At 46.6% G+C, this 64,943-nt stretch overlaps 4 protein-coding genes across 7 annotated transcripts; 1 reads left to right on the top strand and 3 right to left on the bottom strand.

Annotated features, from left to right (window-relative positions):
* Positions 1–5,425: 5,425 nt before the first annotated feature.
* On the bottom strand, positions 5,426–19,910 carry apip (APAF1 interacting protein). Its single transcript, XM_062561866.1, has 10 exons — positions 19,784–19,910; positions 15,343–15,411; positions 14,238–14,338; positions 12,801–12,849; positions 12,576–12,693; positions 11,887–12,022; positions 10,660–10,827; positions 10,413–10,568; positions 5,903–7,278; positions 5,426–5,850 (listed from the first exon to the last, which is right to left on the bottom strand). Exons 2-8 carry the CDS (start codon positions 15,406–15,408, stop codon positions 10,469–10,471), a joined length of 738 nt encoding a protein of 245 aa, XP_062417850.1. The 5' UTR covers positions 15,409–15,411; positions 19,784–19,910; the 3' UTR covers positions 5,426–5,850; positions 5,903–7,278; positions 10,413–10,468.
* Positions 19,911–26,389: 6,479 nt separating this feature from the next.
* Positions 26,390–29,223, top strand: LOC119199162 (collagen alpha-2(I) chain-like). The gene is made up of 5 exons (XM_062561865.1): positions 26,390–26,544; positions 27,990–28,487; positions 28,647–28,706; positions 28,804–28,882; positions 28,987–29,223. Exons 1-5 carry the CDS (start codon positions 26,478–26,480, stop codon positions 29,159–29,161), a joined length of 879 nt encoding a protein of 292 aa, XP_062417849.1. The 5' UTR covers positions 26,390–26,477; the 3' UTR covers positions 29,162–29,223.
* Positions 29,224–32,106: 2,883 nt separating this feature from the next.
* Positions 32,107–46,687, bottom strand: LOC119229738 (excitatory amino acid transporter 2). Of its 2 annotated transcripts, none has more exons than XM_037490423.2 (11): positions 46,614–46,687; positions 38,386–38,535; positions 37,294–37,446; positions 35,746–35,996; positions 35,530–35,638; positions 35,092–35,218; positions 34,754–34,987; positions 34,336–34,530; positions 33,745–33,879; positions 33,234–33,441; positions 32,107–32,222 (listed from the first exon to the last, which is right to left on the bottom strand). In XM_037490423.2, exons 2-11 carry the CDS (start codon positions 38,513–38,515, stop codon positions 32,151–32,153), a joined length of 1,614 nt encoding a protein of 537 aa, XP_037346320.2. In that variant the 5' UTR covers positions 38,516–38,535; positions 46,614–46,687; the 3' UTR covers positions 32,107–32,150. The 2 variants fall into 2 exon arrangements, with proteins under 2 accessions (XP_037346320.2, XP_037346311.2); XM_037490414.2 differs by lacking the exon at positions 46,614–46,687 and adding an exon at positions 40,439–40,538.
* Positions 46,688–61,277: 14,590 nt separating this feature from the next.
* On the bottom strand, positions 61,278–64,556 carry slc35c1 (solute carrier family 35 member C1). 3 transcript variants are annotated; one of them, XM_037454806.2, is made up of 3 exons: positions 64,330–64,556; positions 62,825–63,339; positions 61,278–62,319 (listed from the first exon to the last, which is right to left on the bottom strand). In XM_037454806.2, exons 2-3 carry the CDS (start codon positions 63,306–63,308, stop codon positions 61,739–61,741), a joined length of 1,065 nt encoding a protein of 354 aa, XP_037310703.1. In that variant the 5' UTR covers positions 63,309–63,339; positions 64,330–64,556; the 3' UTR covers positions 61,278–61,738. The 3 variants fall into 3 exon arrangements, with proteins under 3 accessions (XP_037310703.1, XP_037310694.1, XP_037310685.1); XM_037454797.2 differs by lacking the exon at positions 64,330–64,556 and adding an exon at positions 63,970–64,318; XM_037454788.2 differs by lacking the exon at positions 64,330–64,556 and having other exon boundaries at positions 62,825–63,962.
* Between the last annotated feature and the right edge of the window lie 387 nt (positions 64,557–64,943).

Genomic DNA, 64,943 nt, shown 5'->3' with positions numbered 1-64,943 from the left:
AAAAAAAAGAAAAGAAAAAAAAAGACGGTTGTGGTTTAACGTGGACCTCTTCACATTTCCGACCCTGCTCCAGTGGGTATTTCCTTAAAGGAACCCTTGGGTTTACGACTTGAACGCGGAACGGCGTGGTTCCGAGCTGCCGATGAGGTTCGTTGCGTCCCCCGTTTCGCCGAGGACTCGCCGTTCTATCCGCTCGTGGTCCGGATTTGTCCTTTTCGCATCGACTCCTGTGACGATCCTTCGAAAACTCGTTTTTTCCTGAAGAGCGCCATTTTTACAGCCGTCAGAGTGATGACTCTCCGAGGCCCGATCACGACCCCCACCCCCCCCCCCCCCACCCCCCCCCCCAATCCGTGACAGAGTTATCTCAGCTGAATGATGAAACCTCCTCTGAGATGTAAGGTATTCACACACGCTTATAAATAGATGTCCGAATGAAAACGTGCTTTTATGCCCAGCAGGGGGGGTAATTGTACGGAGGAGTTGCTCCCATTTTATGATAGAATTTAAAACCGAGTGCATGCATAAGAAACATGTAAATGATTCAAAAACAATTCAAATAGTATGATTAAGGATGACGAAACGCAAGAATAAAATGAATAATAATTATGAACGTATGTCCATATGTTAAGTGTTGATTTGCGTTAATACTGTGTAATACAAACGGATATATCATGTATTTCATGTTTCCCCTGCTTCCTCACAAAGACTACTTTTATATTGACATATGATAATTGGGACAACAGACCCCTGTTCTTGATTTTAGCACAGTTTGTACCCAGCCACAGCGCCGCCGTGTTTTCCCATGAAAGAAAAAGTCTTCGTCCGCCACAATTAACTTTGAGAGCATCAAAGTACTCAGACTCACTTTGAGACAAAAAAAAAGAAAAGAAACAAGAGCCTCTGGATTTAGTTTGGATTTCATAAAGAAACAACACTAAACTGCTTAGGTGATCTTCGGTTTGAAACGTTAAATAATGTAAATTCTTGATGTTTTATTGAATTGTTTTTTTCATGTTAAGTTCAGCAAGCGACTCATCAATAATTCATGCAGAGTACATGAAGAAGAATGGAACATCACTCTGCTCCTTTACCCGCAGATGTCTGCTAAACAAAGAAGTAGCTGAAATGAGGGAGAAACGCACGTACATTAAATTATGAAACAGGCTTTGACAGGTGCGTCCAAACTATAGAGCAACTTTGTCATTTCCCTGAAAGCAAAAGCAAGCCTGGGTGACTGAAAAGAGTAACCGCATGCTTCTCACGGCGTCCTAATCGAGGTAAATCCTCACAGCCAAGATCCATGCTATATCTTTTGCATTAAAGTCTGGTTGAGTTCAACGTAGCTGAAAGGAAAAGTAGCTTTAAATGCTACAAAATAGCAAAATGCAGGCTGACTTTTTCGCCTTTAAAGAGAAGATCCAAAGTGTTTTCTAACAGTCTTTGGCCTAAAGTCGACTGAATTAAACAGCACTGCACTGAGCCGGGCCAATAACTTCAGTCAAGTCAAATAATGCAGATCTCACTGTGACTCGCTGTTTAAAAAAAAAAATATATTATTCAGTCTCCGAATGCCGCGAGGAGAGTTTTTAATATTCCGCGTTTCCGAAGGAGAGAAAGCGGAGCCCCGAGTGGGCCTGCGTTCCCACGCCTGTGAACGCTGTAGGTGTAAACGCGGTCGTGCTCTGATGGAGGAGAGAGAGGCCTGCGTGGCGCGCTCACCTCATCCATCATATCTCTCTGTGAGTGTGTGTGTGTGTGTGTGAGTGTGTGTGTGTGTGTCTACGTGGGCGAAGGGGAGACGGAGGATGCTCTCCAGCCGGGGCCCAGGAGAAGGGCTGAAAGTGGGGGGTGCGGGGGGGGGGGGGGGGGGTGACAGATGACGGATGAGGTGCCGTCATGGTTTCCCTGAGAGCTTCGGTGAGATCTGTCTTCTCGCCGCACGTCTAAATTATTAGCCGGGGCTTTTTTGTGCAGACCTTTTCTTTTTAATTTCTTTTTTTTTACCAACTCATGAATTTGTTTTTATCATCCACCGTTGCGTGGGAAGCATCATCTGCATACCTCCCGCTCTCTGAATCAACGAGAGGGCAGCGTGGCACCACACCTCAAGTGGAAAATACGATGTAGAAAACAAAAAGGCCAGAGGCGGGAACGTCTCCATCCTCAGGAAGCCGGAAGCTTCACGCTTTTTTTTATCCCCCCCCCCCCCCCCCCCACGAGGGCTCCGAGGCCGCGTGTTCCACCGTTCGAACCGGCTCTGCGCCTGGTGTGTAGAGGAACGTCTACCCCACCCCCCACCCCCCCCCCCACCCCCCCCATTGCACGTTCCTGGCCGCTGTCATACGACCCTTTGACACAAACGAGGCGCCCCGCGTTGAATCCCTCCGTTAACTCGACACTTAAGAAGAGATCACGCGGTTCCAGATCTCGCCGTGCGCTCGGATCCCGTCCCTTCCGGCTCCAAGGTCCGTGACCCCCCCCACCCCCCCCCCCATCGCGCAAAAGCAAAAAAAACCTGCGAGTGCCGGTGTGTGTGAGGAAAAGCAGGGCCGAGACAATGGCGTCCAAAAACACAACACAAGTGGACATTTGACACAAATTACACACACACACACATGTCGAGGGTTTCGGAGGATTTGCATACATTTTGAAAAAGGGAAACAGCAACAAGAAGCCACTGTTGCAGCAAGTGAAGCTTCTCCTCAGACCCGCGAGCACATTTAGGGGTTTTGCACAGGATGGCGTCGCACGACTGCAGCTGTTCTCAGTCTGTGACGCCGTCGCCGATTGGACGCCCGAAGACGGAGAGGACGTGATCGGTGTGTTGCTGAGGGGTGACGCGCATCTCTGCAACATCACGAAATAGAGCTCTATCGAGCCCCCCCCCCCCCAATGTTACTTAAGTATTTCCATTGATTAGCCGTCTGGAAGGTCCAGAGCGGCTGAAACGTCTTCATCTGCGCATTTATTGGGAGCAAGCAGCATTGTCATCGATTAAAGGGACACGCATTCTAGTTTCACAAATGCATATGTAGAATATATGCTAAAATAACAAATTAGCCTCAGAGGGCTTTACAGTCTGTACACATGCGACATCCTCTGCCCCGAAACCCTCACGTCGGCACAGGAAAAACTCCCCCCAAAAATGAAAAAAACGGAGAATGAACAATGTAAAAGATGTACAATACATTCAAGTTTTCTAACAAAAATGATACAAATAGTTGCAAGTAGCAGAAGAAGTGTACAGCAGGACCACTGAGTACATTACTAACTGTGCTCCTTAGTTCGTATGTTCTGCATTTCATATTGTTGAATTTCAAGTTGTTTAAAAACCTACACAAATTCATATCCACACATGCATCAATATGAATAGATGTACATTATACTATGTTCTCGTGTTGCAGGATGAGAGCATCGGCCTTAATCGAGGGGGGAGCCGATGACCAGACGACAGGCGGTCATTTGTAGTCCTTTATTGCTTTTTCATTTCTCGCTCATGGCGCGTGACTCCCACCGTCCATTGAAAACTGAACAAAGGTGCGATGACCCCCGGCTGAGCAGACGGAGCGGGGGGCCTTGAGGAGGGGAAAGCCGGGGTGACGGTGACTAATCTGACGAAGGCGGTGCAGCCGGGTTTCGTTCGTTGCTTTATTCCTCCCTCAAAGCCTCGTCCTCCCCCCCTCGAGGGCTCATTAGCGCCGGAGGGCCGGCGAATTAAAGTGGAAACAGAGGACGACGTGGAGACCAGCGAGGTACGGTTGAGTCAGACATGCGGTTCTGCGGAGGTCTACACCCTCCACCCTCAGCTCAGGGAGTGCAGCGACCTGGGGGTGGGGGGGTGTGGGGGGGGCGGGGGCCTCATCCTCACCCTGACAGACACTTCTTTCCTTTGTATTTTGATGTTTCTCTGGAGTGGCAGAGTAGAGGAGCCGCCTGGTGATGTGAAGGTTCGGGGTTTTACATTTTATTATAATTATTAGGTTAGGTTAGTACTTTCATGTTAGGAGATTGTTGTAATTTGTCTTTGGTTGTATGTTCTTATTATCAAACTACTGTGTATCGATACATATACTGTACATGAACAAATAAATGCTCTAAATTCAGACACATTCAGCTACGCCAAGGTGTCCCTGAGCAAGACACCTTACCCCCACCTGCTCCCTGGGAGCCCAGTTTGTAAGTTGGGTAAAAATGTCCACATCGCGGGACGAATGAAGGATAGATTATTATTTGTCATGTTGCGTTTGGTAGTTTTAGTTTTCCTGTACAATCTAAAACAGTTCTGGTCGGGACGTATAATGTCTAATCATGAACATGTTTGGCATCACTACAAAAGGGTTTGAATGGAAGCATTTGGCACTTGGTCGTTTCCTGGAACCTCTTAAACTGTTACGTTCCTGCGGTTCCACGTCGAGAGAGTTGTTGGCCGTCCATGTGGTCTCCTGCTTCTCAGGGATGAATTATGGAGATGAACAATGAAAACAGAGATGTCTTGACGATCATTTATTTATTGCCTTTTGCAACTTTTTTTGGGGGGGGGGGGAAACCCAGCTTCAGTTCTTCCTTTGAGGATGAACTCTCTATTAGGTTTCAGATTACCAATGTTTTGACTGCTCCCCCCCTGGGGGACAAACAGCTCAGTTGTTTGGAGGAGAAACCCCCCCCCTCGTCTCCTTCCTGCACGGGGTCGGGGGGGTTGAGCCGCAGTCCTCGACGGGGTTCTTCTCCGACGATGCAGCAACGTGTAAAACACTATCGCATTACATCTGCTCGGGCTCACAGTTCATTTTAATCCAGATGTGCCGGTAACCAGATTAGAGGCGGGTCTGCCAGATCTCAACTGGATGCGTCCAATCACGTTATGTATGAAAGACGCTGCGGGGAGGACCAGATAATTGAACTGTGATTGCCTCGATGTGCAAGCGGCAGCTGCATAGGCGCTCTGTCTTTGTGGCTGCTTCTTGGAGAGGGTGGTTTGTGGTGGGGAGGGGGGGGGGGGGGGGGGCGAAGTGTGCCAAGAATGGACTAAGTCCCTTGCAAATCCATTCACTGGGAATGGTTGTCATCCCCCCCCCCTCAATCCATTTAATTTGATTTGGCCAAAAAAAGTAGTTTGCATGACAGAACCTTGAGCTCCAGTTGGGGGAGGCAAACGAGACATGTGACCAGGAGGCAGAATCAGTCGGGAAGAGGAGAAGAGAGGAGGGGGGGGGGTGGGGGGGCGAGTTTTGGTCCACGCGGAGCCGTGGATGCTCGATGGTGCCTCTTGGTGGAGAGTCTGCTTGTGTCTCCCCCCCCCCCCCGGACGGTGGGGGTGGGTTGGTGTCTGTGGAAGGTCACCAAAGGGGCTTCTTCAGCAGAGCAGCAGCAGCAATGTGGAGGCGGTTTTATCCCTCAAGATTGGATGCAATTTAATTTTCTATTCATTAAACACCATCCAGCAAAGCGGTTTCATTCAAAAATTCTTTATTAACAGTGGATCAAATGAATGTGTTTGTAAAAGTTGCTCATCGTTAAATGTTTTCAATTAATTGTGGCTACAGTTATAAATACTGCTCTGACCTCGTGTGACATAACGTGACTTTTTATGAGCCTTGATGCTTTTTTGAAAATTACACACAAGGATATTTTACGGCATAGAAATCCATGTTTCATTTTTTTTCCTAGAAAGAATATACTATAACTGATTTTATGCTTTTTTGTGAATAGTTTGTCCACATTGGATACAAGGACCTTATTTTTGACAAAGTGTGATGTTTTTACAACATTTACAGCACATAATTCTACTCTATAAACAATACTAGCATTTTCAACATAGTATACGACTTTTTCTTGACCCTTATGACCCTTGTGACCTCCTCCTCCTCCTCCTCCTCTTCCTCCTCCGCTCCCCACGGACGCCTCCTGTCACCGGTCACTATGCCATGACATTTTCATGACTTGATGTCACACTAAATGATGTTTTTATGACTTTTCATAAAGTCTTTCTGACGTGTTGACATGCTGTAGCAGGACATTTGTCCACATGAGACGTGGGAGTTTGAGTCTCTTAAAAGAAATACTTTAGCCTACTATACAACTACGCTGTACAATTTTAATGTATTTTGGGACTTTTAGACTTGGTAGCATTATTAACATCCTTATTATGACTTTATAGCCTTGAAATGAAATACTACGATTGGAGTTTTTTAACATTAGTTTGGTTTACTTTACTTGGCTTTTGTTGTCTTCTTTATAACAATCTATTCTGCCATTTTTCATGCCCTGTAACCCTTTTGATTTATATTATATACTTTTTAAACTGTGCCATGTGTTACATGACACAATTCTATGGCATTTAAGGTATACTATTTGATTTCTATTATTTTCTTTAATGTACCGAAATGTTATGAAAGAAACATTCTTTGAGAATTACGGTTATGTTACTCCTAATTAAAATGGAATAACGTAACTTAAGTTGAGTAAAACGGTCACATTTTCAAATAAAAGGTCTTGACTGCACTTGCATGTAAGATGAAGGATGTGAGGGAATGCATAAGGTGACTTCATGTCAGACATATTCATCACTGTGGCCCAACTGCTTCAAGGACACCAACACAAACGAGTGTTGACCCCGTCAGATATTTAACAGCTAAACTAACAAAGTCTTTAACCTGGAGTCAAGTGGAGAGTGATACGTTCCTCACCGGTGGGCCTCTGGGGAACAATGTTGCACCAGCGCTCTCATTTAGTGGCATTACTTCCTTTTCTCATGTAGGATCAACATCATGTATGACTTTGCGTTCCGTGGTTCCTGGTCGAAGAAGACAAGATTCATAAATGATGCCAAACATTCTCTCTCTCATCGCTTCTCCTGTAAATCCAGCATCTTACTCATTAATTACATAAATATATCCTTTATTAATGTATTAGGCAGATATGTGTACACATTTGCACATAAGAGGTCATATTAATTCAGAGTTTTCATCTTAGATGATTTACATGATCTAATGTCCAATCCACCTGTTTGAGACTGAGCTGCATCTCACAGTCGTAATGAACCTCATGCGTTTGAAGTCAGACACGCTGGCATCTCCTCAAAGAATAACAAGTATATCACGCGAGCATGAAATAATACTCTATTAATGCAGTGGACTGATGAAGTATTCATGAACAGGTGACTGCTGGTCATTAGACGTCGTGTTTAGTGGAGCTCCTGGAGCACACGGTACGGAGTTATGGATGCGACAGCTTCCCAACCAGTCGCACCGGATAAACAGGTTCAAAGCCTTCTCCCTTCAACACAAACAATAATTAGCTAAATGAACTGTGGAAACACGAGTAATCTGCAGTCACACCGTTTATACAACAAAAGCATCACGTTTCATCCCGCACCAACGCCCGAGACTCGTGTTCGTTTTAAACGCCACCTGAAAAAAGACTCCACAGTCGGGGCTGAAATCATTTCACTTTGTGGAGCCGAAACAAGAGGGGTTTCTAGCAAAAGGGGGGCATTGATGTTCTTCACATCTCTATCGGCAAAGTCAGAGCCGGCGAGGAAAACAAAGTGGGGCCCCGTGTAAAAAAGGATTTGAAGGGAAGGAGAGGGCCCAAAGCGGAGAGCTGCTGCCGCTCTGATAAGTTGGACGGAGGAGGCGGCTTCACGTTGGAACTTGGCAGACAACGAACCCCGTCAGCCCACAGAGGACAAAAGCCAAAAAGCACACGGCGCGGCTTTTTTGTTGTTGTTTTTGTTCTTACTGTAGCAGCGCCGGGCTCGAGCCTTTTGTTTGAGGCTTCTCCAGACGTCTCCTCGAGGGTCCGCGTTGACTTTGGGTTTTTTTTTTGGGTCGTTTCATTATTGCAATCGGGACCACTGAAGGACGATCGACGATTCTTCAAGGACACATTTCAGCGCCGACACAAAAAAAAAAAAAAAGAGAGAGATTGCTTTTCCAGCGTTTCAGCCAACGCATTTGGGCGTCTGGAGTTCAACCCGTGGGGGGGAAGAAAAAAAAAATGAAAAAAGGACAATCTAGTCAGTCGAGGGTTGCATAGATCATGAAACATGTGAAACCATCATGTGATCCAAAAACCCATTTGGACTTCGCTCCCAGTGTGTCACACGGCGGCTCATTATACCGCTCACAGAACTACTTTCACAAACCAATCAGAGCACACTGGGATTTTTCTGAGAGGGGGGGGCTCATGCACGAGAGCGTTTCAGGCAGAGAATAAACACAGGTGGGGACAAAAATAGTGGGTTTTTTTGTCAAAAAAAAATGTTCTAGTATAAAGCTGAAAATCAGCAGGCTATGTTGCCCTTTAATGAGAGGAACATGGGGGGGGGGGAGGGGGGGTGATCGACTCTGATTGTTGGTCAATTACACCAACATGTGAGGTTGTTGCCCACTCTGCTCGTGAGAAGAATAAAAAAAAAAAACCTTGCTGTGTTTTCAATGGGCTGTCAATCACCAGAAAGAAAAGGGTTTTCCACGTTGAAGGGCTCCCATAGTGTGATTTTTCCGTTTCTCCGGCTTTGAAATGCATCATTAAAATAAATAAAACCATTTATTTTGTTTCTTCAGGGGCCAAAAGTATACATCTCATTGAAAATGATGTGCTTATTCACCGCCTGAAAACCACATTCAAGAACCCGCGTAGTAATTGAAAGTATGCTGGTGACTCAATAGGATCATAACACGCCTGCCGTGTTCCGCTTTCAAATCCAACACCTCATCCGTAAAGCTCACGTCAGAGAGGAGCAGAATAAGATGGTGAAAAGGCAAAAATGGTCTTTTAAATGTTGACCCTGAGATACATTAGTGAGCTTTAAATGGTTCCTTTTTTGTGCGAGTGTCTGAACATCAATAATATGAACTTATATCCCCATTTTGCCTGTCACAAGGCTTTTACCGACGCTAAAAATCATAAACACATTGACACTTAAATCAATATCCCCCCCCCCCAAAAAAAATACGGTGCGGCAACAGTGAGTGTTTTCTTTTCTCCCGAGACACGGGTGCCAAACGCGTTAATACAACTCGAACATAATTTACGGGTTGAGAGGCGCCATTACAGCCGCTGAACAGCTACACATCCCCCCCCCCCCCCCCCCCCCCCCAATTGACTGAGGAGGAGGGAGAAAATAACAGTTCTTTGCAATGCTCGTAATGAGATGCCCTGCACGGCGACTGATAAGAACATGTTCAAGAAAAAGGCGGCTAATGGCTGCAGCGATGAAGAACAAAGGGATCAAAAACCTTGATGGGGTTTTCTTGTTTGTTGTGCATTCAAATGTCCGTGAACCAAGCAGGACTAAAACAAGCTCTTTGGGGGGGGGGGGGGGAACAAAGTGCAGGTCATGGAGGGCCTACAGGAAGTAAGCGTGGTCGAGCAGGTGGAGGGGGGGGGGGGGGGGGGGGGGGATGCTCCACTCATGTAAAAGTGAAGTGTAACTGCAGCGCAACTCGGGCCCGCCGCATGAAAACACACCGCGGCGTCGATAGCGCCGACAGCCAGAGGTGGACACCAAAGCGTTGATTAATGTGCACCCCCCCCCACCAAACAGAGGAACAGATAAGTATACACAGCCGATGACAGCTACACGCGGAATCAATTGCGATAAGATGGAAGATCACTGATCTCGATGGATATCGTGGCGGCTGCCGTTTGATCACAAGACAACGCGAGCGGTGGTTGGAATCGTAGAACAGCAGCGAGAAGGTAAAATCCAATCAACTCTAATAGAAGACAATAAAAACAGTTATTTATGTATCTGGGATAATGGAAGGACAGATTTAATGGTTGCTGTTCATCAGTCCACAAATGAGACTGAAACTACACCCGAGTGGACGGTTGTAGTCTACTATTATACTACTGCCGCTACTATTTATAACTATTGTAGCTGACAGGTAATACGATGGATTTCAAATGCATGAGACGTGCTTATTGGGGATAATAACGTGCATTTTTGACATTTGGTTTCTGCCGGTCTGACGTTGACAATGCGTCAAGCTTTCGTTCAGTTTCGGTGAGGAAAGATAAATACACATTTATTTAAATTATTAATTATATAAATTTATTTATTTTAGGAGGAGATTGAGACATTTGGGCTTTGGGAGGGAACTCGCTTGCCATAAAATGATTAAAAAAAAAGAAAAAGCACAACTTTGATTGACAATCTGCATTGGGTCCTTTTTTTTTGATTGAAGCCGTTGTTCCCCGTTCGGATCGATCGAGCTGCACGAGTCATGTGAACGGGAAGCGTTTGAACCCGAGGGCCGTGAGTCCCGCCCGCGTTTGTCTCAGATCACAGGCGTTCGATCCCCCCCCCCCGTCAAATCCCATCAAATGTGAAGCGGCGCCCCGGGAGAGAGAGGGAGAGAGAGAGACAAAGGATTACAACTCGCTCTCCTGCGTCCGCTGACCTTTCCGCAACACGTCCGTCTTGAAAAAAAAAAAAAAAAAAAAGCCGCGGTGAATGTCAGACCAGCCCCCGTTCTTCCGTGGGCCGGGCCGAGGGGTCCAGGCCGCACCGCTTCATCTGCACGGCGATGTCAAACAGGTAGTCGAAGCATTCGCACCTGCGCAGAGGCACAAACAGACAAACAAGAGAGTGATTTCGCCTGCCGCCGCCGGGGGGGAGTGAGAGCAGGCGGAGGCGGGGCTGCTCACATGGTCTTGGCTTTTTCCCACGACTCCCCCCAGACGTAGACGCCGTGGCGGCGCACGAGGACGGCGCACGACTCGGGGTACTCCTCCATGGCGCGGATCATGCGGAACGTCAGGTCCCTCTCCTCCGGCGTGTTTTCGATGATGGGCACGACGAGGCTCTCGTCGTACCTGCGGACACGTGCGCTCGGTCAGAAGGACGCTGGCGGCGAGTCAGTCGACTCTGCCGCCGCTCCTCTCTGCCGCGCGCCGCTAGTGGAACTTCAGCATCGGGACAGTCGGTTAAAGCAAGTCAAGCAACATGAAGTCGTCACCCCAGCGCTTTTTTTTTTTTTTCTCTCACCATTTTACAATCTGAACAATTATTTCAACGGACTATTAAAAACCAGAATTGTCTCCCGCTGTCACCCTCCTTCATCAGATAGAAGATGTGTCTGACCTTCTTCTCCCTGTTCGCTTTGTTTAAAGCAAACACGCGTCACCTCAATGGCTTTTATCAAGTATGGAGAAAAAAAAAAAAAGTAAAAAAAGGGACAAGAAATCCAGCAACAAGGCCTGTGATGTGCAGAAAGCACCACATGTTCCAGCCTGTGATTTGTATCGGCCTTCCTGTTCAAAGAAAGACGAGGCGGGGCACATCTCCTCCACAATAGGGGCCACGGCTGAGAAACAGCCGAACCTTTTCGTAACTCCTGCCGTCCGCCGAGCCGGAGGAGGGCCGTACAATCGCACTCCTCATGTGGTTGATTTGATGTGCAATGGTTATGTGCTTATGCTCGTTCCTGATGAAGGCCATTGTTAAAGGTGAAAGGACGTCCAACAACTCAAAGCGCTTTACGCAACTTTCTCACAAAGACACACACACACACACAGCGCTAAACCCCCCCCCCCCCCCCCTCCCAGTTTGTGAACCACTGGGGTGGGACATGTAGCCACTAAGTGCTATTGTTGGTGCGTTGTGCTAATTTAAAGCTAAAGGGAATGGCGCTAGCGGCTGATGTTAATAGCGCTTTCACTGCCTTGCATTACGATGTGTTAAAGCCTTGTGGACTACAGTTAATTGACTTAAGAGTTAATAGTACTATTTTCACCGTGTTTTTAAAAGTTTGGGTCGGAAACCTGCTGCTTATGATTTCCACTGCGAGTGCAGAGATCATTTTTAAACTTCCACGGAGCGATGGCAAAGCTCGGCGCCTCTTTGGACTTAATCCTCGGGCCTTGGTCACATACCGATAGTTGGTGCCCGAGCGGTCTTTACGGATCCCCTTGATCATCTCCTGGTGCGTAATGGTGAACTCTTTGCCAGGATACAGCAGTGTTGCCATGACAGCAGCCTTGGAGTGGGTGTGTATAACGGCCTGTGCCCCTGTGTTTGAGCAAAGGAAAGGCCGGTTAGGATTTTTGAGCAATGTGTACTTGTAGAAGTCAAAAGCAAAGACAAAGCATGCGACCACCTGCAAATGATGACGGGCTCTGAAATTATTTTTTACAATTAAAGTTATTAATTAAAGTTGTGTGATTAATGGGTTCAGGCTGGAAAATTTTACGATTGGTGACGGATGCAAACTGAATATAATTACTACATAATACAGTACTCTGTATTTTATGACTGGAACTTATTTAGGAAATATTTGATCTTAAGAAAAACCTTTCACACAGCCACATGTTCATAGAATAAAATGTGCGTAACATAGTTTTATCAAAGAATACGAGGAGGAAATGATTTTAAGTCCATTATTCATTTGACTATATATAATATATATATATATATTTTCCTTTCCATTAAGCCACTCAAATTGTTTCTGTTCACAGCAGTAAACGATGTTCTAATCAAACAAACTTTGTTCAAAAGGACAGCGGTTGCTATGGAGCAGACTGGTCCTTAATAACACTGGTTTGCGCGGCACGGCGGCACTCACCTCTCATAGTGTAGGCGTTCATGAACAGCGGCGTGCACTGGCTCTTCCTCAAGTTCTTCCAGGCAGGTGGACAGCTGATGTCCCTCTCGGCCACGTCACACACAAACATGTCTTCTGGCTGCGTGGCGCAGACACGGGGGGAATAAAAAAAAAGATGGTATTTAAAAACGGGATAATTTGTACGGGGCGGCAGAATAATTGGCGGTGCGGGCAGAGCGGACTGACCTGTATTCTCTCCTTCTGGACGCCCGACGGCGCGATGTAGATCTGCTCTCTGGGAGGCACACAGCAAACGTTCACAAGTCACTCTTCAAAAGGACAGTCAGCTTCCGGCACGTACCGGACTGCCCAATTTGACTTTTTTTACTTTGCTATTGTGTCTTTCCTTCAAGGAAAGCGGTCAGTGTTGAAACACGCAGCGGCATTTTCCTGACCAGAAACGGGCTTAAACGGCGAGAGCCGGGACGTTCCCCCCCCCCCCCATAGAAGGAGGAGGAAAGAGCGATTGTGCTCGTCTGTGCTGAAAAACACAGCCAATAAAAGAGTATCCTATTGATTTTGGTTGTGTTTGGCCTCGGGCTCAGAGTCGTTTCTGAGTCAAACACCGAGCAACCGTGAAAGAAAAGAAACAAAAAGCTTCAGACCTTAAACTCTGTGCGATCGTCTCTCACAGTAAATAAAAATACACCAGTGTGGGAGCCATTTGTGAGGTTTGTGTACGACATGGTGTTGGCAGCCACGCTCAGGTTGGCCACAGGTGGCAGTGTGTATTAGTGTGACAGGGAGTCTACATATGGGATCACAGGTGATGACGCATGGGTGACGCACCAGTGAGATCAGGGATAACGAATAAATGGGAACTTCCCCCAAAAGGGACGAAAGGCCTGGAATCTCTGTGCTAGCGAGTAACGAACACGATCTGCTAAAATGACACTGTAGCCATTCTCGATTGCGTAACGCGTTTCCCTTTATCCACCTTCCTTTATCCAGAGTAAGTCAATACGTCTTAAAGGCCTCCTGAGCTCAACGAGCACAGACCTGTAAACATTCTTCTCATGGATAAGTCTAATATTCCCCAGTTAGGGCCATAAATCCTTTGTGACCTGTCAACCTTTTTTTTTTTTTACTTCAGGAAAAATAGAAGCTTAACTATGATACTCTAAATAGCTTTGGGTATTGCAGCGGAAATCTAAAAGGTATAATCATTAAACACTGCAAGGAAACGCTCCGGTCGGCCTTTTCAGAGTGGCAATGTTCTAACATTACATGTCATTTAGCTGACGCTTTTATCCAAAGCGACTTACATTGCATTATTAACCCTTGTGTTACATTTTTCCTGGGGAACAATTAGGGGTTTTGGTGTCTTGCTCAGGGACACTTCGACATGGCAGCTGGGGCAGCCGGGATTTCGTTACCTCAGAGGACCCAAAAACCAGTTCAAAGATGTTGGTGATGGCCCGTCGAAGCCTCCAGCTTGAACCCTGGTTCTTTGAGCGACGCGGTGGCCTTCTGCCTTCACCCAGAGACGTGCACACATTGTCAAAACCGATGCAGCTGACCTCACGTCGGCCTCGCGGCACAAAAACCTTACATTTCTCGGCGTGATTTCAAAACATATGCAAAGAGAAGGACTCCATTTCATAGAAGAGGATGGTGACGAACCCTCGTCTCAGACTGATGCCTCCGCCCGTCCCCGTCACCCACCCCAGCTGGTAGAAGAGGCGGCACAACTCGGGGATGAGGACCCGGGGATGCTCCTTCTCCTGGAACGGACACAAGACTCTGGATTAAATCACGTCAGCTCAACGTGGACCTTTCCAAAGCAGCTGGCTAACCAGCCAGCCGCGTGATTGTCTATTACTGCTCCGGGTGACAAGTTATGACTTAAATAGCATGTAGTTCTGATTCAATCCCACCCAAACACAAGCGCACACACACACACACCTCTCCATTGTACTCAATTGAGCACCGAGTGTGTATTATTCCACAGCTGAAAACAGTCCTTGGCTTGAAGCTGCGTGCCAGAAACAGAATATTGAAGTCAGAAGGAATTGCGTACAGACTCATCCGTCTTCTTTTACCAACTTGATAACAGCAGGCAGCGCCGAGCGCTGCGTTTCGGCCCGGAGGCCGTGCTGCGCGCGCGTTTACCTGGGCCGTCAATGCACACAATGCAATACGTACTCAAGTGTCCACACGGCGCGTATTCTTACGCACACCACGCCCATACTGTAGTACCCATCGTGAACACCGTAATTATATCATACCTCCAGCTTTCAAACCACCACTTATCAGCACTATATATTTTGCCTGCCTGCTGGATATATCTTGCCGTATTCATCTCATACTGATTATACTGTATAAATAGGCTGTGTGTGTGTGTGTGTGTATATATATGTATATGTATATATAAGCATCTCCATATCCAGTCCCTGATGTTCATTCTCAATGTATTTGCTATATTACTGAGTATAATACAGGTAGATGAAATCCAGCGTTGTGATTGGTTGGAGGGGGGGGGGGGGGTGCCTCTCGTACCTTATTGCTTAAATAAATACTTTTGCTTAGGTCTATTTTGTTGTCTTAATACTTGAGATCTCTGCTATTACAATAAACTGGAATCCAATCTAATAATGTCATTGAATGTAGCACATGCACGGTTGTGAATAATGCTACCGGATCATCCCTCATTTTGGCAGTAGAGCCATGTTTCCAAAGCATAACGTCATGAAAAATGCATGGAATTCAAGCGTCCTCTCATGCTTACTTGTTTCTCTGCAGCCGCTTGATCTGCATCTTGGCAGCTGCTGCTGGGGCCACACAAAGAGGACATCTCCTGTGGGGGAAAAAAAACGCAGCGCGCAGTTAGAGACGACTCACGATGTCGAGGGAAGAAGCGTGTGGAAGCGGTTGCAGCAACATTGATTTTACAGTGGTACGAGACAGACTCGGGCTGTTAGGTCACAATGACAGCATTCTGTCAGCCTGATGTGGATTTATTCCCCCGTTGAAATCAGACACTATTGAGATAATACAGGGAAGAATAAAGGCGCACTGATTTACAGTTCTCACCAATTCCTTCCTCCCACTCCTTCTCCTCCCACACGTCTGTGAGCGAGAGGCCACGCTTTGCTTTAGATGGAAGGGCAGATAGGCAGAGCTGTTCAAAACCTCAGATGCCACTATTGATTTGAATTTCTATTTATACAAAAAGATGCACAATGGAGAACCCTTAACGCTACAGTAATCTCTACGGTAACATACCAGTAAACAAAAGTGTGGATTTGAGTGAAATAGAAAACGGTAACAAAATCAATGTTCATTCTGGTTTAAATACGGTGTATTTCTCAACAGATCAAATAGACAAAGTAGAAATGAATATGTTTAACTGATGAAAAAGAATTGCCACAACAAAATCAAGTGAAAATACAATACACTTCTCTTTGAATGTAGTAACGATCATATTTAAATTAAACATTTTCGGCTTCTTGACGGCCTTTTGTTTAATTGTGACATGAATGGACAGCAACGGCTCTCCACCCAGTTTTTGTGATGGCAGTTACTGTTTTGTAAAAGCACCTCCGGCAGAGTGTGTAGCAGGAAAGACATTTCAATCATATGGAAAATTCTAAAGAAGTCTCAAAATAACCCCATAGGTTTTCATTGGTACTGTGCTCCTTGAATCCAGTTATACAGGTTCCTATGCCACCCATATAGAATATAATATGTACTGGTTTCAAGTTAAAAACATTTCTGGACAGAAGTGAATAAATATGGAAGTAAACCTGTGTCATCGGGGGTTAAAATAAAAAGGTGATATATATATTTATGCATTGAAATAATGTATATGAATGTTTTTCAACATTAAAATACTGCAAAAAAATTCAACCTAAAAAAATCACTGTTAATATATTCAGCCGCAATAAAAATCATGGTTACAATATTCAGCCCAAAGAATTCAGCCGTGAGACACCAACATCCGGGACACTAAGGAAGAGCAATCGATTCTAGATTCAAGATCAGGAGCGTCAAGCTAAAGGAGCGAGAACCCAATGCACCTTGGGCTTCGGATTGTAGCCATGTCCAATAATAACGGGGCTTTAACTCTTCATCATGCCAGGGGACTCATCAGTGTGGCAACGTATGAAGAAATACAAAGAACATATAATGTTGACCCTGAACCAAAACGTTTGCTTGCCACTGACGATATACAACTCTATTACAACTATACAAATCAGTTAAAATCCTATAAGCTCGGTTGGCCGAGTGTGTAGCGCAGCCACTTTGTGGCACAACGGTTTTGCACGGTTCGATTCCAGGTTGTGGTGAACTTTTAATAAATGTTCTTTTATGTATTGGCAGTGACGTAGTGCTCACTTACACAATCGTAATCGCTGCAATGGAGATGGGATGCATTTTTGAACATTTTCAGCACAATATGTTTGCAAATGTGTGACGACTCGTGTGACGGAGGCAGACAACACCTGCCTGTCGGGGCAAAACAAACACGCACCCGTAGCCAAACCAGTAGTTCAAAAACCAGTAGGTTCAAAAACCAGTAGGCACGTAACACCGTCACTGAAACATGGGTTCTCGTTTCAGACTTTATGAGCAAATACAGGATCCCTTTGAGATAAATTCTAAAGCCTCGCATTAAGACGTACATCCCTTTATGTAAGACTCTGCGCTACTTGCAGGTCGCTGTGTTGTGCCAGATCCTCAATAAAGTTTACCCATGGTCATGAAGACTCATTTAACGTTACGTAGACTTTGAATGCCGCTTAATACCCAAATGAGATCGGCGGGTGCTCGTTCTTTTTAGCTTGACGCACTCCTTATTTCAACCCCCGATGACACAGGTTTACTTCCATATTAATTCACATCTGTCCAGAAATGTTTTTAACTTGAAACCAGTACATATTATATTCTATATGGGTGGCATAGGAACCTGTATAACTGGATTCAAGGAGCACAGTACCAATGAAAACCTATGGGGTTATTTTGAGACTTCATTAGAATTTTCCATATGATTGAAATGTCTTTCCTGCGACACACTCTGCCGGAGGGGCTTTTACAAAACAGTAACTGCCATCAAAAAAACTGGGTTGAGCACTAATTAAGTATTAGTATGAACATGTTTTAATTTCCAAAAAACGGTCAGGAAGTTGTATTAAGTTGTGTTTGATCTGCTGTCGCCTCGGTGCCGGCTTGGAATAGAAACGTAACATTAATATAAGTAAACTTAAACTATTCCTACTACGTTCTCAATTGATTGCTTCAACTTTGTCACTTGAAAAAAACTGCGGTATTATTGTTTACTTATCTTATTGTTTTGGAGACAAAGCCCACATGGGTCATGTGACATTCACCCAGGTGAACAGAAGGAGCAGACTAAACCCTTTCTCTTGTGTTTGGGTCAGCACATCAATGTGTTCATTGCATCAAGGCTTTTGGACTTTGTCAGGAATCTATTTCAACAGAATAAAAACTTTTTTTCACTAAATTATAAAATGCTCTGGTTGAATCTATGACCTTTTTGTTGTTATGGTCGGTTTCGACCCAGTGATAATAATTACAGGCCAAACTAAAATCGTAAGTGCACTGCCAGCCAGCTCCTCTCCCAATCATGTGAGCTTCAGGGGATTCTCATTTTTACCTTTTTATCTAGTATACAAACATAGACGACCATAGGAGGTCGATTCAGTATCGAGTTAATGACTTGCAGAGTCACCAGCTGACAGAAAAAGGCCCTGAGGCCCACACCAAAAATATTAAAATCAATATTTTCATGGACTATTAAGCCTAATCAAGGAAACCAAGAGATGAGAAACAAATCACATGATTGTTGTTAGTGTATTTTACAGCTAATTTGGGACACTGGTCAAAATAAAATGAGAGTTGATAACAGCAAGCTAACACAAGAGTAAGGTTAAAACAAAATATTTAAAACAGCTCCATGGTTTATTACATTCATTTAAATTACTCATATTATCGGGCTCCTATCTATAGCAAGTTATAAATCGGCCTATTTAATGAAATTGCACTTTGTTGTTGCTGGTTCTTTTGAGTTTCCCTATGGTTGAAATGCACATGCAAGTCGCTTAGGATAAAAGCGTAAGCTAAATGGCATGTAATGTAGTAAAGGATAATCCTCTAGCTTATCTTGTATTTCGGGTAGTTTGTGACTCACGTCTAGGGAGTGACGCCGAGTGCGAATAAGTGGTCGGTGAAAGCTTCCTTTTTCATAACGGCAGGTGCCGAAGGTCGGTGGTAGGTTACAGTGGTCAGTGGTCGGTTCCTCTGTCAGAGCGGCAGGTCAGGTGGTTGGTGGTAGGTTCCTCTGTCAGAGCGGCAGGTCGGGTGGTTTCCTCTGTCAGAGCAGCAGGTCATGTGGTCAGTGGTAGGTTCCTCTGTCAGAGCGGCAGGTCAGGTGGTCAGTGGTAGGTTGTAAGAGGCAATATTTTCGTCTAGGTGCATGAGGCAATTTTACCACCTGTTATGTGACACTGTAGAAGCCTTTGTTTAAAAAAAAACAACTGTTGTTGCTCCTCTGGACTTTTTGACATGTCAACACACCGAATATTGGATGAGAAATGTTGCGACACAATAATAACTGAATTCTGCGTGGGCTACAACGTGAGACGTCATGTATTAACATTTCATCGATGGTCACTCAGTTTAAAGTTGTGGTTTAATCAGTGAAATCACCAGCTGAACGCTTACTAGAATGAAAACTATTCTAAACAAAAACTTGCACGTCTGGTTATACACATATCCCGTTAACTCACTAACCATCTTCACGGTACGTGTTCACGGGGGGGGATTGGTTTGTTACTTCATTTACTAAAAGCTAAGCTAACGTTACCATGGTTGCCTGCAGTGAACGTTAGCTTAATCAAGTTGTACTCGCGTAACTCATAACTTAACGTTACACACTACGTTTCAGTATAATACACGCTGCTGCTGGGTCTTCTTTTGTAGCACGGAACTCTTGCATTTTTAGCTCATTAAAAACATATCACATTGAAGTTAAGTTGTATGCATCCTTGCCTCATCTATAGCAACTTTGGCTAACCTGCCGTTAGCAATTCAACTAACGTTAACTTTTAAAACAGGTTGCAAAAACGCATTGTGCAGCGTCACGACAACGCTTTTGCCGCTAGAAAGACCAGTGAACATGCCACAGAGAACATAACTTCCTGCCTTACCTGCGTTCTGAAGTCAGTCGGTGGTTAAAACACAATTAAGATGTCAAAACGGCTAACGTTGAGGTTTGTACTGCTGTTACGTCATCAACGTGCGACACCCGGACTGGATCCCTTTCCGGATGTGGTATTTTTTCAACAACCCTGTGTTTCCCAAGCGTTTCGCCTCAGGGTGGAATTATTTTAACAAAATGTAGTGTATTTAGTGTTTCTTTCTGTACATTTAGTTAGAACATCTGCAGTGGAAGAAGCATTGTGAAAACACAGCTTAATAGGTCGTCTTTCGGGTATGCCCTGAGGGTGGATTGAGCAAAAAACATAATGGTCTAAATACAATCAAGGTAAAGGAAGAGTTGACCCTAGCCTCAATGTACAGAATTACCCATGTCAGTGCTACCATAATATTTGCTGAACAGTAGTCAAGGGATGTTTAAACCCTCTGTTTTGAGGCTAATCTACATTTACATTGTGCAGCCACAACACCTCCGGATTTAATCAGTCTGATCTTTTATCCTTAATCTTTAGTGATTGGGATGCAAATTTCTCCTGCAGCTCCACCCATGTCATCATTAAACGTGACCTCCCTTTGCATATCGAAGGTGTCTTTTGGGCACCGTCCATTGCATCCTCGGTGTTTAACATTTAAGCTCTTTTCAAGCCCGTGTTATGACCTATTAGAGGCCTCCGCTGCTCGGTTTGATGGCATGCTGTTTTGGGGCTTTTCACATCACCCCCCTGCCAGCTGTTTACTTTAAAATCCCAGTTAAAATACTGTGATGCCCGGGTAATGCTGTCATGTGTAACGAAATTCTCAGTTCCCCTCTCCAAACCGCATCCTGTGTTTTATCAACACACTCCACTGCTGTCCATTGATACCTTCGTATCAAGCTGAGTCTTTGCAGCCAAAAGTACTTAATGATATCACTTACAAAACACTATTTGTACCCTAGAGATTTTGGTAAACAAATTACACATATTATTAAATACAGACAAGCGCATGCAGATCACACTGTCATTGTAAACGGCAAGGAACCAATAGTGCCAAATTGCATGTAAGGGCAAATACATTCCGGGAATTATCATTCAGATATTAATTAATATGTTTAATGAAGTTATCTCTGCCTCTAAACGCTGTAAATGACAGGGAGCCCCTCAATGTTGAGCCCATTCAGAAATTGAATGTAGAAGCAAGTTGCTTGTCCTGCATAACCAACCCATGCGTACAAATAAATGTGTTTGTAGTCAAAGCAAGTGACAAACGTTGAGGAAGTTGATTTGAAAGGAGCTGCGTCCATGTCTCGACATGCTTTCTGTTGCTTCATAATTCTGGTGTAGTCAGAAAATCCCCGCAGCGAAACAATGCTCCAAACTGTGGATGTTACCGTGGGATTTAGCAAGAGCTTCCAAAGCCCCCCCCCACCCCACCCCCCCGGGACTGGAGGTGGGCCAAGTTCAACCTCCCTTTTGGGAGCTGCTGGTCTTGTTCTACTCCGCTGTCATCCAGTCTCTCCCCCCCCCCTGTTCTCCCATCACCCGGTGGTTCGGATCACGGACAGCACTACGGACGGATCGCCGGTCCCGGTCCTGTTGGTGGGGGCCAATGAAGCCGTCGCTTGGCCGTTTCAAAGGCCGCGAGTCCTGCTCCGTGTGGGGGATTGTTAAACAAGCACTCGGTGGAAGTCTGTGACTTTTGGCCCATCTTCGGCCCGGCAGATGTCAGTCATGCCTCCCACCGGAGTGCCCGTCACAGATGGATTCAAGCGTCGTTAAGTTCTCCGACTGCACAAGCGGCGCGAAAAAATAAGGGTGATGGAAAAGCAGTTGAAACAGGCCCAGTAGTACCACCATCTTTTTTTTTTTATCACCTTGACGAGATGCAGTTTTGAAATTGTAAAGCTCTTTTTTTATTTGTGTTTTGTTACGATTTAATACAGAAATTCATTCTAAAATAAATGAGAGTTTTTTACTTTTCATCCAGGGCCATTTTTGAGTTTGTTCTTTTTAATAAAAACTCTTTGAAGTAGAAGGACAATGTCGTACACACATTAATCACAAATACAAATGTAAACAAAACAACCTTTAAAAAAAAACCCACAGCAGACACACAAACATAGAATAAAAAACTGGAATAATTCATGCAACCCAATTATGAAGCATTTGAGAATGAATAATAAAAACCATGTGGTATCTGATTGATTAGCTCGGGAGTCTGGCAGCGGCATTTTGTGACCCAGTAAAAGAATATTACAGCTGAATCAACCAGGAAACGACAGTAGCACACATTAAAGCTCCATAGCTTTTATCTCGGAGTAAAAACATTGTTTTTCCGTTTTCATTTCAAACCGATGGAAGTGATGTACAAACACTGCGGTCGGTTTGAACCATTGTTACATTGATTGAGATAAAACCATCACCGGATTTCTGAAAAAAAAGAGAGGCAGTGATGATCTGAAAGGGAAATGAATCAAGTAGACGCACGCCGTGTTTCATTGGATGTTTCTCCTTGGGCCCCCCCCCCCACCACCCCCTCCCTCCGCTTAACATATCTATGAAGCTTTATGTTTCCAACCATGCTATTTTATGTGGGAAAGAACAGAGACTAATTTCTTCAGGGACTTGAATATAACATTCGCATTCATGGTTCTAGATTCAGATGACGTGACGGATAGCGATTTTCAAACTTTCAGTGAATTTAATATTTTCCCCGTGGGTTGAAACGCAACGTTATCTCCCCCCCCCCCCTGTTTGAATTCATAAATCCTTTTCACATTTCACGGAAATTGTCAAAATTGGAAAAGGCGACAAACAATACTGCCTGAGAACACAATGAGGTCCGCTATTATGTGTTTTTATGAATCCGACGGAGAGATGTTCAAACTGAAGCGGATATTTGACCACGGTAGGATGGAGGCGATGAAGATAAAGACGAGCTTCTCTTGATTATTCGTGGTGGCAAAAGATGTGAGAGAGAGAGAGAGATGGGACTTTGGAGACAGGAACAATGGCTGCTGCCATGAAACACGAGATAACAGCAAGGTGGAGGGGGACGGGGGGGGGCATTACAATGGCAGCTAATTGGCTTGCACACGCCCAGAGGACCTGCCCTTAAAAGACCCTGTGTTCTGCTGCCATGCCAGAGTTCAGCCATTCATGCTCTCCATTGTAACATGAACACGGAGAAAAAGCCCCGCGTCATGTTTTAGAGTTTGGAGGCGCTCGGACGGCTCGGCGTGTGTGTGTGTGTGTGTGTTTCTTTCCTTCACTTCCACTCGGAGAAACACAAGGGACTAAAATGTCCGTCCGTGGGTGGGCCCTTCACATACGATCTGCTTTACCCTCGGCAGGTGTGGCCTATACTTGCACTCGACATGCTCAATGTCAAACATTTGCATAAACCACCAAGCGGTGGGGGGGCGGGGCTTCAGGGCGTCAAGGCTGTGCAGACTGAGTCGGTCGCTGTGTTACGTCACATGACATGTCATTTAGCTGACGCTTTTATCCAAAGCGACTTACAATAAGTGCATTTCAACCATGAGGAATTATTTACAACTTGCTATAGAAGTGCAACAAGTACAATTTTAGTGCTACAGTGTGTTAGTCTTTGTAGTCGAGGTATAGTCTGCAGAGGTGTGTCTTTAGTTTGCCAGAGAAGATGTTTTGGGATTGGGGGCCTGTATGTATTACATCACATGTAATTTAGCGGACACATTTTTAACCAATGGTTATGCATTTTGTAACACATGTGTTTAGCCATGCGGGGCTACATGGGGAGCGTTTTGGGGAGGTCGGGTGTCTCGCTCAGGGACACTTTCACATGGGACATGAACAGCCATCCTTTCCATTCCTGGGTCCCCTCTCTACTCCACGCGCCACCATCGGCTCCACGTAGCTTTGCTTTCCACCCTTTCTTTAAATAGGAAGGTAAATATGGTGGGTGGTAAATAACCACAAAAAAAACAACATCTGACAAAAATAACGAACTGCTAATAGTAAAACTAGAAGGTGGAGCTTTCAATTGCAATGCTAGTTTAGTGTAACTATAACTTTTTGGGGTGCAATAACTTTGATAGTTAATCAAATGTAATATTTCATAACTAAACATCATAGTTCATCTGTTCCTGTTTGGGTCCCTTTTTAGTTTGGGGGCCCAGGTTAGTAACTTATCAGTAAAGGCTGCATTGCATGATGTGTTTTAAACTGAACCAGAGTGCGTTTCTCACTGTATACATTGACAATATGTTGTTATTGTTGTTGAAATGTTGAGGGGGAACTGTTTTTCTGTGTTCTGTGTTTTTGGAGGGAGCTGCGAGCAGCTACACCACAGGCCAGAGCATCCGGCCTGTTCTGAAACAGGCCGGATGCTCTGGCTGTTGCACAAGACAACACACATTCATTTTTTATTACTAAAAAATTAACTACATAAATCAAAATCATTGTTTTTCATTCACTTTTGCCACATAGGGTTTACCACATCCCACAACATAACGTGTCGACCCACGATGACCACACATCCAAACTCCGACAACAATTTGAAAATGTATCATCAGTGTCTTGCCAATGGCGGCTTTGCGCGCCGCTAGAGTCGCCACTCGCGTCTCAGCCTCTCGTTACTCATCATCAAAGTTCCCACCAGTGAGACACACACACACACACACACACACTCACAAAAATCCGCCTCGTCAAGGTGCGGCGCGCAGGACCGGACAAGCGCGCACCCACACACGCGCGCCCCCACGCGCTGAGTAAACTTCCGTCTGCGGAGCGGCAGCGAGCCCGCGGGCTCTGAGCTGCGCTGTGACGCATCCGTGCAACACCAGACGAGCGCAACGTCAAAGTCATTATATACGTACTGAGATGAGACAGTGACGAAAAAAGGGTGTGAAATTACATGCGCAAAAAAAAAAATTGAAAATTGAAATTGATACCAGACCAAAAGTGAAAATCTTGTCGCAACCCATCGTCCTATGAGAGTGGAATGAGGAGAGAGAATGAACAAGGATGTTATAAGAAGGAAATATATTTCTGCCGAAATTGACATCCTTCCAAAGCAAATTTTTCCCAACTGTCAATGCAGGTGTGCAGGGTTCTTCCTTCTTCAGTAACCTGTGCCGTTAATAGGCCCCAATGGATGGATTTTTTTTATTTTTTATTATCATTTAAGGGCATTACAAAGAATAAAAAATGTGCTCTAATGCTACTCATTGAAGGAATATTGCTCATTATCTCGCATGGAGGGAGAATTCAGGTAATTTGGGACGGCATAGGAAAAAAGCATTTCACTTCTTGTGCCACTTGTGCCGATGTGAGGGTTTCGGGACAGAGGATGTTGCATGTGTACAGACTGTAAAGCCCTCTGAGGCAAATTTGTAATTTGCGATTTTGGGCTATACAAAATAAAATGAATTGAATTGAATTGAACTTCTGCCTTGAAAAGGCTATGGTAAAGCTAGGGGTGCTGATACATTGATTAGCACTAAAGTCACATGAGATAACGTAGGTGACATCACACATGAGACGTAAAATGCTTTTACATTATGCTTGCCCAAATTACCTGAATTCACCCTATAAATTGGGGGCAATGTTTTGCATTCTTCTTCCTCTTTTATACTGTCAATGTTCCCCATATTTTGGAGTAACTTGATCCAAAATTAAATGCTGCCATTATTTCGTCTTTACACAGAAAAATTCTTAGAGTTAATTTTACGGTGTGGGGCAAAAGTGTTAAAATCACACTGCAAAGAGTTGATTCAACTGAAATGAACTCTTCGGTAGGTTTGAAATGTAACTGTACAGTGTCACACTTCTTGGTGTGGGTTTAACTCTGTGTACTATGGTGCATGGATAGAAGAGTGTGTCAGGAACCACAAGGTTGTTGGTTCAAACCTCTGTGTCCCCCTGAGCAATACACCAAACCCCCGAATTGCTCCCTCGGCTAAAATGTAAACTCCATGTGTTAAAAATGAAACGTAAGTTGCTTTTGATAAAAGCATCAGCTAAATGATGTTGTATCTAACCCTGATCAGATTTATTTTGACACTTATTTCGAGTTAAATTGATGAGTGTTGATTTAACACTGACAAGATTGGGACAATATGAACACCAGCTTACAGTTCAAATTGAATCTCACAGAGTCAATTTAACTCTGAAATTGGGTGTGTTCTCGCATATATCCGCTCTTGGTGAATATATCAGCATGTACGTAATAATCTGTCCATGTATACAAGCTTGTACTTGGGTATGTATGCATGCATTCATTCACGTATTTTGGTTTATTTCCATAAATTGTTTCATTTTGCATATTAACATTGCATATGTAAGACTATTTAATACGTAACCTTTCAAACTCAAGGGTTAAATGTGACCAAACTGATGCCATCTTTCTGTTGCTCTTCCTCTTCCATCAATAAGTACCTAAAACCCGGGTAAACCCCCTGAAAGATTAGACCCCTGTTTATTCCTCCGAGGAGGGAGGGAGGGAGTGTGAGAAAGTTTATTAGGAAGAGGGTGTGTCCACAGGTGTGCCGGCCCTCCCGGGTCCGTGTGTCGTCAGCCATTGTTGCCCCGATGTGACACACACCTGCTGCTCTGTATAAAAAAAGGCAACGCGTGACTGTCAGTTCACAGCGCCTAATAGCTCCAGCTCGTCCAACAGACAACAGTCGGATCCACGGCTGCGTCCCAGGTTTCCTGCATCAAGATGAGGTGTCTTCTGTTTGGGGTTGTTCTCGGACTTCTTGCGGCCGTCCACTCATCACCGGCACACAGTAAGCACTGGTTTCTCCTGTTTTCTGTTTAAAGCAGTTAATCTTCCTGCGGCGCTTAAAATAACACCTTGAGTTCATGAGCCGTGTTTTTTTTTTTTTTTTTGTCTTATGGGATCAAACTGTAAATGGAGAAGAGGAGAAAAAAAAAAAAAAAAACAATATCTAGGTAGATCTCTTTTGATCTGATTTATTTCTCCCTCCTTGGAGATGATCACCGTTCATCAAGCGGATTGTTGGACGGAATAAAAATTCTTTCACCTTGGGACGAGTGAAGCTGTTCTCAAGGCTTTTTCCACCCCCCTCCCTATCTGACAAAGCAGTAATTCTCCAGACGCCCGAAGCGTCCGTGGTGTCCTCACTCTGACCCCGGGAGTGAACGCGTTGTCCTCCCCGTGCCTGAGATGCTCTCAATGTTCCAGGTCTCGCTCTCGCTGTGAGACTTGCGGAGTAGTGTTTCAGCGTCGGTGCAGGGTTTTCACTGGCACCTCCTGATCACACACTGAGATCTTTTGTAAAGCGCTGCTCCAGGAGGTGCAGTAACGGGAGTGTCTGGAGTAAGGTGACACCAAAAAGATCAGCAGAAAGCTCTCCCAGAAGTTTGGGCAAAGGTGTAACCACTGCAGAGGAACATGACTCTGCAGAAAAGGAGACTGGGGAGAATTATCTTTTTACTTTAATGAGATTTTTCAGGTAGCATTTTGTTGCTTCTTATGGACAGACAAGAAAAGTAAAGTGATAAAAGTTAATGTTTTTCTCAATGGTATCGGTCACTTTAACTATATAACGTGAACTAGATTGAGTGAGTAACATTTTACTGTTGTAGCAGACATGGGCGTCTCATATCCACTGGTTCACTCTGTTGTATTTTGTGAGTATATGAAATTATATTTTAGTGTTTAGCTCTAGTGCAGTAAAGTGGAGGCGCAATGCTTCGACTGATAAGCGAGAGAATGATATGGAACCTGAAGACCCTTCCTCGACGCCAAATGTCAACTCGGTTCTTTACATTTTTGGATCATGGTATGCTGAGATATTAAACAAAATTGGCAATAAAGGATGAAAGTTTCAATCAATAGTACAGGACTTTTTCCTATTAAGTTCTCTTGCTTCCTGTTCCCTACAAAACCCTGAAATTGGCTTCCTACCAACTTGGAATTAACAGTCTGTTTTTTGTTTTGTTGTACAAGGCGAGTCAAAAGAGCGGCTTGCTCTTGTTAAAGTAGTTCTTTGATGAGTCTGCCCGTCTTGTTTGCCTATTAGTCACCGAGGTTAATCATTACAACGGAAGAATAGCGCAACAACGAGTTGATACAAGAATATGGGTCAACGCACTTAAGCCCCGGTAACTTTCCTCTCCCGTGATCATGTCGCGGCCTGCTGGGCAAACCCTCAATGTGACTCGTGGATTAAAAAAAATAATAATTAAAAATGTCTCTCCCTTCCAGCTGCGACCCAGATCGCCGAGGACGAAGTCATCCGAGAGGCCGCCACGGACGGCTTCCTGGTCGACAACCTTTTCCTCCCTTCCGGCGCGCCTGAATCACCGGGAACAAACGTCACCGCGTCCCAGCGGCCGACCCCTGACGCGGCGGAGGGCAGCGGCGGGGAGAGCGGCGACGCGACCTCCGCGACCCTCCGGTTCGACACCACGGTCGGCTCCGCTTCGCCTCAACCCGCCGCGCCGAGCTCCCGGCCCGGCTCGACCTCGGTGCCCTCTCGGGCCGCCGGCCGCGCCGTCTCCGCCTTTGACCTCCTGAGCAACGAGGTGTCCGCCTCGGGGTCCGGCGACGGCGAGATGTTCGGCCAGGACGCCACGGCTCCCGCGGGCACCGGCGTGGCCTCCGGCTCCGCTACGGAAGCCCCCTCCAGGGCTCGTTTCCTCGGGGAAAAGGTGCCAGGAGGCAGAGGTTCAGGCGACAGGTCGGAGCAGGAATCCGGATCAGGTAAGGAGATTATAACCATTCAACATGAAAGGCTTTTGGAATATACCAAAAACGGTACTTTCCCCCAATAATGATGCTGACAATAACTTCCATAATGGCTTCACTCGTGTGCTACCGGCCATCTTGAACAGCAATTTATTTTATTTTCCTTCGTTTCAGAACCAAACGTGGGAACACCGAATAGTCCACCGGCAACTTCCAAACCGGGCGGTACACCAGGTGAGGCCCGAAAAATAAATGCTGCCATTATCTGGGTTTTTCCTGATTTAAGCTTTTTTTTCCATTTGACTAACTCCTACCTCCCCCATATCTCCAGGATGGATGATCATTGCTGGATTTATTGTGGGCCTTGCAGCACTGGTAGTGATCTTCGTGGCCATCGCCACTAGAGACAGGTGAGTGTTTAATGTCAGACGCAGGTGAACAATGTCTCATAGTTGGGGCACCCTTTTTTTTTTTTGAGCGTATATTTAAATTGTCGATGATCTCTTTTGCGTAGCTGGAACGGACCGAACCAGGCGGCACAGCTGGTGGGCAAAGCGAACCCGTCGACCCAGCAGGTGGAGCTGGAGACGTTCCTGCACAAGGAGGTCCCCAAGGAGAACGGACACGCGTCGGAATACACCGTCATCCCCCTAGAAGACCTTCTTCCAGAGCAATGCCCATCCCACTGAGGCTCATCGAAGAAACGCACGACTCATTCGATTACAGCAAACCGCTCTGTGGCGGGGTGGGGGGGGGGGGGGGGGGGGGTGCGGGCATTGAGCAGAGTTTTTTGTGGACTTTCACATCGTTTGAAACCACAACACTGTGGTTGATGGTTTGCTGTAAATCACACAACAGGTCGAGGAAGTTTGACAAATACGCTTCATTTCAAGTTTTTGCCATTTCTGTAAATATTCTAACGTTTTTTTTTTTTTTTTTGTCCAGCCAGATGGACATTATTTTAAAAGTCTCATTTATTTGAATCATTTTGTAATGACGTGATTGACAACTGTGTTGTGGATTGTAACTTATATTAAGCCGTTCTGTTTTTAAATCCGATAACCGACTCGTTGCCCTCCGTCAGCCTGCAGCGCGGCGAGCACAAATCCAATAAATGCCGAGCGAGCGAGAAATGAAAACAACGACAAGCTCGTCAATATTTATTTGTTTCCATTAATATTTACACGCAAGTATTAAAACATTTACACACCTTCAGTCCACTCGCCTGACAAATGGGGCGTGCGTTCAAGTCCAAGACGTTTTCCATCGCAACAAGCGTCGGACGCAAAGGAAAATATTGAATGCATTCTTGAAGAAACACGTGCACAAAATCAAAAAAAGCAAGATAGAAAATATATACCTTTTGTTATCTAAGGATTGTACATTTTCCTGTGTTTATAGACCACCCCTGCTGCACGAAGCCAGTGCCACGAGGAGACCGCCTTGTTTAGATCGAGGCCCAATAGGGGAATGCAATAGATGGGAAAATGATGTCGTGAATTAACAGACAACGTGGATGTTGAAATGAATTAGAGTGTGATGTTAATTACCGAAGAAGGCTGTCACAGCGTGTAGACATGTTGTACCTGCCAACACCATGTTCCACACAGAAAAAACAACCCTAATGAGCTTGTAACCCTTTGATAATAAACAACATTCTAAATTAAAGAAGTAAGAAAGGTTGGTCTCTGTTTTTTTCTCTCCTGCACAAAACTTTGGAGCTCAGTGGATAAAATGCATTGTTCGTAAATAAATACTCCTAAATTCACAACCTATAGGGGCAACTAGAGGCCCATAGAAGGAAAATTGACATACTAACAAAGTTGCATATATATATATATAGTTATAGAAACTTTTAGCATAGCAAAAAACAATCCTGATAGGTGACGTAAAATGTCAAATTCTACACATTTGATTTATACACTTTATCTAAAGACAGTATATACACAAAGTGCAAGGAGGCACTTTAAACATGATTACATAAGCTGTCGCTTATGAAAAAGGACAAATAAATAATCCAGTTTTCCCCTTGGTTTGAACACAGTTGCTACACTCAGTCAAACTCAAAACCGTGTGCGCATCCGGCCCGGGTTCCCGTGACCTTGTGGTTACGGCTGCAGGCCGAATCTAGTGCGCTAAAACTTGACCACGGCTAATCCCAGATTGTCGCGCCGCATCTAAATGCTGCTGCGTTGAACCTGCATGGAGCTGTAATGGAGAACTAAGTGATATCTTGGGGGGGGGGACGCTGGAGAGTAAACCCGGGGGGCCGCGGAGGAGCGTTTCCTCGCGTTTTCTAACAAAACTCCTCTGAGGTTTTAAAGTCTAAAAATGTGAGTCCCAATATTCAAATAAAATGAATACTTCTAAGAGAGATGTGTTAGTCATCGTACTGACTGCACTCTGCAGTTGACATCGTCAAGGCAAGGTTGTCACGTAGCAAAGAAATAAACAGTTTGACATAAAACACAGAGCAACGCACCGGCCTGCTGAGAGCTCGAGAGACGCCATCTTTGTTTTTTTGTTCCCCCCCCCCGTGGTCGAACCTTCATCTCTGGACTTTTCCTGGTTAATCTTGCCCCCTCGCTCTCAGAAAACACACACATTGAATACACACGGCACATTCCAGCACACAGGCAAACATTTTGACTGCAGAAACTTAGTGCATTGCTCCTACCGAACACGTAAAAAAGTAATAAATCGATGAAGAAATAGCTGTGAGGGCAGCGTTCACTTACTCTATTTTCTGCTTTAAAGCTCCCTGCAACACATTGGTTGCCACGTTTAGAGGTCACCCCCCCCCCCTCTGCTCTTATGGTCTTAGCCCTAAGCTTTGCTTCTTAAGGCTTGGCCATGTGTGTGTGTGTGACATCACGGTGTAATCCCCTAAAGTCAAACAGTCAAAGGTAATGCAGTGTTTTAAGCATCGCACACATCACAGCGAGCAATACATCGTTCTGTTCCTGTTCCGTCTTCACGAGGCCAGTCTGCAGTACGTGGAAACCCTTGGTCCAGTGTTGGTGGACATTTCATAAGAGGACAGAGTCCCACAGTATGCAAATGGACATGGATGATGATCTTTAACAGTAACAGTTCGGAGTCGTTTTTTTCTTGCTCTGAACTTGCATAGAACAACAAAGGACACGTCGTCCACGTATCACCTCTGCCCTCGAAGCTACAAAGACAACGCGTCATACAAAATAAAAACTGAAATGTTGCACGAGGGTTCGAAGAAGTCTTTCGTGGACAGCGGCGCCAAGTGAGGCCCTGGGTGCAGTCAACCGCGTGATGTATCCTTCTGTGCAAAGCGCTCGAAAAATGCACCAGTTCATTACAGTCCGTGTCTAGTGCAAATGCAAGATCTAACACACACACGTTCGCCGAGTCGTCTGTCGCATGCTCCAGTAGCTCCCTGGACGGGGAACCCGAAAGAAAGAGACCATCCGACCGCTCGTTCTCGTGGTAACAGTTGACTCTGCTTACTTTCCCCCCCCCTGTTTTTGCTCCTTCGTTTCTACGTGATTGTTTTTTTGTTTTGTTTTTTTAGGTTTTTTTTTTTTGTTGACTTTCTACGGTTGTGTCGGCAGAAAGTCAAAGCTGTCGGAACTCGGGGTGGGGGGGCTGGGGGGGGGGGGGGGGGGGGTGGGTGGGTAAGGCGCGGCAGCGTCTGGGTCTGCCTTACTCGCATTTCCACGGCCCCTCCTCAACAAGAGAGAACCCTGCCGGGTTGCCAATTTTGCCGTTGGTGACCTGTAAGCAATTATCAAGAACATCTATCTGTCTGTGGGGCCAAGGCACCGTCATTCACAAACCGTCAGCGGTTGGGAGCAGAGAAGCCATTGCGTCTTTAGGCCGTAGGGGGCCCGAACTATTGTGCGAATGCCCCCCCCATAGTTGAAAACACACGTCCTCTCATCCGCTGATACAACGCTGTTTACACGTCAGTGTGGTTTGTCGGAGACAACATTCTACAGGAATAGGGATAGTTTTTCTCGGATTTGGCCATGTATTTTATGGATTCTCTGCCCAACCGAATTACAGTAATCAGTCATCAAAGTGATCGGCATGCAAAAGTTGCATCATACAGACATCGAAATATTCACAGAAATCTACCGGATGAGTCAAATTTCCCTACAAATCACTTTCATTTCATAATTGTATGTATCACTCTTGATGAAACACGGTGAAACAGCAGTCTTTATGTATTCCACTGGCAATAAAAAAAAAACATCTTTTAAAAAGATGGCCAATGATGAAGATGAAAAGTGTAATTTGGTCAGGGCTGCCATAAATACATAACCAATTAATTATACAAAAGAAGAAAGAAAAAAAAGAACAGTTTCTTAATAAAAAAAAAAAAAACAACATCAAAATACAATGTAATTATAAAAGTGTACAAGACAACGCATTAGGTAATGGTTGATAGATTAATGTAACAATTATATTTGAGTTTCATGAACGTCAAACAGAGTTTTTCAAGAAAACTATATTATATATAAAAAAAAAATCTTTGCATTGGTCAAAGCTGGTAACACAAAAACTGCTTTTTCATATGAGTAACAGGTGAATAAATAAATATAGAAATATTTATTCACTGTTTTTTTAGAAACCATTCTCTTAGACAATTCACACACTCACAAATACGCCGATACAAGAAGTCACACAAACATAGAAAGGAAAAGAAAGACACCCACAGACACAGAACTGGGGGGGGGGGACTCACTACATGCACGTCTCTATGTCCGTTAATGTGAAATGTACCTTGCAGTCGTCTATCGAGATTGAGTTGTGGTGCGCGTATGCATTCTGGTTGCTGTTATTTTCGTAGAAGGATTGTGTCTTTGCCATCTCAAACTCCTCCATCCGGGCCTGCTGGTCGAAGGAGTCCAGCTCGTGCTTGGAGAGGTGGTACACGATGCCGGCTCCGTAGGAGTCCCCGACCACGTTGACGGAGGTACGGAAGCGATCCCTGCGGCGGGGGCATAGTTAACCCAAGGAAGAAGAAGAAGAGGAAGAAGAAAAAATAACAAATAACAAAGGTGCCGACGGGTGGGGTATTTTTTTTTTCAGTCGTGTGTGTGTGTATATAAATGCAGTTTTAAGTGAAGTTACCAAGCTGCAGTTGATAACTTATTTACTTAAAACACACTGAGCAGAAGGTGTTTTTTTTTTTTTTTTTTTTTTAAATGACAAAGTAAATATTTGAATGGGAATTTTTTTTGAGAGGGCGAACCGATCGGAAGTGTTTGGTCTGTGTTGCTGGTGGACTCACAGCAGCCAGTCGACAGCGACCAGGAGGCTGATGTCCTGAGTGGGCAGCCCCACCGCCGTGAGGATCAGAAGCATGGTGACGAGGCCGGCACTGGGGATACTGGCCGCTCCGACGCTGGCCAGAGTGGCTGTCATGCTAAAAAGGGCAAGCAAATTCCACTCTCAGCAGGGGGACGGAAAGCGCTGCGACTGAACCCTTTTTAATATGCAGGCAACGTAGTGTAATAAAGGCGGAATGACGACAGTTGAAATGACTCACCAAACACACCGGGACGTGTGCGGGTAATACAGTGCCTGACCTTATCAAGATAATTATCTTAAAAATTAAACACGTCGTGTTCAAACATATCCAAAATTGTATGAAGGTTTTATTGAAGTCGTGAAGTAAAAGCAGGAAAAACATTTAACAAACATTGCTTTTTGCTGAAGTTTTGACCTTTTCCCTGCTCAAATGCCATTATTTATGGAGGAAGACAATCATCTGAAAAATCATCCTGCATACTTTGGCTTTGAAGGACGTTACAGGATTCTCCGCCGCGTAAATAGGACCTTAGCGGGTGTGCCGCGACGTCTGCACCCTCAGCAGCCCCACCTGACAGTGATGATCTGGCCCCAGTCGAGGTTAATCCCGTTCATCTGAGCGATGAAGATGGCGGCGACAGCCTCGTAGAGCGCCGTGCCGTCCATGTTGATGGTGGCGCCGACCGGGAGGACGAAGCGGGTGACCCTCTTGTCGATGCCCAGGTTCTCCTCCAAGCATCGGAATGTGACGGGCAAGGTGCCGGCGCTGCAGCCACCAAAACCCGACAGGGAGGAATGGGATGGAGGCCGGAAAGTTATTGTAGAAATAAAAATTAAAAAAAACATCTTGGACTGTGCGTTGGTTAATCTGCTCGCAGCAGGAATCCACTGAAATATGTCCATTTCCTAACTGTTAATTTGTACAAGATGAAGGCAGACGGCAAGCGGGCCAGAACTTGACCTCGATTCTCGGTCTCGGTCTCTCATACCTGGACGCTGTTCCGAGTGCCGTGACCCAAGCTTGGAATATCCCCATGAAGAAGGTGAAGGGATTCTTCTTTACTATCACAAAATATATGAGCGGCAGAAAGATGCCCCCGTGGATGATCAGGCCCACGATCACGGTGACCATGTACATGCCCAGCTGCCTGGCCACCACCTCCAAGTCCGCGATGGAGATGATCTTTCCACAGATGAGGCAGGCGATTCCAAAGGGGGAGTACCTTCAGGGAGACACGAGATGTTTTGTCACCAGGGTTGCATTTCTCTGCATCTGTATAAATATTCACAGTGTTTTGAAATGGAGCCTCTAGTGGACAGCACTTACCACATAATGGCTCCAACCAGCCTCATAACAATCTCATTCAGGACGTTGAAAAACTCCAACATCGGCTTGGCCCTTTCCCCCATTTTGCCCATAATTACTCCAAAAGCGACAAAGAATCCAATCAAACCTGTGGGAACACAGTCATGTTGTGTTTCTCTTGGATGAACGTGTCTTCAAAGAAAATAAATAGCCTGGAATGAGGGCAAATCATGGCGCAAACATGTCATTTTTTTCTAGTAGGTACAATAAAATGAAAATAATTAATAAGGTGTTGAGAAAGGACAATTAAAGGAATTGTTGGACCTGCCACGGTTTGGAGCTCTGCTTAGGCGCAAGTGGGTGTTATCTTTTTTTCATTTTCTCTTCTAAATGAAAAAGAATTTGTGGTTTTCCCTTTTCAGCTCTGCATTGGGTGTGTTTTTCAAGCGTTTCACCAACCTAAGACGTTCATCCCTCCCTTGAACTGCAGCGACCTCTTCACTGTGAACTGTGGGGGTGCTTTGGTTCTGTTAGTGGGCACTTGCACTTTGGTGGTTACTGTTTGGATCTGGGAAAAAAGAAGCGGAGGAAATAACAAAGTTAGTTGGAGCAAGTGACACGCGGTCAACCAGACCCAACGCGGGTGGGTGAAATCTCTCGGGTCAGACTTCCCACCTGCTGAAAGCAGGCCTGCACCAAATTCTCCGGGAATAGATTTCGGATGAGATCGAAGAGAGCGTCCACGCTGGACACGTCGTCGTTCTTCTTTCCCTGGCCCAGGTTGGCCTTCAGCTTGGGGTTACCGGGATGGATGAGCAGCACCAGGATCACTCCCAGGACGGCGGCGATAACCGTGGTAGACATGTAGTACACCATGGCCCTGGTTCCCAAGCGGCCGCTGGATTTGGCATCCAAACCTGCCAGACCTGGTGGGATGGTACGTTTTTTTGAGAGAAAAAAAGACATTAAGTGCCCGAAAATTAAAGATGTTTCTCTGTTTATCAGATTGTGACAAAGTGGAACTCCAAGTATCTATGTTTTTTTCCATGTATTTGAGCGGGTACTTCACTATGAATTTGGCTGTTTTTCCATCCGTCTCTTGCTGCTAAAAGCTTTGCACTGTCGCTAAAAATAGTTGAAACTCAAAATCGCTGTTGAGTTGTTGAGCTGCTGCCTTCGCCACACAGCAGCTTCCAGTGAAACCAGCTTGCAGCGTTTGGACTCCGAGACCTCCACCTCCACACACAAGGCCTACCTCGGGTAGATAATGGTTGATTTTGTGACTGTTCTCGCTGGGAGAACATGTTGTGCAAATGGTTTGGAAAAACAAATGTTGTACAAAATCCTGCCAGAGAAGCACATTCCTGCACTTCAAATTGTCCATTTGAATGGACAATAGGACGGATTTATTCAAGTTGTTTCTCCACTTTGTCAACTGTCTCGACTCTGGATCTGCACAGGATAAATAACTACAGTTGTTTACTTGGAGATTTTACTGAAAGCTTTGATTTTTTAATGAGTAAATGTGTAGATCAACATGTGATGTTGAAAATGCATCTGCTCACTGTCACTGACAATAAATGTGATCATCACATGTGCATCACAAGTTTTTAAAACAAAGATGTTGACCACAGTATTTTCGACAAAATTCATATTACAGTCTGCTGTGATTCAGATGCACACGAACAGAACTGGACGTCATAATCAAAAGAAGCTATAGACACGATCAATCAAATCAAGGACTACCATGTGCTCTTCAAAGAGAAATTGCATAGAGAGTTTACCGTAAACAAAATGTAACTAAATACTCAACAGCACTACACTTTGTAAACCCAGTCGCCGTAAAATGCGTTAGTCTGGTAAATTTCGGCAAACCCCAGATGCGCTGAATCACAAAAGAAAGAAAAAAGTACAGTAGTGTGTGTTAAAATGAGATGAAATAAGATGTAACGTAACAAAAGAACCAGCAAAAAGACCAATACATTGTTTCTGGTGAAAATAATGTTTGAGTGTGGACATTTAAAAAAAAAAGAAATAAAATCATCTGTACACTCTCGTCCTAAAACGAGGTTTTATTTATACACCAAATGCCTGAAGAAAAGAACCCGCCTACACTCTCCTCCAGCAGCATCACTTCCAGGTAGCAACAAGTTTCACCGTGCAACCTCATTTCTGCAAATTGAGCGGAACATTCGCAAGCCGCCACTGTACCAACTCACCCACCTGTGACCAGACTGGAAACAACAAGAGGCAAAATGAGCATCTTCAGCATCCTCATTAGGATCTCTCCAGGGAAGGCGATGATCAAAACGACGTCGGGGGGGAGGGGCGATATGTGCCGCAGCAGCATTCCAGAGATGGAGCCCAGAAACACACCTGAGCCGGTTAGAAATAACAAAATCAATCACAACGCGAAGGGGAGGGGGGGGAAGGGAACCCCGAAGGTGTCGGAACACGACGGCGTCAACGTCTGTGCCGTAAATACGAGCTCACCTTCTGCTTGTTGCTTTTAAAATACCAACACAACCTGTCATTTGAGTGTCGTGATGCCATTGGGTTACCTGGCTAATTACAGCGATAATTAGTTTACATCAAGAACAGACAATTTGACTCCATATGGCTGCTTAAGTTACACCCTCATGAATGAATAAATGACACTAAGAAAATGACTTTAACCCGAGTGTTAAAGAAATAACACCAAAGACGACAGCTTTCTTGTTTCCCGTTGGTGTAAACATAGAAAAAGGATATTGTCTGTGAAATCGAGGGGAAGGGATGGTTCAGAGCGGCGGCCATTTTTAAGTTCACCGTAGCGGGAAAACTTTCGCACGAACTCAACCGACCGAGGGGACGTTTTGCAGCGACGACTAAAACACAAGTACCGAGAACGGGTCAAAATTGTCACTGTCAGCGGCAAATTTGTATGAATTTCATTGTATAACCAGTATAGCCAGCTAGCTAGCTAGCTCGTTGGTTAGCTTAGCTTCATCATTTCGCCATGCTTCTCTGGTTACAGTAAATAGGCCAAACTAAAGAGGCCACCTAGCGATCGAGGCTCCACAAACGTTTCACCGGAGCTGTGAAAAACTCTTACCTCTAGCAATAGCCTTCTTTTTTTGTCTAATCACCATGGAAGAATGTTCAATGTCCGTCCTGCTGTCAGTTTTCTATCGGTGTTTGTCTTTTTTTTTGTCTACCCGTCTCGGTGCAGTGCTGGACTAAACATGCATCCAGGCTGTACACTGTGTTTTGTTTGATGAATTCTGGGAAAGGCTCCAACCCGCACGAGCGGAAGTGACAAATGGGACAACTTACCCAAGATTGTGAGAGTGAGAACCATGTTCTTCATGATTTTATCACACAGGCTGCTACACATGCTGTCAGAAGGTTCCACTACGGGCTCAAGGTGGCTCCCGTCCATCTTGACCTCCACTTGCTTCTGCATTTTGTTGGCACCGAAAGAGGCTGAGTGAGGAAGAAGAGCTGGTATTAACTACCGTCTGAATTGCAAGAGAAGTCATCCACAACATGAAGGAGGCTGGAAATAGAGATGGCGTAACACTAGAATTAGGTCAGACAACTACCTTTCAGTGGAAACTTTTTATTTCTTCCTGGAGCAGCAAGGTAAAATATGCGTAACCATATTATGTATAACAGTGTGTCCTTGTTGGGAGTGTGGCCAGCCAACAGATAAGCCCTCATGGGTGCAACGCTTAGGAGATAACCTGTTGCTGTGTAATAAAATACTTTTGAAGCACTTACCACTGACTGCAGAAAAAATGCAGCAGTTGTAACTCTACCTTGCAAGAAACAAAGAACACTCTGATTGAATCAGGGGTTTTTTTTAAATTAATTTTCGGCCTTCTCTCCCGATAGCAACAGATTTGTTGCAACACAAGCCAGTGAGAGATCGTATTCATATCACTGCAATTTCAACTCCTACCGGGTGGGTGGTACGTTATGCCCTCCCGGTAGTGAGATCGTTGGAACGGTACTGAAGATGGTGTTGACCAATCAATGAGGGCACATTCTGCATGTACTCTAACATGCAGGGTTTTAAACATTTTGAAGATGCCCTAATGAGTAACTCATAACTAGTGACTGACATCCTTTAGAGAGAATCAATAAAGAGTCTGTTCATAATCTGCATTGTGGTGTCCTCCCCCTCTGCTTCTGCTGGATTCCCATGCATCATCATTCATGATCATTTTAGATGTTATTTCTGTAAAACACATGTGGTCGGTGCTTTGGCTTCACGCTTTCCAGGACTTTCAAGGTTCCGAGACGTTTGTTCACTTCACACGACGGTCAATCTTGCTGCTTCATCGTCTCACCAAAGTATCTCTGGTTTGTTGTGGTCCGCCGCAAAGCCTATTTGACTTAAAGATCAGCTTTCCCATGTGGCCGACAAATCCTCTCCAGAGCACAGACGTGCACAGTTACGCAACAGGCCGTGTTGACCTTCGTGACTTTAACACCTGGAACATTGGTGGCTGCAGAAGAAGAGTTTTTCTCTGAAAACATCGGTGAAGTGAATGAAATGTTTCCATCACGAAAGAGCACCTCCCTTCAGGGTGACACAGAATACATCGGGTTGTCCTGCTTTGAATATAAGCAAAACAAACAAACTAATGTATTGTTTTACTCACACTTTTCAATTACATCGACCGGCGATAATTGAATATATAAAACGACATTGTGCGGAGGCGAGAGCGAAAGAGGAACATATGGGCGAGAACAGAGCAACTGCACGTCAATTACACCTGTCTGATACACTGTGCTCTAGCATTAATGAGGCTTAAGCCTCCTAAAGAAGGTCAACTTAGCGCCTGCAGCACACAAGTGGTTTGAGTTATGCAACACAAAAGGGGCTTCACGGGAGAAGTCAAGGTGTCACCGCCACTCAGCTTGACCACTGTTAAGCAGGAGATTACTGATTTGAATAACAAACTTTATCACTACTCTTCTTTGAAAGCATTGGACAGATCCTTCAAGACCTGGACCACCAAAAAATGCACCATGAATGACCAAAGCTTCTGTTTTTTTCCCCAATGCAAAATGGTAATGTTACGCAATTGCTATTAAAAATAACACAGAATAGACCATCAACATCTCAGCGGCAAATGGGTGGAACGAGACAGAGTTCATGTGCCGTAAAGACAAGTAAATCTGAAAAACATTCAATGCATCAATAGAAGGATTAGACGGATGTTTTCCATTAAACGCCTTAATTCCGCTCCCAAAAGGGCCGCAGCTGTTGTTGCAGAGATTGTTCAGCATGTTATTTCCGTGGCCACTTTCGGAACCAGCGTTCCGATGACTCATCTCATCACTACCAAATCACCGGGGCGCGACTAACAATGCTTACCGGTCGTTTTGTGTGCTGCTCCGGGTTTAAATTGTTCTTGTGGAGAGCTACTGCACAGCCATCCGCATCAGAGGAATGGATAACAACGGCATGACGCTCGGGTTAGTAAATCCAGTCAGAAACGCCAAAAAGGGGGGGGGCTCGACGCTCCTTTTAAATATCGGCGGAGGGGTCCTTTCTCAGCGTTTGGTTGTCTAATCCCAAATCACGGATCATTCAGCCTCAGGTGAGTGCGTACAGGTAAACTGACTGCTGGAGGTATGGCGGGAGTCTCTCACACTGAGGGGGGGGGGGGGAGGGGTGGAGTCAACCAGCTGAGATTAGCCAAGGGTTTGAAAATCCTCGTGGCTTTCTGTCTTTTGGCCGTGTTGCTTGGTTCTATTTGTTCGCTTCCGAGTGAGAGAGCGGTTCGTATCTCCTTGGGAGTCACAAAAGTTCCCTAATGAGGGATTTCATATTTCTGTCTCTCGCTTCACTGAAAACACAAATTGCGCTTGGGTACGGCGAAAGCCTTATTTTCTTGGATTTCATGAAGGAATAGAAATAAAACAGAAGAACGCACGTATTCAGCAGGCGGTTCTTCCAGAGCTCAAGTACACATCTTCATAAACGCACCGCTTGCAGATCCCCTTTTTTCAAACAAAAAAAAAAAAAGGCGGGCTTAAGCGTCAACGCATGGGACACGCGTAACGGCGTTATTAATCAGAGTCGAGTAACGCGCTGTTAACATGCTGGGGCGGGCGGGGGGGGAGGAATTTAAAATGGTTCACGACAGTGTGGGCAAACAACGCGGCTAAGCTCCTCACAAAGCGAGCGCTTATTTGGTAACCTCAAACGGGTTCACGCTATGGCCCCGACCCGAGGGGAGGACAGGGGCAGAACCGCCGTCATGGTTTCATCCAGAGTTCGGATCAATCTTTGGCCCGTCGGGGGGGGGGGGGTTCCGATTGTTTACGGTTTCCGATTAGCGACGGGAGACTGAAAAAAAAAAAACTGATTGTTTAGAAGCATCACAAATTCAAACAAACATTGAAGATAAATGTTCCTTTTTAGGAACAAAACCTGCTCCCATGGGATGGGTCAATGCTTCTTGGACCAGGGAGTGGAAACAGAACGTGGTGTCCTGCTCAGATGAGTGTAGAATATGTTCACAGAGATTAAGTCCACTGTGAACAATAATGAGTCCACATGAAGCTTCAAAGACGACTCATTGAGCAGAATAAGAGTTGATTTTTCGAGAGCAAAACAGAAAGAAAATATCTGATTGTGGATTTTTCCTCCGCGTGTTCTCGAGTATTTAATCAGGCATCAATTATGGCTCATGTTTGAGGACCCTTTTGTGTTGCCGACTGATTTGAACGCTTCCAGTCTGCCTGCGCTTTGTCGTTTCTCCTCCTCCGGCTTTAACCAAAACGGGAACGCTTGAGAGATCATTTGGACGTAAGGGAAATCAAGCCAAACAGATACTTTTCACCATTTTCTAAATGGCGTGTTTGTCATCTTCCCACCAACGTGACCCTGAATGTTTTTCCGCCGCGCACCGTGCCGGCACTAAACCCTCATTCGATTTGAGGTATCTGCAGCCTTTTAGCGGTCTTTGACTGGCGTCTGTGTGATTCCGCTCCCCCCCCCCGGATCCTTTTAGCGTCACAGTTTGCCACGGCCATTGGACACGAAGTCTTTGTGGTGGCGTTGCCATGGCAGCATTTACCCACAACTGTTAATGGACAAGAGGATTTCTAACGTTGCTTGCAGACACATTTCGGCAGATCTCGTGCGCCTACTCGCTCTCTAATTATTAGCTCAGTCAGGATGACGCGGGGGGGGGTCTAACGAGGGCACGAAGCCTTACAACTCAATTGAAATGGCCGTTTCGTCGTGATAACGCTGCATTGTTTACTGTGGGAATCAAACAAACGCCAGCTGTCAGCTTGCAGATTCCCTTTGCTGAGCTGCTCTCGTGGGGCCCGGACGCGGCGGGGAAGAGACAGAACCTGAGATCGGGGTGAGGAGGGGGGGGGGGGGGGGTTGCCGTGCAGTGCCTCCGCCCCACGACGCGCCGGCCCGGGCCTCATGTCGCCGCAGCTGACCACGCACGCCACGCTTAGACAGCAGGTGTCTATAATTAACTAATCTGTTCTGAGCCTTCCTAATCCAGCACACATACACACTGAGGTGGATCAGACGCGCTCAGAGAACAAGTCCTCCAGTGTGGGACACATTTCCACAAGTCACAAAACAAAGGTCCCCCCCCCCCCGTCCTTCCCTATGTGACGATGTCTTGCAGTGCAGATGACTTTGAGGGAGTGAAAGGTTGGTGCCCTGTGTACCGGCTGCTGGTCAAAAAACAAACAAAGACGGGATCATTTGATTCTTTTCCTCCCTGCCGATCGCCTCATTGACTGAAAAAAACGTTTCATCATCATCTGGGATTCGCAGGTTTCGTGATCTATTGCGGTCCCGCCGTTTGATATAATCAATAAGTCTGGGCCCCCGGTGAACATAAATACACACATGGAGGATGAGGAAGACAGAGACACAAACGTCCATGCGAGTGAGTCAGTGAACCCTAAAAGATTAATGTAAATTTCAGTCCTGTTTGAATGATGTGGGGTGCCATCTGAAAATGTAACCCTGGGATTGGAATTGCTTCATTTTGAAAATCATTCTAACACAATTTATGATTGTAACCACAAAACTGCAAAAATGCAGTGAAAACGTTTAAAAAGTCAACTTGAGACTAGCGTAAACATGACCTTAAAGTCACGTTTACAATATTTAGTGAGGGAATAAGCCAAGTCGAAAGAGGGTCATTTTCAACCTCTATCCAATCGGACATCCTTTTACAGCCAGAGGCTCCGCCCCCCCTGACAGCCACTGGCAGTGCACGGTGGCTGTCTACATCCAGCCAATGAGTGGGGTGTGCGGTCCGCTCTCTTTCCCAGGTCAAACACGGACCCGCTTCAGAACAGGAACCAGTGTTTGCTGGGAGTGGAGAAAGCTTTGAGCGATGTTCATTAAATGGAGCCCCGGCAGCAGGCGCCATGGCGACCGCTGATTCACCTGCACTCCGCGGGGCTTCATCCATTCGCGCTCGACCTACAAAAGGCTGAGAATTCAGAGCCGCATTATGAGCGGCCTATTTTGAGGAATGTTGCGATCCGAAACATCCCCACAGTCGGAAGGAAACCTCGCAGAAAGAAATCCGTTTTGGAAGCTAAAATCTTTTTTGACAGCAGGGGAAATGTCTCAGGAAGAGACTGCAGGACATAGTGTTCTGTGGGAAAAATGATTACAACGTATTACCACGTAGAAACTACAGCATAAACAATCAAAATCAGTCAGTAGTTTCCTTGTCAGTATTTGTTTTTGGCCGTCCTGTTTTCAGTGGAACAAACATAAATGTGAACAATAAATAAGTGAACCTTTTGGTAAAATATACATCAAAGGTGAACCCCGCTGGTGTTTACTTCCTCCGCGTAAGGCTAATACATGTGAAAAAGATTACAACCCCCAGCATGCACTAATGATCGTTACATAACACGGACACGAGGTGCGAAAGTTCATTAACCGCAGAGATTTAGTCTGATGATGTAAGTCGGGGGTCAGCCGGTCAGCAAATACTGTCAATTCATGCAGGGCCTATGAGGGTGTCAAACTGTCGATGCTTTTTGGGATTTCACGCCTTGCAGATCAGAGGAATATTCTATGCTTCACGAGGGGTTTGTAAATCTCTATATGCTTTGAAGAAAAAAAAAGAAACATCTGTCAAATACCAGATGCACATTATCTCTGCAGAGTGAGCCAAACTTCCAAAGTCAGAAAAGTTGCCATTTATGTTTGGCTTTTGTGACAACTCGCATCACTCTGCCCTTTATAGTCAAACAAAGGATGTTCATTAATTTTAAGTCTCCAATTAAAAACAGCCGAATGTATTGTACCAAGCACACAATGCGGCGCACACATAGAAATTACAGTTCGGAGGGTCATAAAAATAATGCAAATATTACAAAGTCATGAAATATTCCTTCAGCGTGCACTGAAATATTGCATCTATTATTCATGAGTGGAGTGTGTCTTGTTTTTCAATATCTCTTTGAATTGTTTCAAGTGTCAGTCAGGTTACTGGCGCATCTCATTTTGTCTCTTTTTTTTTTTTTTTTTTTTTAAATATCGGTTTCGGTGTGAAACGTGCACATGTAACTTCTGCAGATGTGATCATGGCGCGGCTGTTAAAAGAGAGGCGTCCCCTCAGGGAAACCTGCCTCAATAAATAAAGGTTCAAATCAAGTCAAGTTCCCGCCCCCCATTGCCCTTAATTACACACAGATAATAAAACATCTGGCAATGTCCTCCAAAGGGTTTCGTCAGGGGCAAGGTTTTTTTTTTTTTTTTTGCCACGAGGCCGCCACACAACGGGAGCCTCGCCGTGACGCCTGGTGGAAACGCGACACAATGGAGGCTCATCAGCGAAGGCGGGTGTTGTCACTCGCCAGCCTGCCGAGTCCCTGCTTTGCATCATGGAGCCAACGCGCCGCGGCTGATGATCCTTCTTCACTGATGATTTTAATTACATCTGCGCGTGAAGAGCGGGGTTTTTTGAGCCGGATTCGCAGCCAGAGCTCGGCACCGGGCTCCTGATTATGAGTTAACTGCTCTTACTTAACGCAGTAAAATGCACAATTACAAAAAAAATGTTGGATGGATAAGAAGCTCTTGACTTGCTCCGTTCCACGCGGCCTCCTCGTCAGTATTCAAGTCAAAAGGAAGCCGGATTGATATCGGTCTCCATCTTCGTGCCTTCAAAAGAGCTTCCACAAAGTGCTTTGCTTTCAGAATGTAATTAAATAAATGTATGTATTTATTTTTGGTGTATTTCTGGTTTGTTTTCGAATGTCATTCCTGATCGGTATAAATAATGGCCGTGGAAAATCACACTTAACGGGGACAGCATTTCATTTATTGAAGGAACATCACCATTTTTCTCATCTAGTTGGTGCGCTGATCGATGAGAGGAGCTTTTAGTCTTCAAAGACGAGGACGTGTTTTTCTCTCCATCCCCACGCTTACCTTCATAGGGATCGTTTGGGGGTCAAGTTGCCTTCGGTGCGACGAGTTGCCCCGGTGTCACACAATCAATGAATTGCTAGAAATAGCAACTTTTAGACGCAACCGGGGGGTGTGACGGCACATTGGGTGGAGTCAAACACACAGAACTGTCACTTTTCTTTGAGTTGTATTGAAGCTTTGCCCTTTTTCAGTACGTCTCTGGAGTCCCCGTCGCTCTCCCAAAACCATGCAGGTGTTGTTTTTTTGGTGGCACGTGTTGGCCGTTGAGGGCTCCTGATATATGCGTGTGTATATATGTATATTGGAAACACTGTTTTATTTATAGTGTGTGGTTGTGATTACGTTTGTAGTCAGATTCCCTCAAAACAAGCTTAACGAAAGCAGAGACTGTTGTGCAACCCATCTACTCGGGATTTACCGCGTAACCCTGCGGGCCATTCTTTTGAACTTCATCTTCTCGCAGCCTTGTCTCGGGTTGGGGAGTGTGGTGGGAGTGGATCTCGCAGAGCGCCGTATCTCTAATGATGCACATGTGGCCCGGGGCCAGCAGTTTTGCATTGCTTTGAGAAACTGTCACTTCCATGAAAACGCGTCGTGGGCTGAGTCGTTCCTGTCCCCAGATGTGAAGCCATTCATCTTTAAATCCACCAACACTTTGTGTGTTTTTTTTTTTGGTGCGGCCTGTTTTTGATGCCACGGATGGTGATTCACTCGAAGCACTTTGCCTTCGCCCGGCAGTCCTGAGTTGACCTGCAGCGAGCTACTCACTCCGGGGGGGTAGGAGTTGGAATTCAACCGCAGGCAGCAGCGACTACGTTCAGGTTGTTCTTTGAACTGGGTCACAGCGGTGGAAAGATTGTAACAGCCCTCCCCCCCCTCCCCGCAAATCTACATATCCAACCTTCTTAAGTACGAGGAGTGTCATCCAGCATCAACGCGCATCACACTGCGGAGGAGGAAACTTGGGTCACCTTGAGGGAACATTTTAGGCCCAATGGCTCCACTCTGCATTCGTTATTACTCGCGACGACCTGTTTTCCAATCAGGCGCACGTAGAACGCCGTAATCATCCGCCTCTGGCACCCTTTAAATGAAAAGTGCTCACCTGCTGAAGTCCCGTCCTCGTAAAAATTTGGCGGGCCTCCCTGATTGAAGGGAACGTCAATTTCCTTCAAGTGTGGCTTGATTCCAAGCGGCAGGGCGAGATTTGTGGAGAGAAATCACACAGGTGTCGCAGCATATTCTCCCTCTCCCTCTCCCTCTCCCTCTTCTAGGCAGAAGGCGTCCCTCCACCTTCCCCTTCAAGCGCCCTGCACGTGCTCAGCGCGGGGGGGAGGCGGGCGGGGATTTGAGACGAGAGGTCAGTGCGTCGTCCCCCTTCGGAGCGTCCTCTACGCGCCAAAAGAGCGGCGGATTCGCAGACTTTCTGCTCACTTTAAGCAACGTGACATCGTCGATGCGAAACCCCCCCCCCCCTCTCCCCCTCTCCTTGGTGCCCGGGCCCATTATGTCGCCTCCAATGCAACTGCTTGTCATTACTGCTGTTTGTGTTTACTCCTGTGGCTGCCCTTATGATTTCTTGATGTGAAGTAGAGTCAGTAATGTGTTTAAAGTTGCAGCCTAATGGACTGCACGGTCTTGTACTCCGGTGTGTGTGTGTGTGTGTTGTTGCCCCCCCCCCCTCATTGAAACGCAACGTCGAGCGGCAGGGGCAGACCCTGCGGAGCTACTCATTGTTTAATTGGCCGAGCTTAAAAGGTGTCCTGCACAAAGCCGCGGAGAGCACAGCGGGCCGTCTGCGTCTCAGGAGCGAGAGCTAAGTTTAGCAAATCCTCTCAGTGTGTTTCTCAATGACAGCACATGCTGTACAGTCTGCGGGGGGTGGAGGGGGGGGCGTAAAATCACCAACGCATCGCCTCGCAGGCGACAAGCGGCCAACGCGTCCCCGGGCACGGTGCATGCAGTGATTTAGTGGGACGGATGAACATGGTGTGCGGCGCATGCACACACGCACAGCTTGTGAAATGCATGCAAACAAGCCCAACAACCCGTCACTGCACTCTAAATATGAATGTTTGTGCTTTTTAGCATGTGAAATATATATATCTAAGGCTTTTTACAATTATACAATACAACTATGCATGCAGACTGATGACAGCTTAGCAGAAGTTAACGTATGCATGTTTGCACACGTATGATCCCGACTCGCCAGATGGTTGGAGGTCAGGGGTACGTTTTTTTTGCCCAAAAATCTATTGATCTATTGTTCTCATGTTAGAACTTGCTCATGATAGCGGTGGCTTTGAAAAGTCGGCAGAAAATAAATGACACGATGGTAACTTTTGGTTTTGGGCCTGGATCTGTAGATACTTTACAGGACGTGACGCTCCGTATTCCAAGGAGACTCCAGACATGAGTTCATCGACTTGTTGTTCCGGCTCGGCGGCGTTGCGCTTCATCAAAGAATCACCGTCGGCATCCGGCGGAATTTCTTCATTTTGATCGTGGGAATGTGTGCGTCTTAACAAGCTTACGTTGTGTGAAGTGGATGTGGCCCAAATACAGAACAATAACACACACACACAGGAGAAATACAAGAAGAAGAGCCAGGCAAACAGGTCTGTTGACACACAGAGCAGATGTGTTCACACTGCACGCTCCACTTCCATCTCCACCCCGCGGTGAGGTTTACAAAACAGGAAAGAAATCTTTAACTGGTTGGAAATTGGAATAAAATGAGATGGCAGGAGTTCTTTTCTCCATCCAGTGTCTCTCCAAAATTGGCCACGTGTGCCCGGACTGCGCAAGTCTTGTGGCGGGCGTTCTCCTCCTCATAGCTGAAACGCTCTAAACCCTGACTCGGGGGACGACGGCTCAGGGGACCGGGCGATTCGCCCAGGTCCACCTCGAGGGGAAATGCAGATGGACTAAAAAACGCCCGAGACCCGTTGGGGCGGAGAGAAGGGAAACTGGAAGTGAGAATACCTGAGAGCAGCGGATGCCGCTAAGAAGCCGCCAACTTCTTTTTGTTTTTTTGCACTATTTGTCAAGATTAGATAATACGCGCCATGATGTGCAAAGACTTTTAAATCCAAATCAAATATCCCGCTAAAGCTTTAAGTGAACATTTTAAAAACCAAAGGATTTCTTCCTGTTCCATTCACAAACAAAAACCTATCCAGCAGATTATACCTATTTGATGAAGACTCCTTTGCTTAATATTATCACAGCATCTGCTGTCTGGCAGTCAGGAGAAACCTTTACACCCAAAAATACCACTGCACGCGTGGCTTGGGTAATGCAAGTTCCATTGAGGTTAAAGCTTCAAAGTGAACTGAAAATCTTCTCTGACATTGGTGCAACTGACTAAATAAATAAATAAATAAACTCTTTCATAAAATCAGCAGTTTACTGTGAATTTGACCACTTTAAACCAACAAACCAGAGACTTTCTGACTGCGCGGCACCTTGAGGCCTTGGAGGCTCTTCTGCCGGTCCTTGGGCGCCTGGTCATGCGCGCCAAGGACAAGGGTCACTCGTCTTTGTCCGCCACGCGCGGCGCCGGCTGAGCAGAGCCTCGCTGCAGGCGAAGGTGCCTTGAACGCGGACGGACAAAGTCATTCCGCTTGGGCCTTTTGGGGGGTCGGGGGGGGCGCTCGGGAGGTGGTGAGGACCGGGAGTGTCGGACCTGCCAAAACACTGCGGGAAGGTGACATGACAATTCAAAAAAGTAGTGGTGGGGCCTTTTATTTAGCCCAGTGCCAAAGGGTCACACTCTGATTATAGTTCTGAAGCGTCGCATTTAGTAAAGTCTGCTTATCGTGGAGAAAAAGACATTACCTTTGGACGGATTAAGATAATACATTTCTTTCTTTGCGCATCATCCAGATAATAGAAAAGACAATTGCTGTGTGGCCACGCAAGGCGACACCTTGCAAACCAGCCGAAGCTCCGTTTGTGTGTGAACACGCACACACACACACACCTCTAATCAGCACCACGGACAGCAGCCAAAGCGTCCAATCAGCCTGCTCCGGTTTAAACCATAACCTGTTCCTTTAATGTATCAAATATGCATCAAGGATCAGGGACAAATAAAAAGCCTACGTGAATAAAAGTCTGTGACTCAATTATATTATACACAAGGCAAGGAGATGGTATTTATTGCTATGACATTTACAAGTACTTTCAGTATTATAATTTAATATTTAGCCAGATATACGGGCCCAGCTATAATAAATTGTGCTCCTAAATGGCCCCTCTCTGGGCCCCTGCAGAGTTGCACATTTACAACATTGTCCAGAGACAGGGAAGAGAAAACGTAAGCAGACTCAAGCAGCATTTGCCAACGTTAACGTTGTAGTTATTGGTCAAACGAGTTCAATTCAGGCTTTTCTTTTCCTGTTCTCTAGTCTATGCTGTCGCTGCTCTCAGCTCGGGAGCCAACGTAGCGCGAGGGACGCACACACATGCACTGGATGCCGCGTGGACGGCACGGAGGCCACGGTGGAGCCCCGCCAAGGCGATGATTTTTTTTTTTTTTTTTTTTTTTTTTGTTGACCGTTTATCCGACGCAAGTGGAATCAAACCAGCTGCCAGCAAGTCGTGCGCGTTGCACCTGGATAAGAGGTGGGAAGAAAACAAGGTTCCTCTTAATGGTTCCTCATGTGCAAACTTTAATTAAAGCATTAATTCACAACGTGCAGTTCAAGTCATTCACCTTCACTGCGTCACATGATTGGATCGATTAGAGCAAAACCAGTCCGAGCTCCCGTTCAATTACCCTTTTTTTTTTCAACTGTTAAATATTTAAACCGTCTGCTTGTTGATAATGTCCCATCAGCTCCTACTCAGAAATAACCATGAGGGCATTTCTTAATACCCCAAATCGAATCGGTGCAATGCAGTATTTCATTTTGAGTGACACATCATTTTTAGTACAAACGGTATGTTACTATTCAATAGAGTAGTTAAAAAATGTGTCCTGAAGCCCACAGATGGATTCGTATTTTTTGCACTTCAGTTCTTTTAAAAGCCTTTTGGCTCGATACCTGAAACAGGGTGTGTGGTTATATAACTGTCTCTGTTGTGTTCTGTATAAATATAAAACACAGCCAGTGAACTCCGGAGCTTCTCGATGTCGTCACTGAAAGGCGCTTGCCAAACAAGTGGCTTCACGAGGCTACAAAATGGCGTCGTGCCCACAGCCGATCATTAGCTCTAAAGGCCTTTTTTTCGGGGGGCCGGGCGGCTTGAACCCTGCAGATGCGCGCGGCGATGCGTCTCAGTGGCGACCTCGATGCGCCGGGGGTGGCTTCGCTGCACTTTTCTGTCGCAATCAGAAGCTTCCTACGCGCTCCGTCGTGAGGCTGTCCCCCTCGCCGGCGGGCCCCCGCGGGCGCCATGGACGCGGGGGCCCGCCCGGCGGTGTGACGGCGACATGAATAATTGCCGGCAGAGTAAATAAAAGAAGAAGTCAACGCGTAGAAGGGACCGACGTGTCAATTATACGGAAAAAATTCAAAAAACCAATTACTGCTTCATCTTTTTTTTTCAAATGGCTTTGTGGGCACACCTCATTGAGTTCGCATTTCTAAACTTTTATTTATTTATTTTTATTTCAGGAGATGTACATTTCCAGAGAGATTGAAACTAATAGTAAGACTAAATGTGTGATGGAAACGTCAAACAGCTTCCAGGTGAAGCACAGACAGAATAATTGACTAATTGTTTAACCATGTTTTGGCGTAACTTTCCTGTATTTCATTCACAGTTGTTCACTAGGTCACATGTTTGCGTTGGGATTAAAGTAGTAGAATTAGCTCGCATGTGTACAGACTGTAAAGCCCACTGAGGGGAAATATTGTCACGGTTTGGCTTCGCTTCCTGTTTTAGTTTGAAGTTTCATGTCTCTTGTGGTCCTGGGTTAACTTCACTTCCTGCCTTGTCTTGTGATTGCGTGATTGATTCCACCTGTGTCCAATCACCTGCACCTCCCTTGTGTATTTAAGCCCTGTGTGCCAGTTGTCCTTTGTCGCGTCATTGTCCATGTCAGTCCTCGTTGGTGCACGTTTTTGGCTTCTGTTTGGTTCTGTGGTGAATAAAGATCACCTTCTGAAAACTCTGCGTTTGAGTCCTGCCTGCCTGCCTGCCTGCCTTCCGCCTGCACCAGCTTCCTCATCTGACAGAATGACGCGACCAAAGAAGGACTCAGCAGAGTCTTGGAGCGATCTGGGCCCCGACTACTTGGACGTGAGAAGTCCATTTTGGCAGCGGAAGACAAACTTTGTTTTCGGGCCCAGAAGCTATCAAAAGGCGTGCCTCGAGCTACGGGACATCCTCAACCCGAGGAAGAGCCCGAGGAGGAGGAGGAGACGAACCCCTCCAGCCCCGGCTCCTGAGCCGGCCCAAAGACGCCCGTCAGCGCCCGTTCCGGCGCCGAGACGCCCGTCACCGCCCGTTCCGGCCCCCAGAGTCCAGCCTCCGCCCGTTCCGGCCCCCAGAGTCCAGCCTCCGCCCGTTCCGGCCCCCAGAGTCCAGCCTCCGCCCGTTCCGGCCCCCAGAGTCCAGCCTCCGCCCGTTCCGGCCCCCAGAGTCCAGCCTCCGCCCGTTCCGGCCCCCAGAGTCCAGCCTCCGCCCGTTCCGGCCCCCAGAGTCCAGCCTCCGCCCGTTCCGGCCCCCAGAGTCCAGCCTCCGCCCGTTCCGGCCCCCAGAGTCCAGCCTCCGCCCGTTCCGGCCCCCAGAGTCCAGCCTCCGCCCGTTCCGGCCCCCAGAGTCCAGCCTCCGCCCGTTCCGGCCCCCAGAGTCCAGCCTCCGCCCGTTCCGGCCCCCAGAGTCCAGCCTCCGCCCGTTCCGGCCCCCAGAGTCCAGCCTCCGCCCGTTCCGGCCCCCAGAGTCCAGCCTCCGCCCGTTCCGGCCCCCAGAGTCCAGCCTCCTGGCCCGTCCCCACGGCCCCTGATCGTGCCCCCTCCCTCCCATCCCTTGGTCCTCTCCCCCCCACCCCTGGGGGCCGTCTGGGATCCGGCCCTTGAGGGGGGGGTGGGGTCAGGGGTTGGGCCGCCGCAGCCGCACTGCTCGGCGCCCCCCGCCACGACGACGCCGGAGCCGCACTGCTCGGCGCCCCCCTCCACGACGACGCCGCAGCCGCACAGCTCGGCGCCCCCCGCCACGACGACGCCGCAGCCGCACAGCTCGGCGCCCCCCGCCACGACGACGCCGCAGCCGCACTGCTCGGCGCCCCCCGCCACGACGACGCCGCAGCCGCACTGCTCGGCGCCCCCCGCCACGACGACGCCGGAGCCGCACTGCTCGGCGCCCCCCGCCACGACGCACGGCCGCCGACCCGGCAGACCCCCCGAGACCCAGAGGCCCGGCCGCCGACCCGGCAGACCCCCCGAGACCCTGAGGCCCGGCCGCCGACCCGGCAGACCCCCCGAGACCCTGAGGCCCGGCCGCCGACCCGGCAGACCCCCCGAGACCCGGAGGCCCGGCCCCCGACCCGGCAGACCCCCCGAGACCCTGAGGCCCGGCCGCCGACCCGGCAGACCCCCCGAGACCCTGAGGCCCGGCCGCCGACCCGGCAGACCCCCCGAGACCCTGAGGCCCGGCCGCCGCCCCGCCAGAACCCCCGAGACCCTGAGGCCCGGCCGGCCCCCCGAAGGACCCGACACATGGCCGCCATCACCCGGAGTTCCCCGCGCGGTCCAGGATCGTCGGGTCCCCACCCTCCCTCCCCTTGTCTGATTTTTTCCGGTTCTGCTCCCCTTTAGGACCGTCTGGAATTCGGTCCTTGAGGGGGGGGTTCTGTCACGGTTTGGCTTCGCTTCCTGTTTTAGTTTGAAGTTTCATGTCTCTTGTGGTCCTGGGTTAACTTCACTTCCTGCCTTGTCTTGTGATTGCGTGATTGATTCCACCTGTGTCCAATCACCTGCACCTCCCTTGTGTATTTAAGCCCTGTGTGCCAGTTGTCCTTTGTCGCGTCATTGTCCATGTCAGTCCTCGTTGGTGCACGTTTTTGGCTTCTGTTTGGTTCTGTGGTGAATAAAGATCACCTTCTGAAAACTCTGCGTTTGAGTCCTGCCTGCCTGCCTGCCTGCCTTCCGCCTGCACCAGCTTCCTCATCTGACAAATATGTCATTTTGGGCTATACAACAACAAAAAATGAATTGAATTAACCACTGAAACTACAATTACCATTACAGGAAAAGGATTTTTTTTCCAGCCTTCCTCTTTTATCAGGCCCTCTACAGTCATGTCTTCTGGTTCCAACTCTTTCAGTCCAGTCCACTATTGTCAACACAAATCTCTTCAAAATTATTTTCTTCCCCTAAAAAACCAAACATTTTGGGCCAGAACGCATTAAGTTAGATAATTGGGACAATTTCACACAGAGACCTGGTGCTGATATTGTGGACGAAATGGCCGAGGGCATTGAATGAGGGCTTCCACCTTCCCCTTCTGATTCATCTGAAACGTTGACCTTTTGTAATTGGAGTTAAACTAAGGAAGGAATTGAACCCACTTGATTGCCCTGCCTCTCTATCACCAGCACCTTTTGCTTTGGCCTGTTTTGATATCATCTCGAAGAGGTTAATTGTTTGCCCTCCAGAATTAATTACATGCTAAACTTAACCCTTCTTTGACTGATCCAAGTCATCTATTGCTAAACGGTTAGGGAGGGGCGGGGAGGGGGGGGGGTCCTCGCAGTTCTTTGCTGCAGTACCACTATGAAACGATCAGATGAGCCAGCAAGAGGCAAGGGAGGTTGTGTTAGATGCGTGATTCGCTTCAAAAGGGGGGGCAGTCTGTGGGTGAGTCTGAGGAACGTGGCACAATGAGGTTGGAAAAGGTTGTGGGGGCAATCTGAGAGAGGTGCTGCGTGCATACAAAGGGCAGAGCAGAGGATCATCTGCATCAAGTATTCATGAAGTAAACACCTGCAGCGTATCGCCAATGAGGTGAACGACCAAAAGACGGAAACCTTCCTCCATCTCGCGCTATCGGGATTTCCACAGAGGACTCGGCGACTGATTCCCTGGCGGCGTCCCGGCGTGTGGTCAAAGACTGAGGACGGCGCCGCGGTGGGGTTTAACCAGGAGACACCGTTGGTCCAAACGAAGCCGGCCGAGGCTATTTCTTCAGCGACTGTGTCAACTTAACTCGGGGCCTGGAAGTCACACTTGCGCTTTTGTCGCATCAAGGTCTCAGTTTCTCAGCGGCCGCCCGAGACGAATGCGATCGGCTAAAGGAACACAAAGTCTGAGCATTTCATAGCAAAGATAATAGTGTGGAGCTAGACCTTTTCTTTTTTAGCACTTATTGCACTGTGGAGACCGGTCTAATACAAACTGCAGCTGTTTCACAGAAAGCAAAACGCCAATGGCCTTTCTCACCACTTCTCTCCTCTAAAGTGACTTCAATAAACAATATCAACCTCGATGCCGTTACAAATAAAGACTGACATTATTTTTTCCACCTGCTGTTTGTCACACGCGTGCTGAAAGAACGTTTCTTTGGCCGAAGCGGCCCACCTTCGCCACGAGAACTGTAATTACTTTCATTTTTCGCCTAGAATTAACCTCCTCATGCAAATGGCTGCTTTGTGCGAGGGCCGGGAAAACTGTGAGAAGAAGGAAAAAGCAGCACCGATGACCTCAAGTTCCGAAGCTCGAGCTGCCGCGCCCCCCCCCCCCCCACAAATAGATTTCAGTTTATCGCGCCTACTATTTAGAAAATGAGTTTGTTTCTTCAACTCAAACATATAGAACGTGACCCCTGTTTAGACTCCCAACAGGTTTGTGCAGGGCGAGGGACGCTGCGTAGTGGCACCATGCCCCTTCGCTGGTGTTTGTCAAATTGATAGAACATGACACAAAAGGCATCTAAGTGGCACTTCCCCCCCCCCCCCCACGGGCCACATAATAAAAATAACAATGGGGAAAAGATAATGAGTTTGAATAACACGAGTAGCAGGCAGGTGAGCTTGTTTTGCGCTCCTCTATTAATAGCATCACGTCGCAGAGGGATCCGCCAGCACGCACGCACGCACACACACACACACACACACACACACACACACACACACACACACACACACACACACACACACACACACACATTTGGATCCGACTCGTTTGGAAGCTGCTGAAGCACAACGCCCATAATTATGACGTTCTTGTTTTAGTGAACGAAAAAAAAGTACAACTAGATACGAGCGGTGGGCCTTGGTTGAGGTTCGGCTAAAAACAACCCCCCCCCCCCCCCCAAAAAAAAGAAAAAGCACCGTCGCCACCCAGTGTGCTCCGAGGGTATTACAGGTGCTTTTTTTTGTGTGTGTGTGTGCGGCAACAGGGGGCGAATGGGATTACACACCCAGAGCATCGATTCATTGTGCATTTCCTCCCGGTTCCAGATACTGAATCGGTTAATTAGTGCTTCATGACTTAAAAATAAAGGTGTAATTGAAAACCATGCCAAGCAATGCTTGCCACGCCGCTACATTTAATCAAAGGCTTTAAAGCTGTACAGTGCGTGCTATTCCTTGTTCAAGATGTCACGTGGTGTTTGTCTTCATATTGTCAGCTCTGTCAATCATCGAGGACCTTGTATACCGGCCGAAGTTAATGATTCCTTAATGACTACTTCTTGGCATATTTTAGTGCATTCCTACTCACTTCTAAAGCTCCCCCCCCCAAACACAAATCTTTCCATTGACGAGGACGTCGTCACTGGCTCTCCACGCTCCTTTGCTGCAGCAGACCCTGATGAGGGACCATGCATCAGCCTCAGGGAGATGATGCAGGGGTCACACTGTGCAGCCCGACCCTGGACCCACTGGATCCCCCCCCCTCGAGGGGCAGCGGGCACTGGATCAGGTGGACACGGAGGACACACAACGCTCCCCTCCGGGGTCCAGAGGGGGTCCGATGGGGGGGGGGGGGGGGGGGAGGTCCAGTGTCCCCTGGCAGAGGTGTGGAAACAACAAAAAAAGAAGAATGACATCAAATGACTATGCAGAAAATTGCAAAAATTTGAAAAAGCTCAGACTTCTGGGAGGCTTTTGATGTTTTGTGGCCTCAGACTATTCTCTGCATAGGACCCATATTGTGGATTTTAATTAGCTCCCAGGTCAATTCAACGGAGCTTCATAACAAATCATACCAAAGCACCAACATCAGGAACAATATGAATATGAACACACAATTACCATTTTTACAGAATAGGACAATCGCACATTGGAACGTGGGTCTGAATCCTTTCTGCTGCTGTTCAGAGAGCGGTCGCCATGGTGATTGCTGCGTTTTACCTGCATTTCATCAGAGAGTTTGTTGAAAGCGGCACGTCTCCCCGGCGTCATTGTGTCGTCTCATTGGGGGACGATATGCGTGACGACAAGAGTCAGCAGTACTCTTGTATAGTCATTTATTTTTTTACTTTTTCTTATTACTTTCTCCTTTATAGGATCAGGATTTCCTGCTTGGCGATTCATTACTTTTATTCAAAATTCTAATTAATGACGTTTCGATTGTTTTTAATTGGTTGAATCTGACGTTTTGGAGAAAGATTACAGCACATGAGTTAAGCTCTAAAATTGATACCTCTTCTTCATGTATATATAATCATATAATTAGTTTTGTACAGTGTCGCTGGGGCTGGAGTGAGATGGGGGGGGGGGGGGTTAGAAGAGTAGAAGTGCACTCAATTATGCAACCGCCAAGAAGTACAGGAGGTGTTTATACCCTCCATTCATCTCTTTATGCACCTATGAAATCATTAACTTCGGGTCGTTTCACAATGATTGACAGAGCTGACGAAAGAAAGACAAACACCACGTGGCATCTTAAAGGGATACAAACGAACTGTACAGTTTTAAAGCCTTTGATTAAATATATACATGCCCAATTTGCCTTCAAGGTTCAACAGAGCGGCGGGAAAAGAGGAGTCTGGATGAAGCTCACGAGGCTCATTCTCCCCCCCCCCCCCTCAATATTTATGGATTTTTTTTGTGCCAAGTGAAATGTACGAGTCTCTCAGGTACTGAACCAATCTGCCCCGTATCTGACCTGAAAGAGCTGTACCTCGATGGTTATGTGTTGTTCTCATTCCAGCGGGGACACGACACAAAGACGAAAGGCCTGGCAGCCAAAAGCGTCTCGTGGACGACGTGAAACACCTCCTCGGTTTACCTCAAGAGGACGTCGCCAACAGGAAAACAGTTGGCGACGTCCTCCCGAAGGCGAGGCCTCGCGATGCCAGAGACATGCAAATTAGATTTTTTTTTTTTTTTAATTACAGAGACAGCGATTTAGCAGGAGACAGTAGAGTTGACAGGAACGCCCCCCCCCCCCCCCCCCACCATGTGGGCAACAGGGAGCCTGCTGGCAATAAAAAAAACCTCCAAAGGACGATCCCAGCGAGGGAGGAAGAGTCATCTTCCCGTCTCCTCAAAACGCGACGCATCACGTGCACGACGAGCCACCGGGATCCGAACCCGTCCCCTCCCGCGTCGGCTTTTGAAAGCGTTCGGCTCCAACCGGTGGCAGGTCTCCAAACTAGTTCTCCGTGCCTCCCCCCCCCCCCCCCCCCCGCTGGCGTGGTGAGACGCCGAAGGAGATGGAGAGTGCATTTGAGGGGAATAAAAGAAAAATGCTAATGAGGGGAAAGCGTGAAGAGTGATGAAGGAGTAAGAAAAAAAAAAGCCAGCTGTCAGTTCGCTGAGAGGCTTCAAAGGGGAGTGAACGGACATTTTTTTTCTTCCCACCCCCAAAAATCAGTCATGAAAAATCATATATTTGCAGGTGCACCGGGGCCAAATGTGTTTAGCGACGCTTCATCACGCACCAGCTGTCACGTCCGACACGACGCCTTCCCCAGCGGGCCGGGAGGACAGGTGACAGATGTCCGCTCTGTGAGATGTTTATGATGTCGGCCCGCGTAGGTCGGCCCGGGGGGGGGGGGGGGGTCAATGAGGCCGACGGGGTCGTCACGGCCCATTTCGGAGCCACGGTGGCTTTTGCACCACTTTAAACGTTCCCCCCACCTTATCTGATTTATCCTTCACTGATATTACCAAAAATTACTGTACAAAGTCCTTATCTGCACGGACTTCGTGTCTGCAGGTAATACTTACATGGATTGTCAATTCCCACCAAGATGATATTTTTTAGGGGTACCGGCACATGCAGGTATCAGAGGAAACAAAAAAACATATGTATCAGGCTATCCAAGGCAGATGCAAAGGGCCTCCTCAATCAGTGATGAAGACACTCCAGCAGTCACATCCTGCTTCTGGGAAAACACTGAATGCTTGTTTCTTCTATGATTATAGAAGAGTGCAGATATCTGTGCAGAAATGAACACACAAAGACCTTTGTAGGCACCCTTGCGTTGTCCTAACCACAGGTGGTCCCTGGTCGGGTCTGTAAGTCTCCTCATAATACAGAAATGCCATGCTGCTTCATGGGAATCTTTCTCTCACCACCTAAATACATCCAATAACCACTGGATTCTCACTTTTATTAGTTAGTTAATGGCATAGCAGACTTTTTTTTTTTAATCACAGGCCAAAGATATGCATCTTTGGATTCTTGTTCATGAGGCTCAGGTCTTTAGCAGTTATTAAAGGCTCGTCTTTTGAGCTTTTCTTTTTTGATCAGAGGGCCGAATAGGTCCATAATGAGCTGATAGCGGCAAAGCGGCAACCAAATATCGTTAAATGAATGAAACTGCCCAAACATCTTGCTTGATGTTTGACTTCCTCAAAGCTTCCTCTTTATCTGCGTGCCGTTGGGCGTTTGGAAGCACGGCGTAAGTGAAAACGTGTCCGGCCCGACACACCAGGCGGATGGGATGAACTGTGAAAATTACACCGGTGTCAAAGAAAAGGAAAGCATGTATTAATTACTGTTATTCAATAATGTCGGATGGGATGTAACAATCCAACCATTTTAGCAGGTTTACCTTCCAACGATACATTCATGCTCTGAAGATGAAGACCTGAGTGTGTGTGTGTGTGTGTGTGTGTCAACTGTCTCCTTTACATTAAATATCTTGTTTTGATGACTTTACACTGGTTCCGAGTTTGAGTTTTTCTAACATATTACGACTATTTTGAACTTAAATACTTCCTCACTTTCAAGTCCACCAATAAAGAAACGTTATATCGTGTTGTGGCTGACACACTCATTTCACATTTTAAATCACATTCACTAATGCTGTTGCCCTCAAGTGGCCAAAAAAACAAACAAATTAATGCTGGTTTAAGATCCACTTTAATAACGAGACATGGAGAAAAAAAAAATCTATGCATAAAAGATGCTTTTGACATGTGCAACTCTCAATGCATCAGCACGCCGCAGTGACGTGACGTGGGAACGTGGCCCGCTGCTGATTAAACTCTTGACATCAACAAAGTGACATTACAACGTTTGGAGCGGCCGCGCTGAGGCCCGACACGCAAAGAGACACACGACAGGAGCACTGATGAAACCCGACGCCTTTGAACCGCCAATCACCAGCGGAGACTTTGCCCCCCCCCACCCCCCCCCCCCCGTGTCACGTCGGACCCGAGCCAACCAGACACCGAGGGAGAGAGAGACGAGGCGTGTTCCACATGACGACCATCACACGGGTTATAGTGAGTCGCAAAGGCCGCGTTCACTGTTAAGACCAGTCCTTGACATCAGGGACCAGAGGTTTTTTTTTTTTTTGGGGGGGGGGGGGGGGGGGGGGATAAATGTAATTGCACATCACCATCTCGTCGGCTATTTTTAGCCGCCCTGTTGCTCGGAGTCTTTGTGCTCCAACATCCACTGACCTTCCTCACCTCCATCCGGGCGTTGACGGGGAAAAAAACAAGCATGGGACAACAGGGGGGGGGGGAGGGCACGAGGCCCCCCAGGAAGGAGCAAGTGTCACGAGGGTGGACGCAGCTTAAGGTCTGCAGACATCAGCTGAAAATGAAGAGAAACGAGAGCACGACCCCTTCCAAACAGGCGCATAAAAATGTTGATGGCCGATCTACATTCGAGGTTCTCTCGAAAATGGCCAATTATCGAATGTGAATTATGTGGAAATGTGGCTGCTCTTGCATCTCACTGAATCCAATCTTTGTCCTAAACAAGCCATTAAAAAGCCTTTCCACAAGGCTGAAGCTTTTGCATTCTGTCCAGTAAATGTGTGTAATGAGGTTGTTGTCACGGTGAGAAACAAATGTATCTGCTCAATGGACATTAGAGATTAAACACATCTTTAATCATGATGTCGACAAATAACGATGTTTACTGAACAAGGTTGTTTAATTAATTAAATGTAGTTTTTGTTAGCAATTTGACATATTTTTTCTATTTTAATACATTTCATCAAAAAATATTGACACAACTAATAGTTTAATTGTTAAACCCCAAGGTCCCTTATGAATAAGAACTTGGTTGAATTAAATCAATCCTTTAATGTTCTCTTTAAAAAATAAAAAAAAAGAGGGCTCCCCTGTTTGAAAAGACGTTTAAAGAGTTGGTATTTCCACGCTGGTAGAGGTACGTGCACGGTACACACCGCCAAAGTGGAACATACATGACATGTAAATGTCAGAGGGACCGGCAGGAAGTAATGTTTAAAATGTACGTTTAAAATGTAAATATATTTCCACACACCTCGCCCGGTTTAAATAATTCAAATTGCCAGCAGGGGAGAAGCAACGCGACCTGCTGCAGCAAATCACGTCCACGTTCACCAATGCAGCGGTAAACTCTGCAGGAAAGAAAAGAAGAAGAAAAAAAAAAAAAAAGCTTTTCTACGTCAGTCCCATTGAGACGAGGTGATGATGACCTGGATCACGTTACCTAGGTTACCCTACTTCAGGATGGCTTTGTTAACGTTCGAGACAGTAGTCGTTGCCAGAGGCACAAAAAAAAAAAAATACCCCGCTCAAACCCTGCTAATACAATCGTAATTAAAACAGGTGTAAAAAGTTATTTTTTATGTACATTTAAAAATATAACCTTAATTTGAATAAAAACATTTTCCCCACACTTTGGGTAGAAGACATTTATAGGTCAACACAACTGTAAAAAGGCCCCAGATGCGCGTGAATAGCTTTAAATAAATAAAACTATATATATATATTATATAAACACATACAAATTCCTTCAAGCTCGAAATAAAAAACCCAAAATCATCGCGTCCCACTTCTTGCATTTATTGCCCCCCCCCCCCCTCCTTCCTCTCCTTCTGCTACACTTCAGCGTCGCCCTTCTCCCTCGGCAGCAGCTTCTCCTTAGCGGAGTCCTCGGGCTCCCTGTGGGGGGCCTTCTTCATTTCCAGACTTTTGACCCAGGTGTAGGCCGAGGAGCCGCAGAGCACCATCATGTTGCTCGTCCACCACAGCAGGCTCTTGCTGGAGGCGTTGAACACCACCGCGATGACGGTCTGTGCGCACGCCTTGGCCGTGCCCGACACGTTGTGCGTCAGCGGGCTGGTGAACTTGATCTGCAGGCCCGTGACGTAGCCGATGGCGAAGCCAAACACGCCGCCGAGCGTCATCATGCCCCAGAACCGGGGGTCGGCGACGCCGGGGAAGGCCACAAGGCGGCCCAGGTCGCCGGACACGACCACCAGCGGGAGGAAGAGGACGCAGGCGTTGACGTTGTTGTAGTAGGACAGTTTCCAGATGTTTCCGTCCACCGCGGGCATCACCTTCTTCGTGTAGATGGCGTTCAGGGAGACGCACGCGCTGGCCAACACGCCGAAAAAGACGCCGGTCCAGGAGAGGTTGCCCGTCAGGCCTTCCTGGTCCACACCGAGCCAGAATCCACCTGGGAGGAGTGGGGGGAAACGAGCAGGACCATGAGGTCACACGTCACGATGAAAACATACGAATAGATGTACCTTTTAACCAATTTTACTCCACGTGTTTTCAGCCAGGATTTTTAATTTTTTTTTAAAGGCGCAGAACCTCGTCTTAGGTCCCAATCAAGTTGTGCGCTTTTGAGCGTTTACACATGAATTTATCTTAAAGTTACCTCTGCCAGGTGGAGTGCATCCAGCTGCTTGCTGGGGGAAATCAATATTGTTAAGGTGATTGAGACCCTCGTGCACTTTGAATAAACACCTGACCCTTCCTTGGTGGAAGGTCTCAAGTGAAGTCACGTGACTGCAGTCCACACCTGAGGCGTTTATCAATCACTCCACGTCACCCATGGTTTGTTTGTTTTTTTGGTGCACAGGTGGGGGTGGGCGAGGAACACGACACGTGGTTTCTGCGCAGGAAAGAAGTTTCTCGGCCAAGAATACGCGCCCGGAGCAAACACGTGACCGCACCCAGTATGACGGCGCAGCACAGCACGGCCCGCAGCGACGTGGTCTGCTTCAGGATGACGTAGGACAGCAGCACGTTGAACACGGTGCTGAGCGAGCGCCCGACCGTGTAGAAGGCCACGCCGACGAGCTTCAGGCACAGGTTGTTGAAGGTGATCATGCAGATGAACACGACGGACAGCGGCAGCACCTCCCGCGACGTCTTCGGGTCGAACTTGACCGAGGGGAAGTCGATGAATCCCGGGCACAGCCGGGCGAGCAGCTGCAGGAGCCAGCACAGCCCGACCGTCACCAGGCACTGGTAGAAGGTGACCAGCAGCGGCGCGTCCAGGTCCCGGTTGTCCAGCAGGTAGTTGTTGAGGAACACCATCGTGATGGAGACGAACCAGTAGAGCGTGACCACGGCGCCGATCCGGACGGCGCGGAACAGGAAGGTCTCGCCGTTGACTTCGTCCTGGTCCATTGTCTCCGAGCCTGCTAGAGCCATTCTCAAGATACCGGAGCGCTTCAGCTGGATCCTGTTCATGGTGGCGGAGAAGGGAGGGAAACAACAACAACAACAACAACAACCCGGTCAACAAAAATAAAAAAACAAATCGGTGAGGTACTCGGCAGCCACCGGCCGCCGCTAGCTGCGCGATGCGAACAGCATCCGCGTCTTCCGCCCACGGCAAGGTAGGGGGGTAACTTCCGGTACAGGTTTTTCAAAGTAAGAAGACATCGCTACACATCTGAACAACGTTTTCACACAAACTGGAAACATTACAACAATTGCAATTTACGTCGATCGTTGATTGTATTACGCAGTCGTTGTTGACGTCGACTTAACATTATTGGTCATTTTTAAAATGTTGTTTAAGGTTCCTCAACTTTATCTTGAAGGTGGAAGCTCCAGCTGGGTCTACTTGAGCGTGACTACTTCCTTGTTTGAGCTACTTTTTAATTTTCGTTTAAAGAGGTACATATGTTTAACGCTTCATGTATTAACAACGTATTATTTACAATCTTTCAAAAACAATTACTCAGCAGAAGCCCTCAGCAGGAAAAAGCAGTCAGTTTCAGCCTACACTTTCGGTTGTAATATCACCTTACACCATACACATAGTCCGCACTAGCCTGCATTTAAATAAACTTAAATGTATTCCTACCTTAAGTCTTCAGAAAAAGCTCTTTGTCAGACGAGTCCCGCAAAGAAAAACCGGTCTGCCTCGGATTCTGCTTTTGTCTGCCTCAACTTTCCCCCCCACTAAGCACCAGCTCAAGCCACTGGTGCACAAGCCGTCATTTCCTGGTTTACACTGGATGTGTTTTCTATGATGTGTGTTATTGATACAAGAGCCTGTCTACGCCTCATTTGAAGAGTTGCCTCTCAGCAGGGACTACGCCTACCTGTGGATCTGAGAGCCTGCTCGTGGCCTTAACTTACTCTAAACATTAAAATCCAGAAGCTTGTGTGTGTGTGAAGCCCCGGGGAAGTCGAAAGAAAAGCAAAAGAAAATGCACCTTACCTGCAGTGTCTCACACAGAGCGAAATACCTGTGTGAGCAGTGGCCTCGCCTTTTTGAGCCCGGAAATGCAAAGTGGGGGCCACGCCAGTTTATCAGGTTGAGTAAGTACGGCCTACGTATCCTACAAATCCTTTCCACCACATCTTTGTATGTTTTAATTAACCATATCTCCCACTTTGAATTCAAGAGTTTGAACAAATCTGATACAGGGATATATATATATATATATATACATATACATATACATACACACACACACCTGCTAGGATTAAGCCTGTTGATAACAGCAAATCATTTTAATTAGGAAGTTGTTAATATAAATTAAAGCGGCATTATAAAATGTTGATAGTGTATATGAGATTGTTGGAGGTTTGGGCATTTGGAAAGGAGGCTTTTTTATTTTTTGGATACAACTCGGATTGCTTAAACCTGAACACATGCAGACGAGGCCCTCGGAACTCCCAAAAACCTAATTCCTAAATATTACCAAAAAGGTATTTTATTTTGACTGCTGCAGTTCCAAACTAATCTCAACGGCAGATGGATGAAAGGTAATAAAACAAGATAATATCCATATACACACAGTTTATATCTCTAATGTTAAATAACGAAAT

This window comes from Pungitius pungitius, chromosome 4, assembly GCF_949316345.1.
Source record: "Pungitius pungitius chromosome 4, fPunPun2.1, whole genome shotgun sequence".
Lineage (NCBI taxonomy): Eukaryota > Metazoa > Chordata > Actinopteri > Perciformes > Gasterosteidae > Pungitius > Pungitius pungitius.
The sequence above is the reverse complement of the archived record's forward strand: the minus strand, read 5'-3'. Positions and strand labels throughout refer to the sequence as shown.

Excerpts from the sequence above, each read along its gene's own strand:
- apip (XM_062561866.1), bottom strand. The coding sequence starts at position 15,408 with ATGTCCTCTTTGTGTGGCCCCAGCAGCAGCTGCCAAGATGCAGATCAA. Across the intron at positions 14,339-15,342 it reads AAGCGGCTGCAGAGAAACAA|GAGAAGGAGCATCCCCGGGT; the intron begins GTAAGCATGAGA and ends TGTCCGTTCCAG. Across the intron at positions 10,569-10,659 it reads TGGGAAAAAGCCAAGACCAT|GTGCGAATGCTTCGACTACC; the intron begins GTGAGCAGCCCC and ends GCCTCTGCGCAG.
- LOC119199162 (XM_062561865.1), top strand. The coding sequence starts at position 26,478 with ATGAGGTGTCTTCTGTTTGGGGTTGTTCTCGGACTTCTTGCGGCCGTC. Across the intron at positions 28,707-28,803 it reads CAAACCGGGCGGTACACCAG|GATGGATGATCATTGCTGGA; the intron begins GTGAGGCCCGAA and ends CCATATCTCCAG. Across the intron at positions 28,883-28,986 it reads GCCATCGCCACTAGAGACAG|CTGGAACGGACCGAACCAGG; the intron begins GTGAGTGTTTAA and ends TCTTTTGCGTAG.
- LOC119229738 (XM_037490423.2), bottom strand. The coding sequence starts at position 38,515 with ATGCAGAAGCAAGTGGAGGTCAAGATGGACGGGAGCCACCTTGAGCCC. Across the intron at positions 33,880-34,335 it reads GGCCAGATCATCACTGTCAG|CATGACAGCCACTCTGGCCA; the intron begins GTGGGGCTGCTG and ends TGCCCTTTTTAG. Across the intron at positions 32,223-33,233 it reads TCTCGATAGACGACTGCAAG|GTCACCAACGGCAAAATTGG; the intron begins GTACATTTCACA and ends AATTGCTTACAG.
- slc35c1 (XM_037454788.2), bottom strand. The coding sequence starts at position 63,347 with ATGAACAGGATCCAGCTGAAGCGCTCCGGTATCTTGAGAATGGCTCTA. Across the intron at positions 62,320-62,824 it reads GTGCTGCGCCGTCATACTGG|GTGGATTCTGGCTCGGTGTG; the intron begins GTGCGGTCACGT and ends CACTCCTCCCAG.